At 19.5% G+C, this 59,265-nt stretch overlaps 8 protein-coding genes across 8 annotated transcripts; 3 read left to right on the forward strand and 5 right to left on the reverse strand.

The window, feature by feature from the left end:
• Positions 1-1,852: 1,852 nt before the first annotated feature.
• Positions 1,853-3,219, forward strand: PGO_120010 (variable surface protein; the record flags this gene model as incomplete). Its single annotated transcript, XM_028688798.1, has 3 exons — positions 1,853-1,879; positions 2,155-2,775; positions 3,115-3,219. The coding sequence occupies 3 exons, from the start codon at positions 1,853-1,855 to the stop codon at positions 3,217-3,219; spliced, it is 753 nt and encodes a 250-aa protein (XP_028544599.1).
• A 6,445-nt stretch (positions 3,220-9,664) lies between these two features.
• On the reverse strand, positions 9,665-10,779 carry PGO_120020 (variable surface protein; the record flags this gene model as incomplete). Its single annotated transcript, XM_028688799.1, has 3 exons — positions 9,665-9,826; positions 9,954-10,637; positions 10,765-10,779. The coding sequence occupies 3 exons, from the start codon at positions 10,777-10,779 to the stop codon at positions 9,665-9,667; spliced, it is 861 nt and encodes a 286-aa protein (XP_028544600.1).
• Positions 10,780-22,293: 11,514 nt separating this feature from the next.
• On the reverse strand, positions 22,294-23,696 carry PGO_120030 (variable surface protein; the record flags this gene model as incomplete). The annotated part of the gene is made up of 3 exons (XM_028688800.1): positions 22,294-22,458; positions 22,585-23,520; positions 23,655-23,696. 3 exons carry the CDS (start codon positions 23,694-23,696, stop codon positions 22,294-22,296), a joined length of 1,143 nt encoding a protein of 380 aa, XP_028544601.1.
• Positions 23,697-29,855: 6,159 nt separating this feature from the next.
• Positions 29,856-31,092, reverse strand: PGO_120040 (variable surface protein; the record flags this gene model as incomplete). Its single annotated transcript, XM_028688801.1, has 3 exons — positions 29,856-30,023; positions 30,154-30,903; positions 31,051-31,092. The coding sequence occupies 3 exons, from the start codon at positions 31,090-31,092 to the stop codon at positions 29,856-29,858; spliced, it is 960 nt and encodes a 319-aa protein (XP_028544602.1).
• Positions 31,093-32,098: 1,006 nt separating this feature from the next.
• On the forward strand, positions 32,099-33,347 carry PGO_120050 (variable surface protein; the record flags this gene model as incomplete). The annotated part of the gene is made up of 3 exons (XM_028688802.1): positions 32,099-32,140; positions 32,282-33,049; positions 33,180-33,347. 3 exons carry the CDS (start codon positions 32,099-32,101, stop codon positions 33,345-33,347), a joined length of 978 nt encoding a protein of 325 aa, XP_028544603.1.
• Positions 33,348-37,502: 4,155 nt separating this feature from the next.
• On the forward strand, positions 37,503-38,638 carry PGO_120060 (variable surface protein; the record flags this gene model as incomplete). Its single annotated transcript, XM_028688803.1, has 3 exons — positions 37,503-37,520; positions 37,868-38,464; positions 38,582-38,638. The coding sequence occupies 3 exons, from the start codon at positions 37,503-37,505 to the stop codon at positions 38,636-38,638; spliced, it is 672 nt and encodes a 223-aa protein (XP_028544604.1).
• Positions 38,639-46,493: 7,855 nt separating this feature from the next.
• On the reverse strand, positions 46,494-47,791 carry PGO_120070 (variable surface protein; the record flags this gene model as incomplete). Its single annotated transcript, XM_028688804.1, has 3 exons — positions 46,494-46,649; positions 46,764-47,462; positions 47,747-47,791. The coding sequence occupies 3 exons, from the start codon at positions 47,789-47,791 to the stop codon at positions 46,494-46,496; spliced, it is 900 nt and encodes a 299-aa protein (XP_028544605.1).
• Positions 47,792-49,772: 1,981 nt separating this feature from the next.
• Positions 49,773-50,828, reverse strand: PGO_120080 (variable surface protein; the record flags this gene model as incomplete). The annotated part of the gene is made up of 3 exons (XM_028688805.1): positions 49,773-49,928; positions 50,058-50,690; positions 50,814-50,828. 3 exons carry the CDS (start codon positions 50,826-50,828, stop codon positions 49,773-49,775), a joined length of 804 nt encoding a protein of 267 aa, XP_028544606.1.
• Positions 50,829-59,265: the final 8,437 nt, after the last annotated feature.

Below are 59,265 nucleotides of genomic sequence, written 5' to 3' on the forward strand. Positions count from 1 at the left end.
TTATTTAATAAAATTTCTTTAATGATTTTAAGAAGAAAAATTATTGATAAATGGGTTATATATATCATTCTTCCTAAACGTCCCCCTATAATAATATACCTTATATAGATATATTATTAAACAAATATGATATTTATTTTATTTTGGTTTTTTACATGTCACCATTTCTAAAAATATCATTTCACACATTAAAAGGTTTTTAAAAGATAAGCATAACACAATTGAGGCTAATATGCCGTTTTATAGATGATCTAATTTTTAATCAAGTTTATATGGTTGTTAATAGTGTAATGCAATTAAAAATATTTATTACAGAGACACTGTATATTTCTATATATTACTTATTATATATTATCATTGTTTATTCATATTTTCTTAAAAGTTATAATGTATGAGGTATTTACAGAAAGGAGTGACAAAATAGATGTAAAAATAGATATTATCATTTTTGTTGTGGTATTTTAAATAAATTAGTATAAATCATATTTTAATTAAAATATCTATAAAAATTGATCAAATTTATCCTATATTTCTTACCTCATTATATTAATTGTATAAATATAGAAAATTGAAATGTATAATAAAAGATAAGAATCCTAATATTTGCTAAATAAATATAACTACCTTAATACATACATGGTAATTTTTTGTAAAATGAAAAATATTTGTGTAAAATGCACATTTTACTATTTCGATATTTTTTTTCATTAATTCAAAAGTTAATATAATTTAATTCATGAAGCGAAAAATAAAAATAAATTTTCATACAATAAGGAATTAAATATATTTGAAATTAATAACCCTTCGTCATGTTACAGGGAATAAGTAGAATATTTTGACATTGAACATTATTTCTAAAAATAATGCACAGAACAAGTTATTTTTTATATATTATAATTTATTATTTTTCGTATTTAAAATTTTTTTTTTATATTTTTCATATATTATAAAGTTAAGAACAAATTATTTAATTACAATAAGTAAATTTCAATATATAAAATGAACAAAGTTTCCTGAATATGAAAAATAAAATTGTATGTTATTTTTTATGTATTAATATTGGATATTTTATGTACAGCTATATTTACATAATTAAAACTTTTTTTTTATTTTACTTTTAATAATAAAAAAGACTACATCTATATTTATTTTTTCATTTATATCGATTTCTCATATAAAAATATAAATTAATTATATATTTTAGAAAATATAGAATAGAATAGTGCTGTAATTATATATTATGTATGATTTTCGTAGCTTTAAATATTCATTAAATTATATAAATTAATTAAACGTTTTCTAATTTTAATTAAAATTTATAGGAATCATCCAGATATAACCGTAAAAGTATATATATATATATATATATAGTTATAGAGTCTAGTAATTTTTAATTATTATTTATAAATAAATAATAATGTATGAAATGTATATGAATACTAAAACATATTCTATCTCCTAAATTATAAATTATAGAAAATAAACATTATTAATATTTTTATATTAAAGATTAAATAAGAAAAACAATAAATTTTACGCTTTATTAGATGTGATATTTTACTTGTGCTACCATGAATATAATATAATAAATAATTTTTTTTTTAAATCTTTATAGGTATAATTTATATACATTTTATATGTGTACAATTAAGTAAACGTTAATTTTCCCAGGTAATCATTTTTTATTAAATATGAGTACAAGCTGTTAATGATAATATTTTCGATAAATATTTAATTTAATATGTTTATAATGGATATTCTTATTATATAAATAGTTGTATATATTTAATTTAATTAAATATTTTTTTATATGTTTTAATTATCTGACTATATTGTAATAAATTACAAATTCATGTTTTTAAGTATTGAAAAGATAAATGTGTAATCATATTATAATTTTATTGTACAATAAAGGTGGCAATAATGAAGCGTAATAACATAAAAGGAAACTTAAAATTTTTTCTTTATTTTAATATTTTTACTTTTTTATTTTTAATATGGAAATTTCAACCTAGTAACGATGTGCTAATCTATTAATTTTTACTAATAGTTTTAGATTTTTTCTCCATAAATGTTACTTTCTTTCTTACATTTTCATTGATGCTTTATCACTATTATATTATTTATTTTCTAACATTACAACATTTTTTTTAGGATGTCTCTCCTAAATTCCTAGAAAAGAAATGTAATCCAGATGGACAATTTAATATGAATTTTAACAGGTTATTGGCTAAAGCTAAAACTGAAAAAAAAGTTGAACAAAAAGGTTTAAATATAAAAGATTCCGTTCATGGGAGGAATAAGGAAATGAAAAATGAAAAAAAAAATGCATCAACATACGAAAAAATAAAAAAAGAGAAAAAGAATGATTTAGATTATTACATGAAAAGTTATAAGGATGGATATTCTAAAAGAATAGGATTAGGAAAGTTTGACTGTTATTGTGAAAACAAGATATTTAGGGGGATTGACAAAATGAATAAACTTGTAAATACACCAAATATGACAAAAAGCAAATTTAAAAAGGAATTGCGTAAAAGGTATGGATTGCGTATTGGTTTAACTTATTTCTTTTACTTTTTTGCTCTAGCAATAGGAATTGTAGATCTTTTAAATAAAAGCCAACTTATTGATGAAAAAGGATTTCTTAAGTATGCACCTAATGAATCAAATAAAGACTTGTATAATCACTTGATATCATCGCTGGGTGACGTGCTTGTATATGTAATACCTTTTATACTTACATTAGCAATTATCTATATTTTAATAAAAATTGTAAAATACGAAAGATTAAAATCATGTAAAAGCAAAATGAATGCAAAGGAATATTGCCTCTTGTGTAAGGATATATTCTAAATTATTTTACGCAAGTTATGTTGTTATTTATATATCTCAAATTGTAAGTTCTTTTTTTGCCTGCGCTTATAGAACCTTTTTATGTAACAAATGAAATAAAATATATGCGTTTGTATCTATTAATTATATTTATCTGTATATAATTTGTTGATGTTACTTTGCCATATGAAAGGCTTCGTTTTTCTTTAACCAATGCCCAAACTGTGTGTGGAGAGCATTATAATTCTTGTAATGTGCGTAAATGTTAATTTAATACAGTTTGAGAATGTACATAAAATATTTCCACTATATATACAAAAACATATTGAAAATATATCTATGAAAATATTCATTTTATGTGTTTGTATTTATTTTATTATTTAAAATATAATTTCTGTTAAATTCATGAATTAAAAGCTATGAACGAAGTCATGTAAATATTTATTTTTTATTGAATATTCTTCTGTTACTGAATGTGTGTAAGTGTTTATTTAATATAGTTTGAGTACGCACGTAAAACACTTCTATTATATATAAAAAAATATATTGGAATATATCCATGTATATTTACATTTTAAGTGTTTATATTTTATATTTTTACATAAAACATTTATATATAATGAATTGTTTAGTTAATATTGGTAATCTAAGTGATATAAATATACACTTTTTATTGGGTGACCATCTGTTAATGTGTGAATATGTAATTTAGAAAAATGTTTTTTCAGTAAATTTATGGTATTTCTAATTCGTTAATTCTATGAGTTATTGTGTTTGATTTCTTCTGTCTTACTCATTTGCGTCTTTTTTTTTTTTTCTTATGATGTAAAATAAATATAATATTTCTTTTCATATAAACTATAATAATGAAAACTGAAAATTTTAAAATAATATTTTATTCAAATATATAACTAATGGTACAATATCATATACATGTCTTAGGATCCAGGGGTCAAAGTCTCTGAATTGTGAATTATCAGTTATTATTAATTTTTCTGTATATATATCATTTTTTATTATGTACTGTTAAAAAATGATATATTTTTTTTATATTCATTAAATACGCGTGTTTATATTTGTACCATTCTAAAATACATAATAAGGACGCAGGTTTATTATTATCCTTATATTAGTAATAAATCATTTTTAATTGTATATTTACAATTTTCTTATATATTGTCTTTATATTTAAGTTACGTGAATAATATTAATTATAATATGTAGCAAAGTAATTTTTTTTTTTTCCATTTTTTAAAAGAATTCGAAGTATTTTTAGAATGATAAAAGATATAGGAATAATATTCACTTTTTTTTAAAGCATTATTAATTGTTATATAAATATTTATCTGTTTAGTTTTAAATAAAAAGGATCAAAGTTCCTGTATTCGTCAAGAATATAATTAAACAAAATAGTTACAGTATTTATATATGCTTAATAAAAATAGACAGTCATAAAATCCCACTTATATTTTGTTATATAATATTATTGGAAACCTTTGTCTTTATCATGTTACATATTTTACATAACAAATTATAAAAAAAAAAGGATTTAGACATGCATAGAACAAAGGAAGGAAATTAAAGCATTATATTCATTTCTTAATATGTTGCATTTATAAGAAAAATTACACATATATATTATAACAAATATTTGCCTTCGTGTTAAACATTGTGTTCATGTTTTTAAATTATATTGTTATTTCATAATGTAAATTATTTACATTTATTGTTTTTTTCGTATCAAACAGTGATGTTCTGAGTATATAAATCTTTAAAAAACAAAATTATAGTTAGGTTTAAAAATTTTAGTGAACCACTTACATTTCGTAGTTAATATCAAAATAATGTCTACTTAAAAGCATTGCTTTACAGTATAGAGAATGTATTTTAATGTTAAATACATAATATTTTAAATAATTTTAAATGTAACATAAAAAGTAATGTAATAAATATAATAAGGAAAATAATAAAATTATTGTCAAGTGAAATAACTCTTTCAACAATTAATGAATTATAATATTCACAGAAAATATTTATATTGCATAAATTATATAACAGAAAATAAAATTTCCTAAATATGTATGAATTCTATAATCATTTAAGTAAATGAATATAGAATGGCATATTTTAGCTTTTAAGGATCACTTCATTTTCATTTGACTAAGGAAGAAACTATAACGAGAATATTTTGCAATGTATTATGATAAAGTAATAATACAATAAATAATAAAATGCAAAAATAATGCGTGCTCCGAATATTAAGGGAATATTTTGTAGTAACATAGATAATTTTAAGGTTAATATACATTTCGATTCTTCTTTAGAATAAATATCCTTTAAAAAAAAAAAATAAAAACTATTAAGAAATAATTTTATACAAGGTATATTATTTCTTTTATACAGTAATAATAAACATCCAAGTGTGAAAAGAAATATATAACTAAAAATTAAACTAATACCTAATAAAGATAATTATTTTAAAATATGTTAAAATGCAATAAAAAAAAAGATAAGTGACTATTCAACATGCTATTTTGCTAGAAGACATAATTATTAATAAACATTTTTTAAATTTTGATAACAAAATATGTGCATACTTACAATAATTTTTATTAATTAATTTCCCATAAATTATTTTAACTCCCTCATTAAAATAAATTCTACATAATATTCATGCAAAAAAAGAAAAAAGAATATGTAGTTTTAAATATTAATCGTTTTCTTCAAAATTCCTCATTTATTATATGTAATACTTAATGTACCTTAAAACAAATGAATAACAAATAAATCTATTTATCTCAAATAATTTAAAGCTTTACACATTAGTATTACATAGTTTTACAGCATCATAATTTAATTCATTACTCTTCAATTGCATTCGAATAAATAGTAGATAAGCTGAGTGAATAAAAATGAAATTTTTTATGGTTTCTCTATCTTTATTTAGGATATAATTAAAAAAAACATTAAAAAACTATAACACTTATCTAATAGATATATTACTATTTTATTGCTTGTGGTAAAGCATATAATTAATTCTTAGAATTCTCATATATATTTGTAATAAGGAAGGACAAGATTCTTTCAGTAAAATCTAATAAACTCAAAGAGCATGATAAAAAAATTATATTTTTTATTTTATAATCAATCTCTTTCAATACATAAGGATATGTTAATTAATAAAACTGGATAAACATGATTATTTTTAAAGGTTAAACATATTAACAGTATACAAAACCATAAATTAAATAAGAATCAATCAAAATATAAAAGAGGCGTCTAAAATTTTAACGAAAATATCATGTGAATAAGGAAATAATTTCTCAGAAAATTCATTAAAAATTTTTTATTTTTAGTTTGTTTTATTTCGTTATAGGATGCTTATATATGTTAAAGGTTACATTTTATTATTCATAATGTATTGCATATGTAGAAATTCACTACCTAATACTGAGTAAATTTTATTCCACTTGTTTGTACAAAACATTGTGTCGTTATTTAAAACATGGGCATAGAGTCATCAAAAAGGAACACATAATTATATATGTATCTTTTTATTACAGGTGTTAATTTGTGAAATGTCTTGTTTTAATTAACTGTAATCCCTGTTATTTTATCTCTTTTTTGTTTATACAAAAAGGTATACAATTCTTCATGATTTGTAGTACATAAAAAAATTTAGTATTTTATTGTAACATTTTACTCAAAATTATGTATATAATTTACTTGTACTTAATATTATTTACGACAAAAATTTTTTTATTGATTATAAAATTTAGAAGTATCAATGTATATTAAACATTATCTCAATTAATATACATTATATTAAATATATGAAAAGGCATATTTCAAAACGTATAATAACTAAGAATATTTTAAAAGATTTTAGATGAATTTTAAATCTACAGCAATATTTGTTTTTAAAACGTTATTTCTGCAATATTCCTTATGTAATATGAAATGGAATATTACGCTGATGTGTGATGTAAAAAGTGGCTTTCAATTTACTATTAATGGGCACCGTGCTTTGTTTATGCTGATTACAACGTGGGTAATTATGTAATGAGATTTCCTTCTACCAAATTTTTACATGAAGTTAGATTTAATTATATTTTATAGAAAGTCAACCATATGTATTAGAGCAACTTATTTTTTTCTAATTCAAATACATTATACACTTTTTAGTGATCTTTATTGCATAAATGATGTATATTAAATAAGTATTTCTAGTATTATAATATTATTAATTATTAGATTAAAATCATAATAGGAGAAAAATAATATAACACTATAAAAAATCATTCAAAAAATACAATAGAAAGACCTATGAATCAGTATGTATTAACAGTACTATATTGTGTGCTCATAATTGTGATATCTCCTTAGAAACTCGAGGAAATTGAATAAATATAATAATTATATTCAATACTTATACTATTAAATATTACTCAAATATACCACAATGGTTGATTAGCAGAAAAAGTGTTAAGCTATAGAAGAATTGTAAAAATCAATTCCGTCCTTTGTAACATAGCAATAGCACATTATTTTGTAGATTAAACATATGTATGATCAATTTTATATTGAAGAGAGCGTATAAATTACGTAGTGAACATATGAATTCTTCAAAATAAATTTATAATTTTAATCGATTCATTTCTTATTTAATTATAATATATATTTGTTTACATGCATGATATTTTTTCTATTATATATAAAATAATGTTATACAAAAAAATCTCTATAAAACCATTGAAATATCTTATAATGTAGGGGTATTTAATTTGAAAGAATAATAATAAGCAAAAATTGTAATATATTATTTTTTCATATGATAGTTCTATTGCATAATGTATATTATCGCATAGTATTAAAAGTAAAATTGTAACTAAGTGGTATTATTATTATACATCTATATAATATTTAAATAAAAAATATAAATTGAACTAAAATATGTATTAATAGAAAGATATTATTTTTTTAATATCAAGACATATATAGAGTGAATTTTTTTATTAATAAATAAATTTACATGATGCTACGTATATATTATAATAAATACATAAATTTTTAATGGCTTTAAATATTAGAATGTTAAATTATTACCATGAGAATTATTATACTAATATTTAGGACGTAAATCACAGGATATGAAAAAAAAACAAATCATATTGTATACTATGATTAAATAAGTTACAATAGCATATATATAATTTTTAATTTGCTCTTATTCATACAAGAGACACAATGCGTTATTTTATGCATTCATATTTCTGAAACAATGGTATTCTAAATTATATTTCAAAAAAATTATATATTTCTTTATTTATAGAAAAATTCAAATAGTTCAGATATCATTATCAACATTTTTATAATTAAATATATTATTTTTGACACATGAAAGTATAATGTATGATTATTGAGGATAATATGAGCATTAATATTTACAAATTTCATTGAAAACATTAGGAATGTTATTAACATAATTATTCTTTATTTATCTACAATAAGCACTATGTTATTACCTATTTAAAAAAACATATAATTTTTTTGTATATATTACATTTTGTATGATAAATAATATAAACATTAATCTAATAATATATATGTTTTCATTTTATATAGAGAAACATGATTAATAATACTATTATAGCATTAATATTATTTTGAATTTTATGCATATTTATTTAAATCGAATATTTCTGAACATCTTTCAAATTTTATATTTAAAGAATTAATAATTATATTTTTAACTTATTCAAATATTTTTTAATTGTTTTGTATATTTTTTCTACGTACGTTATGAATTCATATAATGTTATTATAACATAATTCTGTTGTAGATGAAAAAATAAGAAATAGGATTTTATATTAATCAATATATAAAATAATAGCGTTCAACAAGAAATATTTATTGTTATGTAGTAATATGAAAATATAATAAAATACAATATAACTTGACGCAAATATTATTAAAGTGTTTTACATGTTTTATACACAGAATATTATAATTTTGTTTATTATCATGTCTTATAAAAATATATAATTTATTTTTGCCTTTGTTTATATTGAAAGAAATAAATATAAAATTTACTAGATATTTTTAATACTGAGAATAATATTCAGAATAAAAAAAAAAAATGGAAATTATAATGCATAAAGTATGAAAAAACAAAATCTAAAAAAAAAAATACGTGCTATAATTTGTACATTTGAACATGCTAACAAGAAATGTTTTTCCATATATTGTACGTATATGTATAATGTACATGATGAATGTATTAAATTTTAATTTTATTAGAAATAAAATATAAAAATAACATAAAAATATTTATATCAAGTTAATTTATGAATACTTATACAAAATATATTTATTTTTTGTTAATATTATATAAAAAAATAGCGTATAATATCTAAAGAAATAAACATTAATTTTCTTAATTATTATATATTTTATAATATGTATATATATTATTCCATTACCCTATCTTGCGTATTATTCATAATGATACTTTATATCATTTTATATTTAAAGGGCTACTTATATATGGAAATTATATACAATTAAACAAGGAATCTATAACTTAATTATAGTTCTCTTGTTTATTACATATATCTATAGTTAATACAATTTTCATTGCTATAATATTATTTATTTGTAGGATTAATACGTTGAATAAGCATATTAATGATTTCTAGGATTTGTTTATATGGAAATAAGTATTTCATAAATATATGATGTTATATAAAGAACCATTCTGTAGTTTATGGTCTTACAAATCTCTACATATATTTACAATATATTTTTTGTTTAATTATACATAATACATTAACAGATATCATAATTATATAATATATTATATGTGCCCTCTCTTGATATTTTGTTCGATATTTCAGAATACTGAAATGCATTTCTTCCTTCATCTGTACTCATGTAGATATTTCTTTTCCTTATTATTTTACGGTGCAAAAAGAAACTCATTTTTCTGAACTAATTCAATAACAGAATAAATATATAAATTAATTATGCAGTTTTGTTAATATGAATTTTGCCTTTTTCATATTCTTTTAAGAAAATTATTTTATAGCATAAAAATAAAAATTATATTGTAAATAACCTTATACATAATAAATAAAAGAAGTGCTATTGCTAATATTATAACAAATGTAATATATATATAGGCTAATATATTATATCTTCTGAAAGGGTGTAAAATTGGGAATTCTGATTTTAAGGAATTATTGGATTTTACATATTCATTGTACTTATTTCTATATTCTTCTAATGTATTACAATATTCTGAGTGTGTATTGTAATCACATTCACTCTTGCGTATCATATATATTTTTTGGAATTCACTACAATATTTTTTGTGATCATTATTATCAGTTTCACTAGGTTTTATGTTTAGTTCATATATATCTCTTAGCCTTTCAAACTCAACCTCCGTAATAATAATATCTTTATAAACTGTATATATAGTAGTTCCCTCTTCTGATTCATATATTTTTATCAATTCATTAAAATAATTTTTTATATCTGCGCTCTCACATTTTCCGTTACACTGATTATATAACCAATAGTATATGTATATATATTCAGGATCCTTTAAGTTATATTGTTCTTTAATCTTATGTACATAGTGCATAAATTTGGGGCATATATTATCATCACTGTTCTTAATGCATTGTAAATATGATTGATTAATATTTTCGCAGTGTCTATCAGTAGAAGAGCTAGATTGCCATTCATTTTTTTCTACATAATCATTGAAATCACGAAACTTTTTTGCTAATTCATACTAAAGATAAATTAAACAAATGTGTAGCAGAAACTATATTTTTGAACATTTTTTTATGATATTAATAGAATATGAAATATCAGCGTATGGAAAAGTTGTAATTAACATTATAATTTATTTAAGGTACTATAGTTGACCACATCTCAGCTAATATTGTATTCAGTTACACATGAATTGGACAAAATGATTATAAGTAATAATAAAATAACCTATTTTTTCAACTAAAAATGACCAGTGCAAATAACCTCGTTATAATATTTTTTATAATTATAGTATAAATTAATAAATATTCTTGATAGAGTCTCACATTATTCTAAAACCTATAATATAGCAAAGCTTACTGGGGATATGTAATGAAGTTAATTTAAAATTTATTGGTTATTTTAATTCAAGAAAGGAAAACATGCTTACATAATTATGAAATTGTAAAATATTATTTGTTAAAATATAATATTAAGAATATGTTTAAGTATAAAAATTATACAGTATTAGGAGTTCACTCAAGAAGAAGTTAAGAATATGCCTTACTAATGTATGTTTTTGTCTAGAATATATATATATATATATATATATCCCCCTTTCTGTCTTTATTGTATTTATTTTGATAGTATATATAACTTAATCTAAGGGATATAAAAATTTTTTAATAATCAGTTTCTATTATCCTAGTTTGTATTTTCAATAATAAAGTATAAAAAAAAAATAAAAAATTATTAAAATATATTTTTTTAATTTACACCATTTACTTTGAATTAATATAAAAGAATGTATAATTTTTTTAATATTATATAAAAATGGATGTGCTTACAAGGAGAAATGTTATACATCATTATAAAATATATATAAAAGTTCCTATATTTAGCACATATATATAATTATAAATGCATATTTGTGCATAATTATGAAATATAATACAACATACAATGTAATAATTACCAAAAACTTCTTAATTCAATACCCACAATATTATTTTATCCTTCTAACAATTTATCAAGAATATATATATAAAAAACATGATTTTAATACAACTACAACAAATATATCATATTGATAAATTTATATAAATCTTAAATCCTCATGCTTTAGCTATAAATTTCATTTTTTTAACTATGTAATAGGCGTTTTTACTTTTTCATGAAATTATATGCATTAAAATAAATTTTACTAAATATTATCATTCATGTATAGCAAATATGAAACAAAAGAATAATTAAAATATATATTCCATCTTATAAATACGAAGAAACAAAGATAAGATACATCTTATTGCTATTTTTTCAAGTGATATTAAGGATAATATATTCATGGTTCATATATATTATATTCCTGTAACTGTTAATTTTAAATTGTACATTCATTATATAAATATTCAAGGGATAATTATATTACATGGAAAATAATAAATAGCATATATGTACTTTTTTCTTGATATATCATATAGGAATATCTTATGTATTTTTTTTAAAATATTGAACACATGATATATTATATAATTTATCATTTTTGTATTATATAAAGTGGACTAAATTTAATAATTTCTTATATGTCATATAAGCCCAGATTAATATTTCAGTTTAAAAGATATTATTGCTATATATTTTATTTTATATTGCATGATATGCATATATGATAATTTACAATACGTCAACACATAATATATTATACATTATTATATTCATTTAACACTATTTAATTATGTTTTGAATTCATTAATTTACCGTTTTAATAAAAGATTACAATTTATTCATAATATACAGAATAAATGTATTATTAAAATAAATAATTTACCCTTATTTATTTTTTCATAATAATTAATTTAAGATAATATAATATCATAATAAAATAAGCCACTTCATGTAGGATAAAAAAAAAATAGATTTATTAACAGAATGATATATACGAAGTGGGACTTATAGGAACGACATACAAAATTAATAATTATATTATCTGTTAATTACTATAGTAACAAAACATAAGTTATCATCGAAAAATGTGAATTCTATAGCTACATTATTTTTTCTTCATGAAAATGTGCATAGAGGCTGATATTTAATCTTATGTAAGAATTCATTTGAGATATGTACTAATTATTTTTTTAATTATGTGTTTATGATAGAAAAAAATGATAATACCATTTTTTATCCCTTATTAAATAATTAAAAATTTACAAAAAATGAAATATTGCTTAATATATATATCCTCAATTCATCTCGAAATTCGTGTATGACTATTCACTTGCTCATATATTTCTTTTATATGGATCTATTAGATAAGATTTATTATTCATTAACATCCAAAGTTTTTTTTATTTGGTGTTTATACATTATTATGATGCATAAAGTGATTAAAATAAAATAATACACATTTTATTTAAAATGTATTATTTCAAAACCTATATAAACTGTGCCTTATCAGGAATGACATGTAAATTGTGTTTATATATTCTAGTACATTTTAATATATAAAATTTTGTTTTAATTTTGATGAATGTATAATTAATAACTGAATAGAGTTTAATTTAGTTTTAGTTTATTTAATTTCCTTTTATTAGGATATATATATAAGTTATTTCCTTCATTAACATTGAGTATAGCTAAATTATTTTTACATTCGCCAAAATGTCAATGAAATTTTGTAAAAATTTTATTCAGTTTATTACATTTTTAATAATTATTAATTTGTTAACATTCTAATTTACTTTAGTAAATTTGAAGATGTTATTCATTGGAATATGTTATAACACTACAATATATTTTATAATATATTTTGAGTGTTATTCGATAAAATGATTTATATGTATTAAAATTGATAATTTTGTGTTTATTATATTAATTCTAATGTTTAACAAAAAATAAGAATAATAAATATAAATTTATTATTTTTCATGATATAGCGAAGTATATATATTAACATTTAAATTCCAAAAAGTTAAAGTTTCATGTTTTTCTAGATTTAGATGAAATAAAATAATAAACAAATAAAATGTGTGAAATACATCACAATTTTTTAATATTTGTATAAATGAAAAAACACGATATTAACATATTTCAATTAATTTACATTAATTTACAATAGAAATTGAACTTCAAATAATAATCATAGATTTATTCGAACATAAATATATATATTTGAACATAGTGAACTAATTAATACTATGCATGAATGCGCATGAGAAACGCTAATAATATGTGTATAATATCATAGACACTAAAAAGACATATAAGGAATTATAATAAAAGAAATGCTAGGGATACAAATAAAATCAAATAACAAGGAATATAATGAGTTATATATATATATGTTATTTTATGAATGTTTTTGTAGCAAATATTTAGAATTATATATATTATAATTAAATTAAATGTGTCTAAAAATATAATTTTATATGTGATGTAATATGAGTATCACAGAATAAAGATCATATATATGGATTTATAATGAAAAAATATAATCATTAAAACTAGTACTTCTATGAGTTTTAATAGATTTTCGCCACATTATTTTATAAATATGTATATAAGTATGAATAAAAATAGCACAAAAATAGGGATAATGCTCAAAAAAGTAAATATGGAATTAGTTTATGTATAATATTTCTTATAGGAAAAAAAATAGGTCTTATAATGTATATAATTAGGGTTGAAGGTAATATAATTATCATCTATATAAATTGAGAAACAACATGTATGGTTTGAATAAAATTCTTGCCTTTGATAAAATTACGTAATGTACCCATTCTATCATATATATTTTTTCAATATTGAAATATATTAATGGGAATATATTATATATATTATGTATTTAAAATTTACAAACTTTCTTAGGATTCATTTTACGCGTAAAACATTTTTTTAATTATTTTTTTAAAACCTTGTTTTTTATAATAAACCCAACAATATAAATGTGTAAAACTGTTAAATTACAACATTTATTCCGACGTTCATGCGTAGTATATTAAATTTTGTAACTGTAATAAATAATAAAAATAATACTATGATTATGTTATGTATGTATTTTCACAATATTATCTCTTATTTAATTAAATAATATAAATATTTTTGAACAAAACTCACCCTTTAAAATGTTCTGACTAGTTAAATTTAATAAATATCCCCCTATACATTATAAATTACCTTACCAAAGCATAGACATATATCGTCATGTGTACAAAACGGCGTTACACAATATAACATATAATTATAATTTTTTTTCATATTTCTAAATTCCTGAATATAACTAATTCAATGAACATTTCAATTATGTTTAATATTTTAATTTTTTTTTAAACTGTTCCGCATATCGGATAATTAATATATTTATATTATATTACATAATATATTTGCATATACTAGGTTTATCTAAGATATAATTAAAATTTTTTATTTATTCAACTGAACTCTAATATATTAATCAATATTTTGTACAACATAAATAATTAAAGAAACTCAATGAGTTTTCCGTGTTCCTACGACAAGGATATATATGCATATAAAATGTTTTGAAGTTTAGAGATACTAAAAAACTAATAAAAAAAGACGGAATTTATATTTTTTTACTCAAATGTTGTTTTCGATTTAATAAAAAAATAAAAAAAAATTTGTAATATTCATAATTTTGTGTTTATTTCTCTAATTATCTTACAACATTTTGATAGAATAGTAGTAATGTTGAAAATTTTATATATAAATATATTAATTCATTGGGATAAATATGTTCAAAATATATATTTTTTAATGATTCAGAACTTATTAATATAAATAAAGAAAACGAGAAGTATTAGCATATAATATGAAACTTCATAAAAATAATTTTTACACTTAAAAAAAAATATATGAAATAAAACAATGGATTCATAGGAAAAAACATAATTACTATTTGTTTACATATTTTATAATAAAAGAATAAATGAATGAAACATATGGACATTTAAAAAGCATTAATCATTATTTTAATATATTATTTTTTTGTCAAGGATTGCCAATTGTAATATTTTTTAAACAATTTGTATATAAGATTCTAAATTGTCTTTTTGGATTTACTTTTTTTCTTAGTAGTTAGAACTGCGTTTGAATAAGATGATAGAATTGTATGTTTATATAGAAACATATATTATCAATTAATTATATTTTTATTACGTTGCAATAGAAATAATAAAATGTATTCATTATATGTAAATTTATTTTTGTTGTATCTAGATAATATATTATAATGAATAATTATATATATTTATACATAACTAATAATTTAAAATATATAATCATTAACAATATATAAAAAAATTTATAATAAATACGTTTCTTTAAAGAATACACAAAATTTAAAGGAAAAACAAAATTCAAACATAATTTCAAACACAATATGTGTTTTAGCATAGGTTAAAAGTTTTTATAATATATAATTATGATATTGTTTTTCATAGGTAAAAATAATTTCATTATATTGTAACAAGGATAAAATTTAATATGAATATATACAAAAATATAATAATTTCCTACAAAAATGATTGTATTAATTAAGCCATTTTTATGTACTCATAATTATAGAATAATTAAAAGTGAATTTTAAAAGAATTACGTTATTGAGTATACTTAACCTCTCATAAATATAGTTTATTTGTAAAATATCATAATTATTCTTATTACAAACTAATAATTCTATATATATTTAAAAAAAGAAATTATTTGTATATGTTTATTCATGAATATATATTTATTCTGATATGAAAATTACAAATTAAACAGGACATATATCAGTTTATATAATATTCAATTATATAAAACATAAAAAAATTTTATTTTCGTATATTTTGGAATAATCAAAATAGATTTTATTATATAAGAAAAATATATTTATTATTCTTTTCACGTAGCACATTACAGTATTATCATTAATATGAATAATATATAAATAAATAGAACTTTTTAATTATAATATGAGAATGGCGGAAAAATTAATGATTTGAAAGAATAAAAGTTTTTTTAAAGAAATCTTTTAAATTTATTTTATGGACAAAAATAATGATGCTCGTTTAATTAATGTATTCAAATAGGACCTGAATAATATAAATGATATTCAACTAATTACACTTTGTACCAAAAAAAAAAAACCTATAATAACTGAATTAATCAATAATATATAGGATACATAGTATTATATACAATATTCATTAGGAATACGTGTTATAAGTGTACAGATAGAATAATGTAGCATTTACGTTTATGAATGGCAAATAATTAATTTCATTATCATATTGTAAATATCATGGAATGATTAAAATATTTATATAATATCTTCAATAAACCAATATACATCCGTATTTCATAGAAGATAATGTTAAAGAAATTGCACATCATAAAATTTTATAAAAATAAAAAAAAACATAAACAAAAATTCATAATCCTAAAAATAGATATATATATCCTTATGAATTTTATTAGTAATTTTTCAATATTTTAGGAAATAAATACGAAATATATGACTGTATTTTTTTGTTTTAATATCACTTTTTAACATTCGTTAATAATGGGAGCTATTCTAGGGGTGATTTGTTAAATAATATAAATTATTATTTGCGTTAAAACATAATATTCCTTCATAAATTAATTATTTTATATATTTATTACAAATAAAAAATATGTATTTTATAATTTGTTTTAAATATATAGGATATAGATCTTAAAAGATTACCTACAAAAGTAAAATACGGTTATTTCGACAATGAAGATGGGAATTGTGACGACGTTCATTTTTATGAGCTGGCAAATGTTCATTTAAAAAAACAGAATTGGAATGTGGATGTTTTAAAAAAAATACTTAAATCCCTATGCTACGTATATAAAAAAAGTTTAAGAGAAGACTTTGATAAATCTATTTGTTATTACCTGTACTATAGGTTAAGTGACACATTATATACTAATATAACATATCATTTAACCTATGCAATTTTTATGGACGTACTTAATTTTTTACTAAAATGTAATGCAGGCACGTATATATGTGAATATCCTCATCATGAAATAGATTAAACAAATTTTAAAGATTTTAAGTTAATATATGTTTATTCACAAGATTATAATAACTATAAATTAGATCTTCTGATACCTAATAGCCCTTGTACTAAACCATATAAGGTTTACCCTGATAAATATTTCCAAACATATAACAACATAGATCAAGAGTGCTCTGTGTTAACTAATAAGCCAAATTATTGTACGCATTTTGACCATTATTTTAAAAGTATGAATAAATATGAATTAAAAACATTTTCATGTAAAGTAGTGCAAAATATCTTTGACTTGGAAACACAACTGAATGATCATTATACAGTATCCCAATAACGCGAAAAAGGACAATTAAGAACGACACGGCCACATGAAAAAGAGAAAATAGGAAAAGACCAGTTACGTCTAGATAGAGAAAAAGAAGAAATAAAGGCATAGATAATCCTGAATGTCAACAACCTTTAAATTATGAAACTTCAACTAATCCTTATTTAATTCTTGGACATCAAATATTGAGCTCCTTTACTGATATTTCGGATAATACTTCAGCTTCCTCATCCTCAAAAATTGTGATTGTTGTATCCTTACTTAGAGGAATTACAGTTTCTTCTATTTTATTGTGGAAAGTAATTATTATTTTGAATAAAAAAGAATATGTATTACCTTATATTAAATAAATTTTATTGATATTTAATTATATCCTATGAATATCATATATAATATATGCTCTGCATATACCACATTTTCAATAGTTTACTCAAGTTGAGTATTGGTTAAAAAAAAGCCTTACTAGGAAAATCTAAAAGGAAACGTAATATTACGACGGATAGAAATATATTAGAAGATTATACTATTCCTGGAAATCTAGACTCACCTAGAAAATTTAATGTCAGTTACAGTAATATATATTAGTTCTTATTAGGACATACAGAGGAATATTTTTTTTACATATGTAGCTATCATTATAAGAATTGTTTTACAGAGTTATTCGTCTAAAAAAAGGGAAGGAATTACTTTATTTTTAATAATAGAATAATAAATTTAAAATGAACATATGTATTATATAAATAAATATTGTTTTTAGAATTACAATATTATTATTTTCATCATATTAATAAACATATTGTAAAAGTTTTACATATTCTAACTTGAAAATGTATAATGATTAAGAATTAGACTTAGAGTACAATGCAGGGGGTTGTTCATGTGTCTTAATATTTATTGTTTATTTATTAGTATATCATTGCTTCGGGATACATGTAACATTTTTTTTCCTAATATATATATAACTGTGCAGTGACGATGAACACTAGAAAAATATATTATATGATAAAAAACTACGAATCTATATTATATTCACTAGTTTTTTATATTGATACTTAATATATATTTGTGGTATTACTGAAATATTATAGTGAACATCTGAGTTTATGTTTTTGTTATATATTTGTTGCATATAATGATAAATATATCGTTATTTATAGTGATTATAAATTATAATAAAATGATCATGAATTTTTTATACATAGGATAACTGTAATGATTCTGATATGGTATGTTCGAACATCACTATTTAAGAAAAGTATTTTAATACATCATATAATATAGATTTATATATTATATTATGGCAATATTATATATATTACTTGAATTAATAGAACTGTTCTATTTTAACATATATTACAATGGAAACTCAAAATAAATTCACTTTATTTATATATCTTTATAAATTAATAAAATAAAGCAAAAATAATTATCATGATATTTTTTATCTCACTTGTGATAGAAATCTCTTTACTACAAAATACATCCTTTACATATATTAAATACAGATTTATGGTGAAACGAATTTTTATTAATATTATGTATTTTTTAATATAGAATATCAAATAAATTTTTAAATAATGCATAGATATTGAAAAAAGCCTAAAACTATATATCGTTATTAATAGTGTAAAGTGTATCAAGATTTTTTATTAAAAAATTGTACCGAAATTTCAATAGTATCTTCAATTATATATTTATTAATACAAATATCCTAGATTATATTTATACATAAGAAAAATTTATGATAATTGTGCAAATATAGAAAGATATGTTTATATCTTACATTTTTTAATGAATATATTCTTCCTTCCAATATACGTTAATAACGTAATATTTTTAATAATTAGTTGACAGTTATATAAATTATAGTAAATTCCTAATTAATCACGTACACTATTATTACATTCCCATTATATTACAATTATGTATCCTTTAATTTATAAAATCATTCAATATATATGGGATATGTTTTTATTTTTAATAATATTTCCACAAGGCATTTGTATAAAAGTTTTTAATTATAATTTGTATAATAATATGATATTTATATGAAACAAAATAAGGAAGAAAAAACATATTTCTTTATATATGTTAATAAAACGTTATAATGAATTGTATAATATCCATCTACTATTAATATAGTCGTCGTTTAAAAATGTATAGAACACTTTAATATATTTTTACATATATTACCATTATTAGAACAATTAATAATAGATCCTTTTATTATTATACCATTTACGTAAAAATTTTCAATCAGAATTTAATAAAAGTTATATTTCTTTCATTCATGTATTTAGAACTTCTTTATGTTAATAATAGAAAAATTATTAATTTAAATTATATTTTCACAAAGTGCAGGGATATTAGTGAAAGTAAGACCATTATACATTTATTTTATATAAATAATATATTACAATATTTGTTATGTTTATTATTAAAATAATGGTTGATTATAATAATAGATGATGTTAATATACATTAGTTATTTTTATATTTGGCATTCATACAAAAAAGGTATAAGTGTCAAGGTACCATAAATTTAAAATACTTGTATATCACATACTAATGTATTTTAATTATACACTATGATAATAGTACTCTTTGTAGTGAAATAATGAGGATTAGTTATTATAATATATTATTGGTACATTAATTATATACATGAAAATCTATACAGAACTGTTTTTTCCCTCCATGATAATATATATGCATAAATAATTAAAAACAAATAAAAAATAATAATAATAAAATAAGGCTCAAAATGCAAATTGATAGAAAACAGAAACCATGAAGAAGTTAGAATAATATATTGAATTTTAATGTTTTAATATTTTTATTATGTTAAGTACTTATATAGAATAAAACATTTTGAATGCGTTTAAGTAAATTAAATGAATATGTTATGTGTAACAAGCTAAAATTTTTTGGAGGTACAATAATACATTATAAAAAAAGAATAATATATATATACGAAAAATGAATATAATTGAACGCTTGCAATATAATAAGAGTTATATAGATATTACTAATTATTTATATATGTTTTATACATTTTTCCTTTTGAAACGCACTACATTTATGTTGTAATATTAGCATTAACTCTAATTGATTTTTTTTAATTACAAAATTTCACTATTAACTATACATATTAATTCAAAGAATTTTTTTATCCTTCTTTGCAAAAAACATATGTATATGATATTTATAATTCATGTATTTTTAAGAATATTCTTTATTTGTTACGTATACATTGAATTTACTATTCTATCATTTGATAATTGATAAATATATTTCAATAAATCATTTTTAATAGAGTGATACTTATATTGGCACTCATACATTTTGATAATTTAATGTGTCTAATTCTGATATATATACGTATATATACATAAACTATAAAAATTACAGAACATGTTATAGATAGCATTAGTAATGTTCCTTAATATTTTTATATCTGTGGAGAATGTATATACGTTCTCTAGATATAAATATATAAATATCATATAATGTTTCTTATTAAGAAATATAACAATACTATGATAATATCATTAACATTCTTTTAATCAGTAGTTGATAAGATGTAATAGATATATTGTGTACACTTTTCTTTCAATTATATTTGTAGCATTTCTTAGGCCTAACCGTTAATACATAATAGTTTTAAATATATAAATGCATAAATTTATATATGAATAATTTACTCATAGTTTACATTGAAATAATTTAACATGTCTACTTACATTACAGTTTATTCATAAGTGTATGTAATGCATTAATTTCTTTTTGTGTTCATGAATTAATAATGTACACATTAATATATTTATAGAATTGATGAAGTGTGCTTTATTATTTTTACTATGCTTACTACTACAATATATTTCAGTAAATAATATGTACCGTGATGTTTATATTATTTTTTCATTAACTATATAATTAAATTATTGTTTTAATCATACAATATGTATTTTTATTATATTAAAAGAAATGATTGTTTCTTGAGAATTTTTTATATATTAATATTTGATATATCTATTTTTTTAATGTAATTATTTCATATAAATATTGTAATTTTTTTCTTTATGTACTATGAATTCATCTAGATTATTGATCATAAATTGAATTATAATTTATTATGTAGAAATATGTGAATTCTTCTTTTTCTTTATAATCATAAAAATATAATAATCCTGTATGCTTTCAAATAATTTTATCATTATTTTAATAAATTTTAGTTTTTAATATTTTTAGTTTTCTTTAAAAGATGCATTATATTTTATAGTATTAATTGACATAATATGAATCTAAAAAGTATTAATATACTTTTTTTAGTAGTCTAATGATCTATATCCTATTTCGTAAGTATTATCAAATGAATTATTGTACGATCTTTCAAATGAATCCATTAAGTCTAGATGTATATTATTTCTTTTCATAAGTTGTTTCTTTAATTTCCTAGTTCTTGGATGTAAATATGAACCAAATACGGTATACTAATAATGATGAAAATGGATAACTTTGTCATGAATAGATAACTTATTTAATATGAACTGTTTATAAAAATATATATTGTAAATTGTAAAACAATATACATTTAATAATCTAAATATATATATAACCTTATATAGAAGAAATATAACTATTAATACTGTAAATATTATAACCGTAGTGCTTGTGCTAACTTCTACTAACTTCTCCTCATTCCTTGCTTCCTCAGCCAATGCCTTTAAGAATTCTGTTATTTTAGTTTCCTTATCTATATCATTGCTTATCAATGTTTCATTCTTCTCTTCTTTTATCTTGCTCTGTGAGTTATCCACCGATGTAGTGGTCGTATTATTTTGAGTTGAATTACCTGATGGATCATTATAAATAACCTCAGGTAATGATAGTACTTCAGGATTTTCCCACCAAAATTCACAATACCTATAACCGTCATATTCCTTTTTAAATCTCTTCAGTACATTTTTCATTTTATGTTTATCACCTCTAACATACTCATGCGATAAAAGCCTTTTAAATATGCCATAAATCATTTTTCGATAATACATATTCCATTTAGTGCCTTTTATTGTATAAAAATTTTTATACAATTCATCTAGATCGCGAAATATGCTAAGTGTTGTGTCATCAAAATTTTCTATAAGCTTAGTGCCCTCGCATACATTGAAATTCTGTTCGTTATGTCGCAAGTAATTGCCCTTTAGTTCAATAATTTTTTTATAAGCTTTCTCAGGATCTTCATTACCACAACCAACATTTTTTAATTCTTGTTTAAGTTTGTAGCTGAAATATGTACAAGCATATACTTTATTTATATCAGTATCCTTAAAATGTTCTTTTAAATAATATAAATAACGTCCAAGATATAAGAAATTAACAGTACTAATATTTGGTTTGCAGTTATCTGAAACACCATCTTTATTAAATTGTTGACACATTGCAGATAATTCACTATTTAGTGTAGTATATGATCTGTTTCTCCAATTATCATAATAGCTTTTAACATAATGATAATAATAACTATATGCGGGAAATACTTCATCAAGCTCAAGCTAAAAACAAATATTATGATGCATGAAAAATATATGAACAATTTCTTTTGGAGGATATATGTTGTTATAATGAAATAATGATATTTTTATTATATTAATATAATTTCTAGTTGTAATAACATATAGAGATATACGTTATCTGTAATAATTTGTGGTGTTTGCTTTGTTACAGTCATATTTTGCTTTCTTCAGTTTATATATAAAACTGTTATTTATTTTATTATAAAATTTTGTGGATTAATAGTATAGTAATTAATATCGTATTATAAAACATGAATTCTTATAACCTTATAATTTTTTTTTAAAGAATTTTTAAAATTTATATTTTTATCAATGTATGTCTATCCCTATATATTAAAATACTGCATTAACATTTTTAAGGCATAAAGGCAGAACAATTATATATATAATACGTGAAGGGTTTAGTTATATTTACAACATATTATTCTCTGCATTTATAGATTTTTATATTGCTATACATATTTATTTGCGTAGTTATCACATTTATTTTTTTTTTACGTTTTAATTTTTTTTATTAAGAATTTTAAGATTTATTTTATATTATTATTGATATATATTGTAATTTATACTACAAAAAATAGGTATTGATATGATTGTATAAATTTTTTATAATTATATTATTCATATATGATATTACATAATGCGCATATTACACATTTTATCTTGTTTGTATTATTATAGTTATTTTGTTTAATATGCAAAATTGTTATATTTTTATAATAATAAATCATAATAGGAGTTTCTTTGAATCAGTATTATTTTTATTTTTATTTTTATGTGAGATATATTATTTTTATTTTATATTAGTGTTTTTTATCTTTTTCATTCTAATCATATAATTTACTATATAATACAACGTTAAGTATGATTATATATTTATTGAATATCTTATATTCTATAATCTTTATATATTTATCATTTAGATGATCATTATTTTATCCATTATTTATAAAGAAACTGATTGATAATATTTGACATTTGCTTTTATTAATACTAGGACATTTTTAATTTATTAACTTATAATATTTTAAATATATCCTTTATTTTTTCTCATTACATTATGTTTTTTCCCAATTTAATAAAATTTTTATCTAATTTAATGTGTATAATATATAATATTATAATAAAATATATTTATTCAAAATATATCTTTATATGTAAACTTCTATAAATATAATGAATAATAATCCTAATTGATAGTATTGCAATTTGTATATTTTTATTCATTATACAGTATATAAATTTTTATACTAAGCATTAGTTTCCCTAACATATCAATAAACTATAAACATTTACGGGATTCAAAGGTCTGAATTTTCATTAAATTATATTAATTTATATAAAATTGTGTATTTAATTACTACGTCTATTGTGTATAATAATTATTTATTTAGATTTATTTTCTTTTAGTTTTAAATTTATAAATTATCATTTTATTCATAATGCTGTATCTTCACACTGATGATATGTTAATTTATTTTTAGAATATTATTCGTATATAATTGTGTTGATCGAAGAAAATGGTACAATATTTTGTTTATAGGGCAGTTGTTTATTGTCTATACTTATATATAATGTGAAAAGTTGCATAGTTAAAAATTTTATTCCAAATATTAATGTGAAAATGTACATAGTAAGTCTAAACAATATTGAAATAACAATTGTACCTAAATATTGCATAAGAAAATCCATGTAAATAAATTAAAAATACAATTGATATTATAAAACATAAATAATCACAAAATATAGATATTTAATAAAATAATCTATTACTCTAGTATAATATATTGATTAGTCTTAGAGAATTACATCACATTATGTATAAAGAGAGTATTCAAAAAAAAGGTTTTTGACACCCCATTTACAGCAGACTAATCCATATTAGTTTTACATATGATTAATAAATCTGTATGATTTTATTATTTTTATAACGCTTCCAAATGGTGCAAATTTTATTATTGTCAATTGTAATTTCTTTCTTACTTCATTTATACTAATTTAAATGTATGAAATTATTATAAATACACACACTCATAAAAAGAAATCTTAAATATATTTAAACTGATTATATATATAGAATTATAAGAATTTCTACATAACCTCTACATGTCAGTGGTGTATATTTTGTATAATATATATAATAACATATTGGTAAGGTCATAATTTTTTTAAAACAATATATACAATCCTGAAATCATGTTCAATGAATACTATTAATTGTATATAAAAGAAATTGTATAATTCTGTGTTTATATTTGTACATGGTACTCTCCTTTGAATATAATTCTATAAATGTATTTTTAAACTTCCTACAACCTATATAGAATATATAATTATATATGGGGATATATATTAACATTTAAGAATCCTATGATTCATAATATACAAATTTATTTGTTCATGCATGTACACTAATTATTTGGGACTTTATTTATATAACGTGATATTAATCTAAAAAAATTAAGTTGAAATGATGGTTTCATTCTATTAACTATTTTAATAAATAGTGAACATCTACATTGTTCTAATTTGGTGTATTCTTTACATATCAATCTAACATTAATAAAAAAAAATTCTGCATAACTAAATTTTCAAATGTATATAAATAAATACAATAAAACAGAATCATATCATAAAGTCTCTATATAAAAATGTTAAATAAATAAATTCATTATTATATCTAAATTTTATGAGGTTTATATTATATATTTATTAATAAAATATAATACATATATAACAAAATATATGAAAATTATTTTTCCAATTAGCGTATTGGATGTACATTATTTTATCAGAAATACTACCTAATATTGTAAAAATGACAATTAGGTTTTGATATATATATTAAAAAATTAAAAAAAAGAAGTTATCATATAAGTTTATTACTGTAATTCATCAACACATGGTTAATCAGACAATCTATATTAAGAAAATTATTTTATTAAATGTAGAACAAAAATAAGACTAAATTTATAATGAAGGAATAATGATATTATTATTATACATAAAAGCATAATAGTAATTCTAATACTGTCTATAATTTTTGTTGTATCCTTTGCAATTATCATATGCCTTATAAATTGTTACAAATGATTTTTACTTAGTGCAACAAATTTTTTGTTGGTGTGGTGTTTAGATTGAGAAATATCATTAATTCATCTTTCAATAATTTTTTATAGGAAAATTTATTGAAACAAAGCAGGCTATACAGTACCCATAATATAAATTACTGTCTAATATAAATATTTATCATAGGCAACACTAATAAAGCATTTTCATATAACAAATTTCAATTGAAAAGCTGTATAATAAAAATATACTCCATTTATATTAGTTTGGTAAGTTTGAATATATCCATTTAAGATTAATTCATTAATTTTTACTACTTAAAATTTATTCTTTTATTCATATTTATGTATTGTATTTATAATATAATTAGTTAATATTTTTAATTCACTAGTTTTCACATCAACATGTTGTAATATTTTTGCAAATGTAAATATATCACTTAATGTATATAATGGAACTGTAACATACAATAAATTCCCCTAAATAAACATTTATTTTATTTTTTTTTTTTATATGCTTTAGTATTTAATATATATTTTATATTTATATATTTTAGTTAACATAATTTAATAAAAAAATTACTTATCTATTTTGGATGTTGCTTTTATTTTTCAGCAGCTTATATATGGAGAACATAATTATTTTAATAATGCTATAAGCGTATGCAAAAATACAGTGTGTATATAATTCATAATGCTTAATTGAAATATATTAAATAATTATAATTTAATATGTTCTTAACCTTTATCCTATATTAGTAAAGGGATTAATTATAAGAAAAAATAATCCATAAAAAATGCAGCATATTAATATATTTTTACAATGTTAATAATATTATTCTTAGTAAAAGCTATATTTTTTATACGAATTATTCTTATTTTAATATTAATATATTCTACCTATAAATTATATATATGTAATATGAATATTAAATTAATATCCTTTCTATATTTCATGTTCTATTTAACAAATATATAATGCAAAATAAACACATAATAACTTTATATTTTTGCAGTTGACCTTTTTTTCCCTATATATATATTATAATGATGTAATATTGTAAAAAGATATTGTATACGATGGTAGTGTAAAGAATTTTTATATTAATATATATTATTGTTGTATTCTTTAGTGAATCCGGATTCTATTTGATTAAATTTTATGTCTGAATTTTTAAAATTACAAGTATTGATACGCTATGTATTTTTTAATATTGAGAAATTCATGTAAAATTTATATATTATATAAATATATATCAATTAATTTAATAATAATATATATCATTGCAATGTATACAAATATTTGTAATAAAAAAATATTATGTAAAAACTGTAATTCTTTAAATTATATTATAAATTTATTGAAAATATAGTACTTATTTTTGTAACATTACTTTAAATTTTTTATATATGTTAGAAATAACACATTCTTAGGATGAATAAGAAGAAATAAAAAAATATTTAAAAAATTTTTAATTTTTTCTTTTTAGTACATACATTCTTAAATTGTATATCTTACAAATAAGTTCTAATGATTTAGAAAATATAAAATACGTTTTTTATATATGTATAAGTATATAAATACGCATTTCTAATTATACTATGAATTATAGTACTTTTTTTTAGATTTTGTTTTTATTTATGTCATAAATTTTTAGGAGTTCATTTAATAATTCACAATAAACATGTTAATAATTAATTAAAAATTTGTGTCCTTTTAAAATTTGTAAATTATGTGTAATATTAAAATATTTTATATTTAAAAGATATAAATATTGAGTATTGAATTATATAAAATTATGGACATTTTTAATTTTTTAAAGGACATGTAATTTTATTTACAATTTTTACGAGATAAAATGGGAAATGTTTGACTTCGCGTTTGTATGTATTTTCTTTTTAAATTAAATAGGATCACATTTTATATATATTATAGACCCTGAATAAAGTTCCTAAATATACACTTAATAATACATTATAATGTCTGTTTTAAATAATAACAGTAAAAATACACCTCCTTAGAATCATTGTAGAATATAGTCTAGTAATTTAAAACATATTATATTTCTTAAGTAAATGGTTTAATTATTAATTTATATTAATTTATTCTCAAGCAACTCTATTATTTATTTACTTTAATATTCAAAAAATGATAAATAAAAGATATCATATTTTATATATGAATTTATGTATTCTAACTATGAAAACATAATATGATGCTTTGTTATAAAATTATAAGATTATCCTTAAGAATATAGCATATATTTAATCTGCCTATAATATACTCATTTATAACAATGAAATATTTTTTCACATGCATTTAATTTTAGCATACTATGAAGGAATTACGAATATAAAATGAACTGAAATGTGATTTATTCATTAATTACGAACTAATAAAATAATTATTCTACCTATTAAATTATTAGTACATAAGTAACACGTAAGTATAATATTAATCGTATATATAATTAGTAATGATTCATAATAGTTTATTATACATTTATATGTAGAATAATCCTAACATATAATTTATAATAGGTTTTTTAAGTTTAATACATATATATGTGTGTGAAAATTCTGTTATTGTAATGTTCTTTATATAAATTTATATAATACAAAAACATATTACTTTTATATATATGTGCGTAAGCATGATATAGAATGATGTATGTAATATATATATTAATTTACACAGCATACATCTTTTCTAAGTTATACGCTATATTTTTTAGAATAATTCAATGATATGTATAAAATTTATTTTATTAATATTATATGATTTAATTAAATCTGAAAATAAAAATTATTAATACGCAAATAACACTTATTGAACTGAAAGTACAGAATTTTAAAGATATATCATTGTATAATAAAGTGTAAAATGTTAAAACAATCTTATATAATACAAATTTATTAATTTCTAATTTCGTATTTTTTTTTTCCGCGAGGTAGAAATAATAATTCATGAATAAACTACGCTTTTTATTATAGATATAAAGGTATATTACCCAGTCCTATCTGGTAGTATATGAATTTAAATCTTGTTAAAATTTATGTATTTTACATATCTAAACCAATATATTATTATATAAACGTATTGTTATAAATCAATATTATTTTATATAAAATTAAAGTTAAATGTACAGTATGAATCATCATTTATACTATATCCTCCTATACCTATATATTGTCCCAATTTAAACTTCCTAATAAATACATCGTATTTTTTATTAAGGCACATATCTACACATTCATGGATTGGTAATATATAATATTTTTTTCCGTATCCCTATTTTGATTATTATTCTTATATGTTTTATATACTTTATATTCTGCTTCCTCGTTAAACTGCTCACGCAATCTAATTTTATTTTTAGAACTATTACGAAATATAGATCCTATAGGCGTAAACTATTAAGTAATAAAATTATATATACGAATTTATACATTATATACATAGTGTTTTACTGTTGTATTATTAATTTATTTTTAATTATTTATTTAGAATTTCCGTATAAAAGTGTTAACAAGTTTTTATTACTTCATTAAAAAAAAAAGCAAGAAAGATAGTTCCTAAAACTGTTACAATTATTGGAAGAGCAATTTTATTTAATAATGAAACGCAAAAACACAATTTTTCAGCTTTTAACATTGATGTATAGTAAATATTTTCATAAGGAGGCCCATTTTTGCAATAAATATTATCCGGATTGGCAGACGTTTGTGAATTTTGGTTAAATAAATAATGCTTTTCACATAAGTCAAATAATATACTTAGTTTAGCGCAGTTTTCTTTAATAGAAGTATTATCATTTTCCTGCTGGCTTTGCGTATCAACATTTTCATTATAACACACAAATTCCTCTGGCATTTGCTGATAAAGTCTATCATCTTTTGCATTAGGCTCGTTATGAGTTGCTCCTTGAGAATAGTATGAATACTTTCTTTTACATGTATTTCCAGGGTAATATCGTTCTAGCTCTTCCCATAATGGTTCAATATGTATATCCCACCAACGTGTATTATAATAACACATTCTAAAGTTAGTGTACAAATTTTTTTGTTGATCTAACCATCTATTCAAAACACCACAAGCAGCATTATTATTATTTGAATTCTCTACAAAATATTCCTTGGCAATTACATAATTGTGATATAAATATAAAGCAACATATTTTAAAATTGGATCATGAAATTTTCTTATACGTTCTAAATAATCTTTATGTTTTATGTGAAGTACACTGGGATATGAATTAAATTCTTTGTAAAAGTAGGTATGACATAATTTTTTCTGAATATTAAAAAGATAAATGAAAAAAATTAAAGATATATTATTACACAAGGGAGGTAAAATGATTATACATTTAAAATATAATTATTATATTCATATATTATAGAATTATATATGCAATTCATTTTATAATAAATACAAAATTACTTTCGCATAACGTTCATCGCATTTCTCATTATATTCCTTCATTTTAAAAAAATCGTAAGGAAAATAAATGTATAAATTAATAAATATCTAATACCTATAAATCCATTAGTATATATATAATTTATATAAAGGATACTTAGTAAGAAAAATATAATGTTTATATATTAGAATTCATGATCCCTTTAATAAAATAATTCCAGAATTATAATCATAATTGTATATGCAAATTCTCTAAATGAATATACCATATCTATATAAATTAATATTTATAAATAAAATTACTTAAATAAATATAAAAATTGACAATAATTTTGTTTAATTTTTTATTATGAATAGTATTTTTTTCTCATATACATGATTTCATAGAATGTACATTATTATTTATATAAATATTATATTAATCTATAATACATAAATATAATTTTCGTTACCTCTATTTAAATAAAATTTCAATAAAATTTTTATGAATACAGTATATTATATGATAGAAAATTTTTTTTCAATTGTATTTTTGAATGATTTAATATAAAACTATATAATAATAGCTAATTTATAACATCATGGATATAAATTGAATTACGCATTGGAATTCATAATATAAAAAAAATTAATATTTTCATGAACTCATTTTTGTTTACATATTCTATGATATATTAAAGGAAATATATATGCTAAAATGGTAGTTATATATATTTTTATTATGCTTGTATTATTAAACCTAACGCAGTGCAATAATAAGCAGGGTAACGTAATTCAAAATACAGGAATATGAAGATAAAAAGGAATATAGTTATTCAGGATTAATATTATTTAAGAAAAATAAAAAAATTAAATATATAAATAATTATTTTAATATATTCTCTAAGTATGAAGAATTTTTTTATATTTTATATTTAAAAATTAAATCTCTTAAATTATTATATATTCTATTACATAATATATGAAAAATATATTACGTATATGTTTTTCCAATATTATATAACACATTATATCGTGATATATATTTTGTATGAATTTTTTATTGAAAATATAATTAAATATATATAAAATGGCAAAATTAGGGGATTTGTGCCTCGAGAGATATCAAAGTGTAATTTATACTTGATAATATCTAACAATAATTTGTATCATAATAAGAATATAATATATTGTTTTTTAATTCAGTGTAGTATTGCATTTATTATATATATAAACTCGTATATTATACATTATTATTTATTTTTATATACAGCAAAAAGAATGTTATGCTTATTTTAATTGGATCTTTAATGATATTCGCTACTACTACTATTTTAATCAATATAAGACATCTAATTTCAGGAATAAAATTGATGCAATTCATGATCCTATTTTAAGACATATTGCTATACACCTGATAGCAAATTACGATGAAGCTCAAAAATATTTTAGTGAAAATGGAAAATGGCAAAATAATTATGCTTGTGAATCGTTAAATAAATGGCTCGATAATAAAAAGAGTTATTTCACGCATGCACTTCATTGTAAAGGAAATGTTCATTTGTGGGATAAAACGATTGAACCATTATGGAATGAACTGGAATCTCATTATAAAAATAATGGAAAGAGTGTAAACAATATAGAGAGTTTAAATAAATGGTGTGAAAGATATAATTTATTCAGAGGACATCTTGAGCTACCAAATGTATTGAATCCTATATGTTATAAGCATGTTCCTAAAGATTATAAATGTGTTCGACCATTTCCACCAACTAAATGTTCATTATTCAATACATGCAAAACAGTAAAAACATATTATGAAAAATGTAAATCTAATGGAGATGTAGGAAATGTTTCTTATTTACGTTCCTACTTTGCCCAACCTATTGCTAATGGAAATTCATTCTTTGAGGGAATCCAGGATGTTACATTCTCACGTCAAGTGCAAAATCATTGCTGTTCTTCGTTAGAGTATGCTGTTCCAATTTCTGTATGTCTTTCCTTTTTTGGAACACTCCTAATTCTATTTTTATTTAAGAAAGTATGTAAGCGTTTCCATATATTTATATGTTTCTTTTAATTTATTAAACCAAATAAATCTTATTTAGTCTTATGATACTAAAAGTTTCATAAAATATAAAAAAAATTACATATAAATATTTGTTTAATAGTATACACCTCTTGGAACTAAATTTTCATATAGAGGCATAAATAAAAAAAGGCTCAGAGATAATTTCAACGAAGAGCTAGAATACGAAGAAAATGCAAGATCTATGATTGAAAATACACATAGCGCACCTAGAATAAATAATATATATTACCAATCTGTGAGGAACTAATTTTCTTACATATTAATGTAATATTGTTACATAAAATAGTTTATATAATAAAAATAGATTATATTTGTAAATATCTTCATTAATGATACATTCATCGTATATTCGAAATATATTATTTTTGTTGATGCTATGTGTTTCACAAAATACTATATAGATAATATTTATGTATGAATAATAAAACAAGTTTAATAAATAAATTTATAATGCAATATATAGGACAATAACTAGAATTGATGATGTTTTTATAGGGTTTAGATTTAAAGCTTTATCATAATTATATAATTTTTGGAATATATATATATTTACAAATATAATTATGCTAAAGAGTATACTGTTAATTTTGGAAAGAAATAAATTTACTTTTAAAAAATATTCAACATTATTATATACATACAAATATAGAATGCTTGAAAATTGCAAGCATCCAAAATACTAAAGACGTCCATAAAATAAAAGAAGTATTAATTGATATAACGAATAAGAACACAAAAGCAAAAACTAAGTTATCGAAAGTTACTAAGGCCTTTGATTGAATTAAAACATAAAAAATTAGATGAATACATTATTTGCATCATTCTCCAAGGAGCATGTAAATAATTATAACTCTGCAAAATATTTTATGGATGTTTCGGATAATATAGTTAAGATCTTAGAATATCAATTAAACAGAATATCAAGTTTAAAAAATAATTCTTAAAATAGAATTAATAAATTAGAAAAAAAAGTATATAATATGTTAATTATAACTGTTATTGACAATTCATCTGATGGTCAATATAAATTGCTAGGTGATATAGAATAAAAAAAAAGGAAATTATATAGAAAAGGAGTTAAAGAATTATCTAATGAATAAAATCATTCGGATTAGATGGACTTAAATTGTGGTAACAATAGTACTAAGTATTACAATGGATATCATTATAAACAAGGAGTGGAAAGAACAAGGGTTTTATATGCAGTAAAAACTATTTTGGGGTTATCTGTTTGTTATGGTATTGCATTAGTTGTATTTAATTGAAATGATGAGGAAAAGATAGTTGATGATTCTCTAGATGAAGTATTTGATGGTAGTGGTGCATTTCATGGGGACTGTAAGAAAAAAATTATAGATGTTTGTTTTGATGAGGATTAGGATTCTTAATAAATGCATACATACTTAAACATATACAAATAGAAATAAATCATAAAAATTACATAAAATATGAATATGATCAGTAACTATTTTGTATAAAGCACAATAAATAAAAATATACACCAATGAAATATATTTTCCACATAAAGAGTATACGCAAAATTCTTATTTCATAAACGCGCAATAATAATTATAATATATAAGGGTATATTAAATTTATTACCATTTATGATTAATTTTATCATAATATAATGGATACTCTGTGTTCATATATGTATGTAGTATATATTGAACATACGTTTTAAAAAAACAAGCGAAAATGATTAATGTAAATAAGAAAGTGTTAAAAAAGAAAAATTCTTTTTATAAATAACAAAATATCCTTAATCTGAACCTCAAAACTATATTTCTTTTCAAAAGCCATGTTTTTTATTATAAATCCTATAGTAAGATACCATTTAGCTAATCACTTACAATATATATTCCATCGTTTATTCGTTATATATTTTATCGTGTAACTGGAGTAACTAATAAATATAATATATAATTAAGTGATGTACGTATTCTCATAATATTATCCCTTACATATTTAAAGAAAATTGTTATTTATGAAATGTTGTCACACTTTAATATGTTATGACTTGTTAAATTAAATCAATATCCGTATATATAAAAAACAATCTTACTAGTATATAGATATATATAATTATGTATGTAAAACTTTATTGTACAATACAACAAATATATCAATTTGTTCCATGCTTCTAAACTCCTGAATATAGACATTCATATGAATATTATGGATTATGTTTAATTTATTAATCCTTTTCTAACCTATAATACAGATCAGATAATTAATATTTCTAGATTATTTTACATAATATATATACATGGATTTTTTTTTGGCTATGATTTAATTTTATTAATCATTCAACTAAGCTATAATACATTAAAAATTATTTTATACAATACGTACTATTGGGAATTTTCAATGAGTTTTCCATGTTGTTACAAGAGGAGATTAACAGAAATAAGGAATATAGAAGTTTAAAGATCTTAAGGAATTAATAACAGAAGACGGAATATATATATTTGAACGCAAATTTTGTTTTCGACTTAATTAGGCCATAAAAGGAAAACTTGTAATATTCATTATTTTGTATTTATTTCTATTTTTATTACACTATTTTGTTAGTAAACAAATCATATAAAAAAAATATATATAAATAATTTAACTTATTGGGAAAAATACGTTAAAATTTTTTTTTCTTAGCAATTCTCAACTTGTAAATATTTATAAAGAAAAACACAATTGTGCTCACAGAGCATTAAGAAACATAAAATAATTTTTGCAATTTAAAATTAATATAAGAAAAAAAACAATGTTTTCATAAATGTAGAACCATATTTCTATTTGTTTATAGATTTTATAATAAAAGCATAAAATGTATGCAACATATGAACAGTTATAAACAATATTCTATATTCTTATATATTATTTTTTTTCATGTATTACTAATTGTTACATTTTCTAAACAATTTGTACATAAGTTTTTAATATGTCATTTCTAATTTACCTTTTTTCAGAGTTGTTATAATTGCATTTGAAAAAAGTTAAAGTAGAATACGTTCATATGTAGACATATTTTTTCCAATATTTAATTATATTTTTTTTCTATTGCTATACACAAGATAAAATATATTCATCACATATAAGATTTTCTTGTAATAAAATATTGTATTATATTGAATTAATATGTACATTTATGCGCCATCAATTGTTGGATATATAAAACCATTAACAATAGAAAAAAAAATTTTAATAAGTTTATAAAAAAATACAAGAATTTTAAGAAAATTACAAAATTCATGCATAGCTATATCTACAAATGGTTTTGTTATATAGGTTAAAAGTTGCTGTAACTAATGAGGATAATATTCATCTTATGTATAATTAAGTTAAATTTATTATAACTATAATACCGTTTAATAAAAACATGCAAAAATATATACAATATTTCACATATAAATGTTCGTGCTAATTAAACTCTATGTATTTTTAATTATAGAATAATTATAAGTAATATTTAAAAATAATATTTTATTGTATATACATAAGTTCTCATAAATATGAATATATTTGTAAAATAACATAGTTATGCTTTTCACGAAGTAATAACTCTATATATAAAAATTTTTTTTTTGTAAATTTTTAACGATAAATATATATTTTTTCTAACAAGAAAAATAAAGTATATAAAATGTTTTATGAATTCTGTCAATACCAAAAGAAAATAACATGTAATATACAAAATTCACATGTATGTCAATAATCAAAATGTGATGAAATATATAAATAAAAATAACATGTAAATTATTTCATGTAAAGTGTTAAAATATTTTTATTGATACAAATAATAAATATATAGTACTTAAATATAATATGGAAATGGAGAACCAATGAATTCCAAAAAAGAATATTTAAGATGCCTATTAAATTTATATTGCCAAAAAAATAATGATACCTATTTAATTAAAGTATTGAAATATATCCATATTCATATTAGTTATACAAATAAAACCCAAATTATAACATTTTGTATAAAATAAAAAGTACTATGACATATAATTTAATTAATAGTGTCTATGACTTTTTGCTTTATATATATTATGAATAGAGGATATATATAATAGCTGTGATATGCACTATAATATAATATATATTATTAACAAATACATAATTTCATATTAATATTATAAATAACATGGAATATATAAATTTATATAATATCTGCTATAAAAAATATTTAACCATATTGCATAAAAGATAGTAAGAAAGAAATCACATAACATGATGTTTTACAATAAGAGAAAAAAGTTTAAACACAAGTTTCTAATCCCAAAAAGCACTATATATACGCATATGAATTTTATTAATTCATTAAAAATATATTAATTAACACATATTTAAATGTGCGCCTCTTTTATTTTTTTTGCATATCACGTTTTGACATTTGTTAATTATGCGTCGCATTCTAGGGGTGCGTTTTTCATACAATATTAAATACCGTTTATATTAAAATATCACATTTCTTCTTAATATAATTATTTTAGTTTTTTTATAAGTATGTATATATTAACTTTTCTTATGAATTCGTAGATTGATGATCTTAACAGGTTACCTACAAAATCGAAATATTATTATTTTGATAATGCAGTAAGGAATTGTGATAAATCTGAATTAATATCTAATATAAAGCGTGTTACAAATGTTTATCCGAATCTTCATAAAGTTTATGACAAAATAGAAAGAATCTTATGTTATGTATACAATGAAAATAAAGTAAACAAATTTAATAAAGATGACTGTGATTACCTGTACTTTTAGTTAGGTGATGTAGCATATAATAGTTTTAAAAACAATAATTTCTTTTACGCATTTATGAATACACTCAAATTTACACTAGAAAATGTTCTAGAACTGAGAAAATGTAATTATAATAATAATGAAAAATATAATATAGAAGAACAAAATTTTATGGATATGAAGACATTATTTGATTATTCAAAAGATTATGATCAAATACAAAAAGATTTAAAGAATCATGAATTGTTCTGTAATCATGAATATAAGGCTCATCTTGATAAATATGCCTTAGTATATGAAAAGTTAATGAAGAAGTGCCCAAGAACTGGTATACGGCATTCATTTTGCAGTGGTTTTAATGAGTTTTTTATTAGGAATGACAGGTTTGAAATATCTACATTGTCATGTAGTGAAGTTCAAGATGACGCTACTACTGCAAAACTAGAAGAGGAACAACTAAATTCCATAAAACATAATATGAAACAAGAGGATTATTTGCTTCCAATTAGACAAAATTTAGAATATATAATTTCAAATAATCCTTTAGATACTTCAAGGAGCACAGTCATTGCTCCTTTATTTGTAGGGATTACAGTTTTATCTATTATTCTTTACAAAGTAATTATTAATGTGAATAAAAAATAAATATGTTCTAGATTAAATTATATAAATTTTTAAATATGTATGGAAATATTATACATAAAATGTGTTTTGCTTATATCATATTTTCATTAGTTCACTCCACTTGGGTATTGGTTAAAAAAGTCCTTACTAGGAAAATATAAAGGGTAACGTAATATTATAAATGATAGAAATATAATAGAAGATTATTTGATTCCACAAGATTTAGATTCACCGAGAAGTTTTAATATAAGGTACAGTAATATATATTAGTTCTCATTAGGGCATACAAAGGAATATTTTTGTTACATATATCTGTAACATGATAAGTATTGCTGTACAGAATTATCCTTCTAAGACAGGGTAAATATATATTTTTTTTTTTTTTTTTTTTTGTAATACGATAATAAATTTGGAATCAATATATTTATATATAAATAAGTGTTGTTTTAAAAACTACAATATTTTTTTTCCATAAATACGCTTAATCATATAGATGTAATTACACAAAGGATAATTCCAAAATTCATACTGGTTTTGTATTAGATTTATTTTTCAATGAGTGGGTTTATTATTATGTCTTATTATTTATTAATAATATTTTAATGTCCAATTTTTTTGGAATATAAATAGCTTGTTATCTTTATTATTGTACTTATTATTATGTAGTAAATTTGAATATCAGGAATTTATATTATATGATAAAAATCTATGAATATATATTATATTCGCTAATTTTTTATATGAATATTTACTATATAATTGTGATATTACAAGAACAATATGGAAAAAGTGTGAGTTCAAACATTTGTTATAAATTTGATGAATATAATGATAAAAGCGTCGTTATATACACTTATTATAAATTATAGAAAAATTATGATCAATTTTTTATTACTTTTTTTTCAGTGTTTATATATTTATTAATGATATTTTTTGTGTTTTCAAAGAATTCTATTCATGTTTTTTTATAAGCAAGAAAATATAAATTGTATATAAAGGTTTTTGTAATTATTTGTAATAATATTTTTAATTAATATAATTATTATTCATACAGTTATTTATATTATGGATAATTAAGAACATATTTTTTTTCATAATATTAATTTCATTAATGTCATTAAAGTTGTTTATAATAAATTTGATATTAATACATAGATGATAGTTATGTAACATTGAATGTTCTATATTATTTTTCTGTGCTTTATGATATCTGATTGTATAATTCGGCATTCCTGATAGTGAATATTTTTGCGTATTCTTACTTATGAAATATAATTCATAGTTTTTACTGTGTGAATGTGTGTGTATATATTTATTAAAATGTGGATTGTTAAACATTTAATTTCATATATTTATAAATTAAAATAATATCCTAAACTTCGTTGGTGTTATGTATTTATTAATATACATTCTATTATTAAATTTAACTGAAGAGGAATAAAGGCGTTGTTCTATTATTATTCTTATTGTAAAATCCGTGAAAATAATATAAAATTATTTTTATACATTTATTTTTTATTATTTATGGATATTATTGTTCATGTTTAATTGTTTTCTGTTATTAATTCTGTAATATTAAAAATGTATAAATGTGAAAATCACGTCTATACTAAAAAAATTTATACCTATATGATATATTTGGGAAAGGAACAAAATGTGAATTCTATATTAAAAGATTTTCAGTTTACAAAAGCTGAATTAGTTGTAAATTAATGAAAATAACATATGATAAATAATACATATATACAAATTGCACTTATAAATATATAAATATTTTTGTTCCTTGTATTGCAAATGTTTTGAGAAATATACATTCTATAATTAAATAAAAAATTATATTATGGGAATTATGATAACGTTTAATATATATTAAATATGGGTGAAATGTAGGATTATATTAATGTAAAAGACGTATTAATTAAAATATTTTTTATAGTTGCAATATTTTTCAACCTTCTCATAAATGTGGAAATAGGAAAAAATTAAACATTTTATATCACAAAATATTTATTAGATGGTTATATAATTATAACTGTCAAGGGAGTATTAAATTAATATTATTGTATATGTCGAACTAAAAATTATGAATTTTTTATATTAATCATTTCTATCCTTATCTATTATTGCATTAAATGTATTCTAATATCAATGTTTACTTTTCTAAAAAGAAAATGCATGCAGAATTAAAAAAATAAGTTTACATTAAATAATATTCATTATAAATATAAGTAAAAATTGATAACTTACTATTGTCCTTACTAAAATATTGATATATTATATGAATATATATTTATAAAAATTTTTTTATAAGTGACTAATATTTTACTTTATATCATAATTATATATATTGTCCCATAAAACCAACATTTATTACAGTTCGAGTTTTTATTTCTAATAATGATTATTAATTTTATTTTATATTAATGTTATACGTTGTATAATTAAAATTATTCTAAAAAGGATGCAAATCATATATAATTCACTTAAATTATAATAATAAACAATTGAATAAACATATATATGACTACTGTTGTTGTTTATTAAATATATAGAAATTATATTTTATTACTTTTATTATTTACTTAAATTATTAATATATTTACAATTTTCTATAATTTTTATAGGGTGGATAATGTTTTTTAGCTTTACATAGGCATTACATAGTATATTATTAATATATACATGTAAATGATATTTATTAATGTATATATTAATGTGATTTTTTAAAAAAATTTTAATTTAAAGGAATATATGTATATACTTGAGGCCTGTGCTTTATAAATCTTATTACTATGAGTATCTAAAAAAGTTGTATATCATTTTTTCCATATTAACAGAAACAATGGCAACATTAAATTTGACAAATTATTAGATTTAATTATCTGAATATAAAATATGCATATATAATATATTTCTTCTTTATATTTTAAAATAATAAGGGAGAAACAAAATTGAGTATCCATTTTGTATTAACTACTATATTAAAGGGATGTAATAAATGTTTATATTCTTTCTTGTAAAATGAATGTAAAATTAATTCATTAATTTAATGAACATTTTTAAACAAAATTAATATTTTTGATAAAGGTAATATGTTTATAATTTTTAAAGTAAGTTTATCTTGTTTGTCCATGCCTAACGATTATTTGTTTACCGATCGAATACAACGGAAAGATATACATGTGCTTTCATTAAAATTAAAAATCCAAAAAAAAAATGTTATATTATTAATTGATTTTTTTATATTAAAAAAGGTAACTTATTAAATAAAATTAAAATTCTTATTAATTTAATTTTTATAAGCATCATCATACAGCGAAAATAGCTATGGTATTTTAACATTCATTTTTCAAGTTATTTTTTACATAACCTTCACTTTAATGAAATTAATTATAAGGAATTATTTAAATAATACTATTAATTACGTTTTATATCTCATAATATTATATATTATGAAACATTTTGATGAAGGATGTGATACCTTAAATATATTTGTAAAGAATTGGATTCAGGAGGTTCCAAATGGTGCTCTGCTAATTCATGATTATCATAGTCCTTTGTAACATTCGAAAATTCCCATTTTTTTTAAAAAATTTTTATAACATTACACTAGCTGGAGTAAACTAATAAATAAATTATTATGTGGATATTTATTATAATTTTATTTTTTCATTGTATTTATTATTATAGTATGAACTAAGAAAATGCACACAATATTTACATTAATTTTCCTTTTTCTATTTACATTATATAAAATAGGTAGCATAATTTATATACTAATAAAATGAATGAGAATTTTGTTCATATTTTCAAATGATGTTTGCTCAGTGCCAATAAATTGTAGTAGTACACAATTTGTTTAGAAGGTAACAAGGCAATAACGTGTTAAGACATGTATAAATTCTTAATTTATATAAAATTTATTGGACTCCAATTTTGACTTTCTCTGTCATCGTGAGTAACATTTTATGCGAGTTACAGTATTTTTTTTTATATTCGGAAAAGCTTGTGTTTTTTATTGAATTATGATAATGTGTTAATATCTTGGAAATATGTTTCCAGTCCATCTAAACAAAAGCTATTTGTACTTATAAAAAATTAATTAATATATTTTTTGTCCGAATAATAATCATAGATTTTTTTCATATTTATAAAATCTTTGGTTTCTGCAGAACGAAAAGGATTATTACATCTAGGAAATGTTCCGATTTTAGATAGTACCAATTAGAAGGCATAGAAAATTGAATTGAAGTAAAGAAATTCGTTTTTTTTGTTAAGTACAAAATAGCCTAACCAATAATAAAAATTATCATACATCTATTTTTTCAAATTTCTGAATGTCATGAGTTCACGCAAGTAACATGGCTTTTAAAAGTTTGCCTAGTTAAGGCTCAATAGCATTATATTTTTTTAATGATGCATGTAAATTTTCCTGCTATTAATAAAATCATGTTTTTTCTGATGCACTCAATAATTTATAAAAAGAACTAGAAGAAAGTGTTCAATAAAAATTTTCCAACGAACTATAATGTAATAGTCGATTACATTATAGTTGCATATATAAATGAATAAGTATTTATTTCATATATTTATATCTAAGAAAAATTGTAAATATATAATAGGCATTATTTTATGAGGAATAAAATATAAATCATCATCATCCTTATATTTTGCATAATAATATATTTTACAAAAAAAAAAAAATTTAATGTGTTTATTAATTCAGAAAAAAAATATATAAATTTATATGAAACTACAATTTAATAACTAAATATTTAAATGAATTTATTTAAATATGTTTGAATGGCATAATATTTATGTTTTTGAATTAAGCGTTAATATATTATTATTAATATATTGTAAATATATATTTCCTATTCTTATATATATTGTAAAATGTAAATAAAATTATTTATTTTAAGGTAAAAATTAATTATTTTAATTTCACTATAGAATAAATATACATAGAAAGAATATAATTTATATTATTTTTAACTCTTAATAGCATAAATACAATTATTATTGTTTTTATATTATTGCGATATACTGTATACATATATTATGTTTAAATATATACACACATTATATAAATAAATATATCATGCAGGAAAAAAAATTTCATATTTTTTGCGCAAAAATTTTGTTTTGATACATTTACGATTAATTTACATTATATATAATTTATTTATATATAATTCTAAGATAAGTATTACAAATATTTTGTAATGTAATATATTTATGTTTAGGTCATGAGAAATTTCATAAAAAGTTATAATTGTCTGTAATGCGAATAATTAAAATCATAAATATTTGAAAGTACAACAAATGAATTAAGGTATCATGGTCTAGAGATAGAGATTAGAATTCAAGTATTATTCCAGTATTTATGGATTAAATTTATATATATTTTTTTCTTTGTTATATGTATAATTTTTATATATTTATATTAAAAAATTAATTAAGTTATATAGGAAAATAAAAGAAATTTTTTATTACTGATAATAAATGCATACAATTTTTTTAATTTTAAGACATTTTTAAAATGGAAATTTAATGTTCTATCATTTTTTCTTATTATATACTTTTTTTATATATTTTTAAAGCTTTTACACTAATAAACAATATTACATATATTATAATTGTGTGTAAAAACAATGTAACATGAAAAGGACATAAGCTTATTTTTTTTTTTATATAAGAGGATTTTATGTGTATTGTATATTCAGATTATAAAATTAATATTATATGTATACATTTTCAAATGATGCATTACGATTATTTATTTATCTACTAAATTTAATAATTTTTTATAATGTATTATTTTTTTTTCTAATTTTTAGTATTCTTTAAATTATTGTCAATAAAAGATACTAGGATATTATGAAAAACGCATACATGATATTAATAAACATAAGAAATGCATTACATACATATTAAACTTTGTTGATGTAATGTTATTGTGAAAATATGAGTTTTGCAAAATATATAGAAATTCAGCTAGTTTAATTAATGCACTAATTTTAATAGATACAATAAAAACTATTAAAATATATATTTTCATTGCGATTATGGAATTATATGAATATTTATGATTTTACATTTATATGTTAATTTGCTTTCTTTAAATATATGTGGATTCTTTTTTCTTTTTTTTCAGGTAATTCATTAGAATGATGTATAAAATATCACTGATGCATAATAAATATTTTTTGTAAAAAAATTTATTTAGATTTTTTTTTTAATAATATAAAACTAGATAAATTATATTGTTATAAAAAAAATGAATAATATTTTGATTTACAATAGATTTAATTCTTTTTATATTGTAAATATACTTAAAATATAACTTAATGAAGATACATAATTTTTTTTCAGTGGGAAAATATTGATATAGCATATTACATTAAAACAAAAATAATCACAAGCAGATTTCTAATATAAAAAATATTGTGTGTACTTTATATTTCTTTTTAAATTTAATCGTTCTACAAAATGTTGAGCATATTAATCACATATTTGTTTTTATTGAAATACACAATTTTTTATACACTTATTGGAAAATTAAGGAATAAACAAAATAAAGCATTATATTATTTTTATAATATGCGGAAAAATTATATTCCTTAAATTTCCAATACGTTCTTGGAATTATTAATTATAATTTATATATTTCTTATAATAGAATATATATTTATGTTTTATATACAATCATATAATCTTTTTTAAAATAAAAGTATACTATTCATGACATATGTTTCATATAAAATAATTTAAAAATTTAAAAATATTACACATATTATTTTTATAATAACCACTGTTTTTGTAAGGAATTATTATCTAACTACAGCTTCAATGGGTACACGTATAAGCATATATATTGTAAGAAAATCATGAAGCTTAGGATTTGGTACATAAGAAAATTCTAAAAATATTTATTATTATATATAGAAAATAAAATATTAAAAAAAATGTCATTCAGTGCTCAAATATTTATGCGAAACGGAAACATTTTTCTTATTTAAATAAGATAATTAAAATAACCTAATTATATACAAACAATGTTAACAATAACTGTTTTGAATATTTAGATAATTCATATGAAAATTAATATTTGATATTAATGAAATATTTAATAATAAAGCGAAAAATTTTAAATTCAATAACTATAAAACATTGTGCATTTCAAATATTTTTCGTCGTATTCTCATATTTTTTATATATAGCATGTTTGCATTTATTATATGGAAAAATATATGTACCTTATAATATTTATTACAATGTTTATACTCGCACTCGGGCTTTTAGAAAATTAATATACACATTATAATAATTCTTCATAATAATTAAATCAAAAAAAAAAAAATAGTAATAAATCAAATATATACAATGAATCAAAAAAATGTAACAAACATCCTATATGTAAAAATACATTACCTCTTAAAGTAATAAAATTCCATGTGGTAAAATTTCATAAATTAATATAATAAATGTGTAAGAATTTAAAATTAATAATACCAGAACATATCTAGAGAATGATTAAAAACAAATAACTCAAAATGAATAATAAATATGCATGCATAATAAATGAAAAATTAAGGCGTTAATATTACTATTTTATATAATATCATAATATAAATAGAAATTAAAAGAATATACTATATTCATTAAAAATGCAAAATATGAATTTACATTTGCAGAACTATATACATGTATATTTTATTAATTAAATCCTACTCATTCTTGTAAACTACTGTATATTAAAAGGAATTATGTATGACATTTATCCATCCTGTTTATATTCATTCATTATTGAAAAAATAAATTTCATTTAGAATGTTGTTAACATATTTATTTTGAAATTTTAACATTCTACCTTTAGAAATTAATATATACTTTTTTTTTATAAATGATTTTATATATTTATTTGAATATATTAAAGGAAAATTTTCTCATATTATTAGTTTAATACTATTTTGGTGATATAAAACAAATTTTTCCTCTTCTTTTTTACATTATGTTTAAATTAAACTGTACGATATATAATATTGTGTCCACTCTTCTTAGGAGTAGTACTCACACTTTTGTAAGACTGTAACATATTATAATATTCACCTCTATTATTCCATCTATTTTTTTCCCTTCTTAATACTCGTCTAAAGCATGAGTTATATGGGGTAAACTAATTCATAAAAAATAAGATTTTATAAAAGTACATCATATTAAGAATTTTTTTTATGTTACGAAGGAAAACATTTTAGTAGAAGAAATATATATATATAATATAATAATTAACCTTATATAAAATAAATAAGGATATAAGTATTACTAATATGACAAGAATTGTAGATACAATAGGTACTGTTATATTATTCTTTTGGAATGAACGTAACATTTTTGGTGCTCCATTATTACAATTCTGTGTTTTCATTAATTGACCATACTGTTCTTTAATATTGTTTAATGCATCACAAAAATTGTTATCACTGTTTGAATTGCATATATCCTCGTACTTTCTATATATATCATAACACTCCTTGGCACATTTGCATTTATCTACTTTACATGATTCACTGTCTTCACTAATGGATTTAATCTTACTATTCATATCATGTATATCTTTCAGTTTTTCTAATAAATCGCTCGTTATATTTGTCTTGTAATATTCGCAAATAGATTTATCGTATTTCGCATAAGCCTCCAGGAATCCTTCGAATAGTTTTTTTATTTTGTCATATTCGTTTATTCCTTTATAAAGTACATAAAATATCCAAAAATACAAATATAAACAACGTATATTTCTTAGACTTTCAATATTGTCTACTCCCTGAACTTCTAAAAAAGAAATAGCTTTAGGACAATTTTCAGAAAAATAACTTATTTCAAGAAATTTACTATCCACTTGTTTACAGTATGAATCCATTAACGAAGTGCAATTTTCATCACAAACTTCCAATTTCTGTTTATACTCCACAAATGAATTTACATGTGTATACTAAAAAAAAATAAAAAATATGGATGATACTATAAGAACACATGGAACATATATTCGAAAATTGTATATTTAATTAAGAAAAAAAGCTAAATTTGAATTCCTAAATAAATATAATTTTGTTATATTATGTTATGTACGAACAATTTTATTATTTTCCATAGAAGACAAAATATTTAGGAAATAGCATATTAAATAAAATAAATTATAATCATTGTAAATGAATATAACAAATATAATAAATACATTTATTTACAGGATTTAATGTATTTTTTTCTATTAAAAACATAATTTATATACATATTTCTAGCAATTATATACGTTAATTGCATAATTATTAGGAAACAAATTAACAAAACTGGTATAAAGGGTTTAAAGGAAATTCATAAAATTAGAAATATATTGAAATATCTAATCAAAATATTTTTATAATATAGTAATATTATATATTAATATATAATTTTATATATTTGTTATAATAACTTATGTTGTAATAATATATGTGTTTTTTATTTTACATTGTATAATACTACTATCTATAAATATACATTTTAAACTTTTTTAAAATATAATATATGTACAAATATTATTTTTTATTAGTGTTATTTAATTATTTATATATGTACTCAATTCTTTATAAATTAGGACACTTCATTACCACATGGTTTGCATAGTTTTATATATTAATTCGCGATATTTTCTTTTTATACAATAAATTTAAGTTTTATTTTTTTTATTTAAAACATACATAATTGCATGCTACATTATGATAAAATATATTTTTAAAGAATAATTATGTTTATGTATAAATAATACATTTTATTAATTCATGGATTTTATAAAAATATAAATGCTAAGAAGAACTTATATTATATAATTTTGTTTCAATCATAAAGAATATATTGTTTTTATAGTAATTCCTTTTAGTTTACACAACTGATAAAATAAATAATATAATTACTCTTCGTTAATCATGGTTTATTATATTATTGTGTTAAATATTTTATGTTATATATATAAAGTAATGTAATTATATGCTTTTTATAATTAAAATAATGAATAAAAGACTTATGCTTATTAGGATTGTAAAATATTAACATTTTTTTTAAATTAAATCATATTAAAATGCTCAATTATACGAAGTACTTTATATTATCACATAATTCTTATTCAAATATTTTGTGAAAAAATATAATAAATAATGTAGAAATTATTACGAATTATCATTTAAAAATTTTTAGGTTATATATTTATATACCATAAATTTAAGATAAAATATATAATTTAGATCATATATTATAGTAATTTTAAAAAAAATATTAATTATGTAAATCAATCATCAGTTTATAAAATTTCTTATAAGAATTTCATTTTGTTATTCAACGCATCATATTATTTATTCTAACAGAAATAGATATTCTCCGATTTGCAATACTCAGGCATATAATTTTAATTCTCTATGTGTTTTGAACAAAAAAGATTAAAAAAATTTAACAAAAGTATAAGGGTATACATACTCCTTTTAACAAAACTGAGTCAAATAAATATATTTATTGTAATATAAAAATTGTCATTTATTAAACAATACGATTAAAATAATTATGAATTGATAATATTTAATGACAAAAAAACAAATTATTATATATACAGAATCATGCATGAAAATAATATAATATTTCTAATGGAAAAATTAAAATAAAATATGTATACAGCAAAATATGTCTACAAATATAATAATTTTTTTCTGTAAAGAAACACTAATTCATATTAAATACATATATACATATATATATATCTACAATAAAGATTATATTTTCCCATAACATTAAATATGCTACATAATTTATACATGACAATTGTCACATATACACAAATGCGCATAAAAAATTTTATTTTGAATTAATAAACATATAAATATATTTATATATTGGAACCATATCTATTGAACACAAATGTTTAGAAAACATGAAAACATTAAACTTACTTAAATCCAGTGGATTAATTACTGAAAAAAACTCAATTACCATATCCCTAAAACCAAGGATGTTAGGAATAAGAATAAACATAAAAATTTAAATCATATCGATAATTCTGAACTCTAAATTTATGTGTCAATGCAATGTTATATTCTTCATTATTACAATGCCTATTTTTAGTCACAATCATATGGAATTTACTAATATATATATTTATGGATTTTATTAAATAATTATATAATTTATATATTAACTTATTAAATATTGTGTCATATAAAATTAGTAATTTTTAATGTATAAACAAATCTTTATTTTTTATTTGTACGTTTATGCAAAATTAATCTGTGCAATATAACATATTATATCTATTATTACATGCCATAATGCTCAATTGTTCAGATTCTTCCAACATATTTCTTTCTTCATCTGTGTTATGTATCTTATTTAATTTATATTTTATTTGATAAAGGAAGCGCGAATACAATGGATAAAACTAGTATATTTAAAAGAAATTATGTATAACTGTATATAAAACTTTTAGAAACAAAATTATTTTATTTTGGTTAATTTAGAAAAATTATGATATAATAGATCTATAATTTTAAACAATAAAATAATTAACCTTATAAGCAATAAAGAACAATAGAGTTATTATTAATGCCACAAGAATTGGAATTATAATAGCTGATCGAATATCATTTCTATAGGGTTGTGTTATTTCTTGTGTTTTTGGATCATTATCTATATTTCTATTCATTTCATTGTATTCATTTATTTTATTTAATAACGTATTACAGAATTCACTGTTTACATTTGTTTTATCATTATATTTTGTAATTTTAAGACATCTAGATATTTCATACAGATATTTTACGTCGTCTATTTTATCTTCAGTACCCCTAGTAATGTTATATGTTTTACATATAATAGCATTGTTAGGGTCTTCAGAATACAGGTCTACAATCTCATCGTAAATTTTTTTGATTTTGCCAGTTTCAAAATTATACTTAAGTTCTTGATATATCCAATAATACAGATAATAGCAAGCCTCTTCATTTGTGAAATCATATCGATGACGGTTAATATGATCCAAATAAGACAAAGATATTGGACATATATTTCTATCGCTTGAATTAGAAGTTGTGAAATAATTTATGTTAACTTTCTGACATTTATTTTTTTCCCCATCATACATCTTTTTTTTACTCTCCTCTAATGCACTTTGACACAATGGGAATGAAATTATAGATGAAAACTATAAAAAATAAGAAAAATAAAAGCATTGATATATTTAAGGTGCTTAAAAAAGATTTTATGATATTATTAAAAAATATAACCCAATATAATTATAGTATATATTAGAATAATTCAAATATACAATATTATCCATCATCACAAATAATGTTATATTATATATGATGTGAACTGTAAAAAACAATGAAATATATATGCAAATATATACAAAGATTTGAAAATAAAGACAATATACAGAAACGTTATATTCTAATTTGTAATAACAACCAAAAAAAAGTAATAATGCTATGGATAAATGTGGTATATAAGTTATAGAGGATTTAAAATATTATGCCATTCAAATAATGCATTAAAATATTAACTATAATTTTAATAAAAAAAAAATTAAATCCAAAATGTATTATATAAAAAAAATATATTATACAGTTTGTTAAAGCGCAGTATAAAATATATCATATAAATATATATCCTATAATGTTGTTTATATAATAAAAAACATTTTTAAAGAACTTAATGCTAATATAAGGTACTAGTTTGAATATATATATATATATATATATATATATATATATATAATTTATTTTTTGTTCTTATAAATTCTAGCTTCCATATTAGGGAATATAATTTAATATAAAAAATATCAAATATATGGAAAAATATATTTTAATTTTTAGCTATTAATATTATATATATTTTCATACATATTTTTCAACGTTGTTATTTTTTTTTGAAAAGTTTGATATAGGTTTTTATAATGATGCATATGCTTTTTTTTATTTGTTCCTCTGTATGATATTATTTTAAAAGAAATATGTGTGAATGATTATATACTAACATGTATCACATAATTATATAATTTACAATTACAATATATATCATATGTATATAATATATATAATAATGTATGCGTTATTTTATACTTAAAATATCGTATAATACTTTTGTTTTTATAGTTTATGTAATTAAATTTTTTGAAAGCCATTTATGTATATTATATTAATTATAAATAATTTATATTCTTTATAAAAAGAGACATTTGTATTATTTTTCAATGTGTTAAATTCAATATATTTATTTTATATATTTACATCTTTTTTAAAATTAATATAATTTTTTTTTTTTAATACAACACATTAAATAATTATATACATGTTATGCGCTTTAATAACAAAGTAATGTGTTTTTAAGGAGAAATAATAAATATTATATATATAATAATATTTTTGTTGTGTATTATATGAACATATATACAATCATTCTATTTTATGTAAAATAATTTTAGGATTACCTAAAAAATTATAAAAATATATAAATATAACTATATGAGCTTAAATTTTTTTATTATTTAAATCATAGAAAACTGTATATGTGTCTTAGGAATATATACAATATTCGGACTCATAATTATATTTCTCTAATAAAACAATTTTAGTCCTCAAAAATTTACATTATAATAACATATTTGTTAATGATTCAAAAAAGTGTACAGATTGTGTATACAACATATTAGCTATAATGCCTACCGTATTAAGAAATGAAATATAATATTATTAAAAAAATATATATATACATAAAACGATGCACAAAGGGTTTTTTTTTAATTCATATCCTTTAAGAATATAGGTATATTAAATAAAAAAATGAAAAAGGTTAAAAAAATAATTCAAATATTAGAATTCCGATTAGTTTATGTCACAATATAAGTTTACCTACAAAGGAATTATGAATAAGCTACAGAAAAAATAATTTAAAATGGAAATGTAATATCAAAATCATAATAAGTTAAAAAAAATATAGAATAACATGAAATTGAGACAAATATATGTATGTATGAATTCAATAATAAATACTCCAGATTAAAGGATTAAAATATTATAAAAATAAAGTACAATTATTTTTGATATATTACATTTATTATTTCATTATAATTTTATTATATTTTTTCTTATAATAATAAATTTGAGTAAATTTCAATGAAGAGAAATGATTTTCAAGAAAAATCAATAAATTAATGTAAAATATATATTTTCTATTTACACAAAAAAAAACCAAGTATATATTATATTTAGTAATATATTAATATATATATCATTTATGTGTTATGCATTAGCATAAATGGATTATGTATTATTTTACAATTGAATAAATTATTTATATTATAAAATATATTTTCATTGAAATGCATTATTTTAATAAATGTATATAATTAGTAAATATATTCTCATTTAATGTATAATTTTTAGTTATAAAAATTACAACCAATTTTTAAGAATGATTAGCAATGATATACAAAAATTGCAATATATATATATAATGAGAGAGACTTACTATACATTCACTATTCTATAAACCTATCTTTTAACAAATCATTTATATGCATTAAAATGATTCTATATTTTATATAATGAAATAAATATAATACCATAATTATATTAGAATTATCATTTTAAAAATATATTGGTATTACATGTGTATAACATTGTCTTATATCATAACATTTTGTGCATGTCTTATCTTGAATTGCATAAAAAAATTTATATTTATGATATTCAGTAATATTTAAATTAAATTATAATTTATTATCCTTATAAAGAATTATATTATTCAAATAAATTGATTTATATGAAGTGATATCTTAATTATATGCATCTAAAATTCACGGTATTATATTGTTAGATATATGTAAGAGAATATTCTCAGTAAATAATTATTCAAATTCAGCATTTATATTTATTCATTTTTTCTATATTACACATTGGGCCATATTATACACAAGGTTGAAGGCTAATTAATTTTCTTATTTGTAGAGTATATATTTCATTTCTTGCTATCATCAGTTGTAGTAAAAACATATTGCGTGTCAATATGACATTTACGCAAATTATTAATATATTAAATTTAATTATCATTATTTTTAAATATTTAGTTATAACAACTATTAATTTCCAGTGAATATTTATAGATTATATATTTCTTGTACATTTGATAATTATTATAGTTATTATGTGAGAGTACATCAAAAGTTGCATTTTATTTTTTTTAAATAAAAATAACTAAATATATATTTTCTCCTTTTTAAAAAAAAATTTTAATATATATTTGTTCTTGTATTCAATTGTTTATTTATATAGGTAAAATAACATTTAATCATATAATATTATTTAAAAAATTTTTAATTGAATTCATTTTACATTATTATTTTTGTTAATAAAATTTTAGAAGCATCACATTGATCTATATGCTATTTCATATGATTTTTCATTTATTTCGTTCTTCATATTTTTATATGAATCTATTAATTTCATATGATTTTTATTTTTTTTTTTCATTAACTTCCTTGAACACTTTGATTTGAACTGTAAATAAGATCCAAAAGGAGTATACTGAAAATAAAGTGGAATTATAATATTCTCATGAGTATATTATATATTTGATATAAATGTTTCATCGTAATATGTAATATAAATTGTAAAACAACATATATTAAAAACATGTAATTCATTTTGGACCTCATACAAGATGAACATATTAATCAATATTGCAAAAAATGAAAAGGTCACTCCTGTACTTATTTGTGTATCAGTATCTGTACCTGTTATTGCATCAATTTTTGCAACACTATCTGTACTTCTTATTGCGTCCATTTCAGTATTAGGATCAACAGATCTCACATTAACTAATTTTTTTAATACACCTATTTTTTTCTTTTCCAATGGGATTAAATCTATGAATGGTTTTACACCCCAAACTCCAGGATTTAATCCTTTAAAGATATTTTAAAATAAATTATTAAGTTGAAAAAGTAATAATCTAAAAGTAATGTTATAATTTCTTTCTTCATTTTCTAGTATTGCATCCGATTTCTAAATTCAATAAAGTGCGAGTAGCTTGGGGGGGGGCTTATCAGTATTCAATTTGTTTAAATTATCATATGTATCACCTAACTCTTTAAATATTTTAAATATATTTTCATCCAGATGTTCAGGATAATTACTACATTGTGCAAATAATGTAGAAATACCATTGCTTACGTTTTTGCTTAGAGTGTGCATTTTATCATAACACTCTTTATGGTTTAAACATATGCATCCACGACTTATAAGTAGATCTTTTAGTTTGTAAAAGAAATATTTACAACATGCATTAACATTACTTCTTCGATGTTTACTTATATGCTCTAAATAATAAGTAACAAGTTGGCAACGTGGAATAAAATCCCCGTTACAATAACCATATCTTTCATCATTTTCAAACTGACTACAGAGTTTTGTTAACGCACTAGTAACATGTCCACCAGGTGGAGAATATAATATCCAGTTAAAATCTCTTATACATTAGGGAAATATATCAGTAAAATCAAACTAAATATAAAAGCATTAATGAATTGAATAATATAAAATAATAAAGTTAAATAAAAATAATTTCTTGTTTTGCACAAAAAAGGATACGTTAAATTTAAATAATGTAAATTATGTCTATAATAACAATTTAAAATATACATTATGATTCTTATTTTCAGGGGGACACGTTATATAAATATGTTTGAATTAATTAATATGAATAAATTATTATCTTTATGTTTTTATATAACAAAGTTGTCAGAATGAACACTACATTGGTACGACATAATGTGACTTTTATAATATATAAAAGTTACAATATTTTTATAAATTTTAGTTATTTCCTTTTATTTATTAATTCACCGCGCTAATTCATAATCAGAATTAGTGTTTTAGTGTATTAATGCATATTAGAAAAATAGAAATATAATATTATAAATTAATGGCCTTATTATGTTATAAAAAATACACTTATTATGTAATTTTATATATAAAGTATATCAATACATTTTTACCCTCACCGATAAATTAAATGAAAAATATATTCATATAAAAACAGATTATTTTACATACTTTATTTTTATACATGTCTCTAGTTTCCATTAAGAAACGGACATAATCAAAAGCAATTTAGTATTATGCATGTTTATAATTTATTATTTATACTTTAAACATTATATTTTCTTATTATATTTTTGTTTATTATATATATTATTGTTATGGATGCTATTTATACTGAATAAATATTTAAGAATTGCAAAACACAACGAAAACTGTATTAAATTTATTATTAAATATATAATAATAATATAGGAACTATATATATTTGTTTTTTCTTCAGGAAAAATAAAAAAATATATATTATTCTATTAATTAATATTTATCATTTTGTTCGATTTTTTAGTTGAATTCAATGAAATATAAACATTTATATATCACGAAAAATAATTTACATCATAATTCCTAATAAATTAGTTTACCATTTCATTAATTTTATATTTTTAATTTTGTTTAGAGAAATGATATATTTTCAATAAAAATTTATAAGCATTAAAATAAATAATGAGCTAAACTTATAATATGCATAAAATAAACTATTTTGGAATATAATTAATTTTCCATATATTATTGAGAGATTTTTATATTTAATTCATATTTAATACATTATTTATTATACGTATTATTATTCGTAATTATAAAAAATATAAAAATTATATTTTTAAATAATTATAATATATCAAGTTACATTATTATTCAAATAATAAATATGATCCTTGAAGATATTAACTTAATACCCTAAAAATTGAATGCTTCATAAAAAATAAATACTTATGAATGTATAATTCATATTTCTTTATTATAAAAAATTGAAATATAATATACAGCACATTTTATAATATATATGAATAATTATTTTATTTACAGAATATATATTCCATATAATGCTGTAAAGAAAATTTATATAATATCTCTGAAACTAATGAGAATATGTATGTAAATAGGTATAATAAAAAGTAATACTACATCGAATTATTGCATGATATATATTTATTTTGCTGTTTTATAAATAATTAAACTAACTGGATTCTTATGTCAAGAACATTTTACACATTGTGGAAATATGAAGCATATAAAAATAAATATATACATAAGAAAAAACAAATTGTGTTGAATAACAATCAGATAAAATCAATGAAATATTAAAAAATATAATAAGGGAACTAATTTAAATATATAACTAATTTTTATGGAAAAGTGTTCATGAAAATGAAGGAAACATATTAATTATGTTTGTTATTCTATAATATATTGCCCATTGAAACTTAACTAAGGAGAAAACATATAACACAAGAATCTGCACCGAATTTTTAAGATATGAGTGCATATAGAAGCTAAGTTATATATAAATATTAATGAGTTATTGAAAATTAAAAGAAAAATATATAACTTGTAGTTAGTCTTGCAATGTTTGACAATTATATATCAAAGTGTTGATATAAGTTCATATATATTATATGACATAAAAGCAAGAATTCGTACAAAACATAATGTATACAACTATGTTTAAATATTAATTAATAATTATTATTTTACCTATAAGTTTCTATCTAATTCTATTTAATTATTATACAATATATATGAAAATAATACAATATTGAATAATACCAAAGTGCATTTGCAAAATCTCTAATTTAAAAATTAATATATGAAGCATTCAGAATGTTTATATAAAATGTATATTTTCTTAATACTCCAATATGAAATATCGAAGAATATAAAATTTTCATATTATTCATAAAATTTCATGGAAATTGTATTAATATATTATGGTAATATAATATATTAATGGCGATACATATGTTAAAATCTATTTATTATATTTGCAACCAATAATGAAATGATGTTGTTTTAAAAAGTTTTTAAGTAATTTTGTATTATTTATAAAATATTGAATCTATTTTTCAATATAATTTGTATTCTGACTCTGAATTTATTTCATTCAGTCACTAGTTATATTATGAATTTCATAAATATAAAAAAAAAATTATACACTACTTTACAAAAAATTATTCAAAACTTCTTATTATATGAATGAAAAGTAGATATATTTCGAAAGCATTAAAAAGTTATAAAAATTAAGCTAAAATAACATAATATTATTTAATTGTTCCTGCTCACAATTCATATAATTTCATGGTATGCACTAAAATTTTACATGTTTACAGACTAAGATTCTTGTTATTTGTACGAATGCATTGACACAAGTTCTTTAGTTTTTAACAATTTTTATACCTTATTAGGTGCTTTATTAAATATATAATTTATTATTTAAGCAAAAGTAAGAATGATTCTATAGAAATGATTTTATAATGTATTGAATTCATATGTTATTTCATTGTTATGATCCAAAATAAATCATCTTTCAACGATATCCACATGTATTTTTTTTTTCTTCAGCATTAATAATTATAATTATGTTTCAGTAATATATCAAATACAAATATTCACAAATGAAATATATTTTTAATGTATTAATTCCAAAATACAAATAAAAAATTACGGAAATTTTAATGCTTTAAATTGAATTTTCTCATATAATATAATAAATTATATATATTAATTTGTTAAAAGTTTGTTTGTTCATTATTTATTATATATCACATAATATTATGTACATGGTTTATAATTCTAAAATTAATAATATATAGTTTTTTACAATTTTTATGAATAATTGACATTCCTAAACTTATTTTGATTCCAGAATAAAGCCCTAAAATTCATTATTATTCGTAGATACCTGTGAATATATAATTGTTCTTATTGATAATTATGTACTATCACCTAATGTTATGATATATGTATTTGACAATAATTATATAGTACTAATTTATAAAATGCAGATTATTATTTGTTTTTTTTGCTAATATAATATAAAAAAGTGTATATAATTATAAAATGTGAATAATATTTATTTTATATATAATGTGTTATTAAAAACAATAATTGAAAAATAATATATTTTTTATTGAAATCATTCAAATTACAATTTAAATAAATATATTAAATAAATTTATGAATCCATAATATAATAAATAAATTATATTTAAATTTTTTAACGTTGTTTCAATTTCTTAATATAGGTATATATTGAATATACATGCATTAAGACTGATACAATATAAGTACAAAAGAATTTAAAATGAAATAATGTTTGTATTAAAAAATTATATGCAACAATTCAATTTATCATATAATATATTTTTATTAAGCATTTTATTATGCAAAATGATATTATTTGTAACATGTGATATATAATTTTTGCTTAAAATTCTTTTTATGTTATTTATTTATATCTAAGAAAATATATTTTATAAACCTTTAGAAAAAAATTAATTAATATACGAATTTTTTCCCTTTGATTTTTGCTGAATTATTTATATTTTATGATATTAACCTTATTATATTTTTATGGTTAGTGTTTCTCTATTATTAATATATAATATTCATTTAATAGGATAGATATTTCGATTTTAATACACTCATATTAATGTTATTCATTCGTTTTCATTCTTAGGCATTTGTTTCAAATAGTATAGTAATATATATTAAATATTATATTATTGCACAAATGTTTATTTTGTTATTTCTTTTAATTTACTAGTTTATCTCTTTTTCCTTTACTACGATACACATAATTATGGCTTTATAAAAGTAATATTTTTTAAGAATAGTTAT

Source organism: Plasmodium gonderi (assembly GCF_002157705.1).
Source record: "Plasmodium gonderi DNA, contig: Chr12, whole genome shotgun sequence".
NCBI classification, from domain to species: Eukaryota; Apicomplexa; class Aconoidasida; order Haemosporida; family Plasmodiidae; genus Plasmodium; species Plasmodium gonderi.